This window comes from Pleurodeles waltl, chromosome 4_2 (assembly GCF_031143425.1).
Source record: "Pleurodeles waltl isolate 20211129_DDA chromosome 4_2, aPleWal1.hap1.20221129, whole genome shotgun sequence".
In the NCBI taxonomy this organism is placed as follows: Eukaryota; Metazoa; Chordata; class Amphibia; order Caudata; family Salamandridae; genus Pleurodeles; species Pleurodeles waltl.
In genome coordinates this window covers 4,639,340-4,711,428 of record NC_090443.1, presented here as the reverse complement: position 1 = coordinate 4,711,428, position 72,089 = coordinate 4,639,340, and positions in this window count along the sequence as shown.

Below are 72,089 nucleotides of genomic sequence, written 5' to 3'. Positions count from 1 at the left end.
AGGGAAAAACTTAGAATACCCTCCGCGGTCTTTCGACCGCGGAGCGGTATTTCGGAGGGAGGAACTCTGGCGGGCGGCCTCCGCCGCCCGTCAGGGTCAGAATGACCCCCTTTGTGTGTCTGTGACAAGATGTGGTAGTAGTCTTGTGGGTTTCTGAGTGGGCGTGTGAGTGTGTGAATAGGTATGTTGGAGGGTCTGTGTATTTTTTTTTTATTGGGGCCTGGATCCACAGATCTGTTGCTCATTGACACTGGGGACGTGATTTGTGCAGCAGAGGATCCTTAGATCCTCGTACACGCAAACAAAATGTTTCCGGGTAATTTCTTGCCCATGAGGGGTCCCTCAGAGAGCCCTCTATCACTCCCAGGGGGTCAAGGTACCTCTACTCTGATCCCTTCTATAAATTGTAACTTTTATTTTTAGCCCCACAGGGACTAAGGGCCAGATGTAGCAAAGCGTTTGCGACTCGCAAACGGCGAAAAACCCGAGTCGCAAAAGCCTCACCGGAATGCAGAAATGCATTTTGCGAGTCGGATCCGACTCGCAAAATGCATTTCCGACCCGCAAATAGGAAGGGGTGTTCCCTTCCTATTTGCGACTCGCAATGCTATGCAATTCCATTTGCGACTGCGAAAGCGGACGCAAATGGAATCGCAGTTACCAGAAAACAAAAGGTTTCGGTTTTTTTTTCTAAGTGCAGCTCGTTTTCCTTTAAGGAAAACGGGCTACACTTTGATAAAAAAAAACTGCTTTATTTAAAAGCAGTCACGGACATGGTGATCTGCTGTCTCCAGCAGGCCACCATCCCCACGAGTGCCCAGACTCGCTATGGGGTCGCAAATTGCGACCCACCTCATTAATATTAATGAAGTGGGTCTTTGCGACCCCATAGCGAGTCGCAGAAGGTGTCTGAGACACCTTTCTGCATTTGGTTTTGCGAGTTGCAATTTGCGAGTCGCTTTGACTCGCAAATTGCAAGTCGTAAAACTATACTTACCTACATCTGGCCCTAAGTCCCTATTTATAAAGTGGTGGCATAAACTTTTCTTAAGGCATTGCTGGTGGAGCGGGGACCCACCGTTATCTTATGAAATACAGAAATAGTTTTTCTTTGTTAACTCCAAAACTACTGAATGGATTTACAACAAATTACAAAAATCACTCACTCTGGACCAAGATCTAGCTTTCTGCTGTGTTTGGTGTAATTCCGTGCCCCGATTTGGACTGTAGTCCTGTTTAAAATCCCTATGGGAAATGTCACGGGGAAAACGTGTTTTGGGACTCCCCTTTTTCTCAGCCTCTACTTGACGAATCACCCCACAACTTTCCAGACAGAAGCTAAACTGACTGGCACACTAGTTTTGAAAATTTTGGACGATTCGTCAAACGGTGTCAAAGTTATTAGCAAAATAAAAAACATTTTTCCTATGGAAACTAGATCCTAACTATAACTATCTACTGGTGACCGCCAGTATGTAATATATAATAGATAGATAGATAGATAGATAGATAGATAGATAGATAGATAGATAGATAGATAGATAGATAGAAATGGGATAGTAATTGCCTTCTTGCGCTTAAGAAAATCAGGGTTCTCCGCTAGGAGAATCTGCAATGTTACTACACAACTGAGGCTTATGTTATGCATGTTCAAAGCCTATTTACTGCATAGTTGCTGCATTTGTACTAGTTTGCAATAGAAAGTTTTACATTTTGAAATTCTACACCAGTCTGCTGTCCTGAGGAGTTCCTCCAGAAAGGCACCTGCCCAAGATGTTTCTGAATCCATTGCTCTGCTAGCTGAATGTACACCAAACTGATCTGTATTTACCACCAATGACATATTATATTTAACTCACCTAGTTAGGGTGGATGAGGGTACCGGAGTGACAGGCTTAGGCACATCTATTAATAATTGATGGTTTTATGTCCATAGGCCCTTAGTTACCTCTATGTACCTACTAAGTCATCTTACAATGCGCAGATTTGGATATGAAGGGAAACTTGAAAAATGTATATAGGTAGAATAGCAGTTCGTCAGCCTTACTATATTAAAATGGACACCATCTGGGAAAAAAACAATTTTTAAAATGTCTAAAGTCCTGATGTCCGATACTCTCCTAAGAGACAGCAAGTATAGCAATAACTCCAGTTTAGTGGACAAGAGCTTGAAGGATAAACCATCATTGTCTATCCATGACTTAAGCAGATTCAATACTTCATTAACAATATGATACATGTGAATGCCAGTGATCGTGTTAGAATGGTTTTCTTTTAATAGACATCTAGTTCCAGGATTGCCATCCATGGGTGCATCAGTGCAAAACCAGTAGCTTGATCTTTTACAATCGAGATCCCCTAGCTTTGTCAATACTTGTTGTTTTAATGTACTTATTTTAAATTGTGATTCTACACAGTAAACTAGACTCAGAAAGACAGACAGGCACTTTAACAAGGGCACTGTGGTCATATGGGAAAATGTAGTCAAGACCAGGTGTACAGAAGTAAAAACTTTCAAGTCTAGCAATTATAGCACACCAGAATTTGTGGAATGGGGTAACCCTATACCTTAAATCATGGGTACTCACAAACAGTTTCCCAGAGGGCACAAAATATGATCTTTGGTGTGCCCGAGGGCTGCACAGATGTCAGCAGGTTGGGAGTGGGGCTTTGCGGGCTGGGGTTAAGGTGGACATTGGGAAAGCGAATCATGTACATAGTGTGGTCAGTGAGTCATGGAGGTACTTTGAGGATTTCAGCCCATATAGCCCTCTAAATGAATCCCCTACTCTCTAGACCTGTCATAGATTTGACAATATTGTGTTATGCAGTATCTGAATTGATATCCCTTTACCAGTCTTCTCTATTTGCTATCACTGCCTTGACAGAGTCAAGGGTAAAAGAAAGAGGTCACTTCATTAATGAATTGGAATGAAACAGAATTTCACAATGTAAAACCAAAAAACTCATGATCAATCCTAGCTTCCTCACTTGAGCAAACTATGTGATCCTAGGCAATTGTTTTATTTCATTTTGCCTCCCTTATCTTAGTTTCAGATGTAAGAGCATATTGAAATATCTGTGCTCGGGATATGCACTGTACAAAACCTTCTGTTGTGTTTGATCCATGTATAATAAGAACCCAAGCCACCCAGAGGGTCAGACGGGACAACTGACTTGCCTCTTACTTCACTACTGGGATTGTTGTGAGAGTGGGAGGAGGCACTGAAGTTTCTATGTTCATTTTTAAAAACTAGCACTTTTAAAAAATACTATGTTATGTACTAAGGTGATACACCTCTGCGTATTAATGAATAAACTTCTTGAATTGTAAAAATAATTTGTCATTTTTATACATATTTGTTGTAAAATGTCTTCAAAATGAATGTGTTCCGAAAGTTAAGTGGTGCAGGATACCTTTTCTTTGCTTCTTTTGTTTTTCTTCAGTTATCTTGTAAATAAACACTTGCATATGTATTTACACCTTTCTGAAGGTTAGTACTCTCTTACGTAAATAGCAGCACACTGCTGCTGCTCACCAGAGGGCAGCATGTGGAGGTCAATAGGGCCACAAGTGGCCTGCAGGCCGTACTTTGAGCATCACTGCCTTAATGGATCTGCCAGAAACTCTTGTGGCCACTTCAAAGGTGCAAAAGATATATACAAAGATCACTTTGGATGTAATGGCTCTTCCTCAGAGATACTTTTTGTGTAGTACCCCTAGGAGCTGTTGGTGGTCTAAGAGTTCCACAGTGAGTGCATGTAAGTGCGCACTTCTCCCCTAGACACTGGTGGGGACAGATTTATGAGGAAGTCACGCAGCTCAGTGTACCAAGTCACCTTGCTGTGCTGTGTGACATTGAAAGGACAGGAATGCACTGTATTTAAAAGTATATAGCAAATTCCTGCCTTTTCCCGGTGCTGGTGCCATTTTAGCTGCCTTTCGCTAATGCAGGCACCCTTGCGACATAGTGCAAGGGCGCCTGCATTGTAAGGAGAACTGTCTTTACGGAGGAAGGGGCACCTTCTTGCACAAAAACATTTCCGTGAGGCATTTCCCTCTTTCTATGTGTGGTACAGAATGAATGAAACAATGAGGAGAAATAAAGATATTTCTCCTCATTACGCCTCACCTGGGGAGTGGTAGTATTTTGGCACATTACAATGTCTTCCACTTTTGGTATATCTGGATGTTTCAAAATCGATTGGATTTGCATGAGGACACCCATGCAACACCCATGGAATGCCTCGTTGGGCAGAGTAACGCAACGAGGGGGAGAATGAGTTGCATGTCATTGACGTAGGAGAGGACATTGATGTAAGGGCGAATGATGTTGGCAAGAGGGATCATGTGTGCGATGAAGAGGGTCAGGCTCAATGAGAATCCTTGCTGAACCCTGTAGTTGAGGTCACAGGCATCCTAGGTGTACAGTGCCAGGCTGACTAGGTCCATCCAGTCAGGAATAGGAGTTCCATCAGAGTGCATGTCCTTGTATTCCAATGTCATGTAAGGTAATCATAACTTGCGCCCTCGCCATGCACTGCTAATTACCCTACATATTAGATCATATGCTTTTTAAAAAAATGTTTACTTGATCCATGGATCCACCACGTCTCATGGTGAATTTGTTTTTAAAAGTGCTTTTTACTTTGGGGGGGTCCATCTGGGACCCCAGCACCAGAGCTAAGAGATCAGGGTGTCCCTACCCTGGCCCCTTTTCTTATGTTTTATATTTTTTTCTTGGACTTGACAGAAGCCAAGTCCCAAGATTGTTGCCAAAACTTCCTAGTTTGAAGTCTTGGCAGCCAATCAGAGCTCTGCACAAGCTTGTTATTATTCCTCAATCTTTTGCGCCTCTGGATATCTATATTTCTTTTTCTTTCAATATCTCAAAAACTACTGCACAGATTTACACTAAACACAAAAAGGCTTCTTTATGGACCGAAAGCTACCTTTCTGCCAAATTTGGTGTAATTCAGTCCAGCAGTTTGGGTCGTGTTAGAAACACTGTGGGAATTATAATGGGAAACACATTCCCCCCCCCTTTTTCTTGACCCCTGCATGACGGAACAACCCGAAACTTCCCTTGCACAACAAGATTCTTGTGAACACTTTTTTTTGGAAACTCTTGTGAAGAGTCGTCAAACAAAGCCAAAGACATGGGCAAATGAAAAAATGCTTTTTCTATGGAAATATGGTCCTACATATGGCGATCTCCTGTAGGTTATTTATATATATACATATAGATACATAGAGGCTCTATGCAGCCCTGACAAGCACCACGCATTGGAGGTTATGAAAATGCTTTTTAGTGCGTGCCCACACATTGCTGCATTAAAGTGCAGTGCATTTTTAGCTCCTGTGAGCGTTCCTCAAGGCACTTTAACTTCAGCCTCGCTAATTTTTTTATGCACCATATAATTCCTATATAGTGTATTCTACAAACAGAGGTGCCTCTAGATTTCTGGTTTCGTTCAGGTTATAGGTGGGTGTGCATAGCGGGGCACGATTGAGAGCTCTAGAGTTGAGGCTGAAGTCAGTGAAAGTTTCTCACAGCGCCTGTCAGCCAAAATTGTTTGTACTACAAGCTAGTCCAATATGGACATAGCCTCTCTATAGAGCGCGCAGTCATACCAATGAGCCAATTGCAAGTATCATTTTATCTGAAGGAGCATGTGGCCACCCCACTGCATGAGGCCAACCCCAGCATGAGGCCAACCCCACACTGCGCACTGCTTTTGGTGGTTGTGAGTGGATGTGGTACTGGCTGTGTGAGTTGGTTTATGGGTGTGTGCTTGGGTATTTGAGTGGTTGTGTAGGTGTGTAACTGGGTGTGTGAGTGGGTGTATGAGTGTTTGTGTGTGTCTGTGAGTGGATGTGCAAGCGGTTTTGTGGGTCTGTGAGTGGGTGTATGAGTCACTGAATGGGTGTGTGTGAGTGATTGTGTGGGTGTGTGAGAGACTGTGTGTCTGTGACAAGATGTGGTAGTAGTCTTTTGGGTTTCTGAGTGGGCGTGTGAGTGTGTGAATAGGTATGTTGGAGGGTCTGTGTATTTTTTTTTTATTGGGGCCTGGATCCACAGATCTGTTGCTCATTGACACTGGGGACGTGATTTGTGCAGCAGAGGATCCTTAGATCCTCGCACACGCAAACAAAATGTTTCCGGGTAATTTCGTGCCCATGAGGGGTCCCTCAGAGAGCCCTCTATCACTCCCAGGGGGTCAAGGTACCTCTACTCTGATCCCTTCTATAAATTGTAACTTTTATTTTTAGCCCCACAGGGACTAAGGGCCAGATGTAGCAAAGCGTTTGCGACTCGCAAACGGCGAAAAACGCGAGTCGCAAAAGCCTCACCGGAATGCAGAAATGCATTTTGCGAGTCGGATCCGACTCGCAAAATGCATTTCCGACTCGCAAATAGGAAGGGGTGTTCCCTTCCTATTTGCGACTCGCAATGCTATGCAATTCCATTTGCGACCGCGAAAGCGGACGCAAATGGAATCGCAGTTACCATCCACTTGAAGTAACCCAGCCGCAAACGGGAAGGGGTCCCCATGGGACCCCTTCCCCTTTATGACTGGACATAAAAATATTTTTTCAGAGCAGGCAGTGGTCCAAGGGACCACTACCTGCCCTGAAAAAATCCAAAACAAAAGGTTTCGTTTTTTTTTTCTAAGTGCAGCTCGTTTTCCTTTAAGGAAAACGGGCTACACTTTGAAAAAAAAAAACTGCTTTATTTAAAAGCAGTCACGGACATGGTGATCTGCTGTCTCCAGCAGGCCACCATCCCCACGAGTGCCCAGACTTGCTATGGGGTCTCAAATTGCGACCTACCTCATTAATAATAATGAAGTGGGTCTTTGCGAGCCCATAGCGAGTCGCAGAAGGTGTCTGAGACACCTTTCTGCATTTGGTTTTGCGAGTTGCAATTTGCGAGTCGCTTTGACTCGCAAATTGCAAGTCGCAAAACTATACTTACCTACATCTGGCCCTAAGTCCCTATTTACAAAGTGATGGCTTAAACTTTTCCTTAAGGCATTGCTGGTGGAGCGGGGACCCACCGTTATCTTATGAAATACAGAAATAGTTTTTCTTTGTTAACTCCAAAACTACTGAATGGATTTACAACAAATTACAAAAATCACTCACTCTGGACCAAGATCTAGCTTTCTGCTGTGTTTGGTGTAATTCCGTTCCCCCGATTTGGACTGTAGTCCTGTTTAAAATCCCTATGGGAAATGTCACGGGGAAAACGTGTTTTGGGACTTCCCTTTTTCTCAGCCTCTACTTGACGAATCACCCCACAACTTTCCAGACAGAAGCTAAACTGACTGGCACACTAGTTTTGAAAATTTTGGACGATTTGTCAAACAGTGCCAAAGTTATTAGCAAAATAAAAAACACTTTTCCTATGGAAACTAGATCCTAACTATAACTATCTACTGGTGACTGCCAGTATGTAATATATAAAGATAGATAGATAGATAGATAGATAGATAGATAGATAGATAGATAGATAGATAGATAGATAGATAGATAGATAGATAGATAGAAGTGGGATAGTAATTGCCTTCTTGCGCTTAAGAAAATCAGGGTTCTCCGCTAGGAGAATCTGCAATGTTACTACACAACTGAGGCTTATGTTATGCATGTTCAAAGCCTATTTACTGCAGTAGTTGCTGCATTTGTACTAGTTTGCAATAGAAAGTTTTAAATTTTGAAATTCTACACCAGTCTTCTGTCCTGAGGAGTTCCTCCAGAAAGGCACCTGCCCAAGATGTTTCTGAATCCATTGCTCTGCTAGCTGAATGTACACCAAACTGATCTGTATTTACCACCAATGACATATTATATTTAACTCACCTAGTTAGGGTGGATGAGGGCATCGGAGTGACAGGCTTAGGCACATCTATTAATAATTGATGGTTTTATGTCCATAGGCCCTTAGTTACCTCTGTGTACCTACTAAGTCATCTTACCATGCGCAGATTTGGATATGAAGGGAAACTTGGAAAATGGATAGGTAGAATAGCAGTTCGTCAGCCTTACTATATTAAAATGGACACCATCTGGGAAAAAAACAATTTTTAAAATGTCTAAAGTCCTGATGTCCGATACTCTCCTAAGAGACAGCAAGTATAGCAATAACTCCAGTTTAGTGGACAAGAGCTTGAAGGATAAACCATCATTGTCTATCCATGACTTAAGCAGATTCAATACTTTATTAACATTATGATACATGTGAATGCCAGTGATCGTTTTAGAATGTTTTTCTTTTATTAGACATCTAGTTCCAGGATTGCCATCCATGGGTGCATCAGTGCAAAACCAGTAGCTTGATCTTTTACAATCGAGATCCCCTAGCTTTGTCAATACTTGTTGTTTTAATGTACTTATTTTTAATTGTGATACTACACAGTACACTAGACTCAGAAAGACAGACAGGCACTTTAACAAGGGCACTGTGGTCATATGGGAAAATGTAGTCAAGACCAGGTGTACAGAAGTAAAAACTTTCAAGTCTAGCAATTATAGCACACCAGAATTTGTGGAATGGGGTAACCCTATACCTTAAATCATGGGTACTCACAAACAGTTTCCCAGAGGGCACAAAATATGATCTTTGGTGTGCCCGAGGGCTGCACAGATGTCAGCAGTTGGGAGTGGGGCTTTGCGGGCTTGGGTTAAGGTGGACATTGGGAAAGCGAATCATGTACATAGTGTGGTCAGTGAGTCATGGAGGTACTTTGAGGATTTCAGCCCATATAGCCCTCTAAATGAATCCCCTACTCTCTAGACCTGTCATAGATTAGACAATATTGTGTTATGCAGTATCTGAATTGATATCCCTTTACCTTTGAATGTGTTCCGAAAGTTAAGTGGTGCAGGATACCTTTTCTTTGCTTCTTTTGTTTTTCTTCAGTTATCTTGTAAATAAACACTTGCATATGTATTTACCACCTTTCTGAAGGTTAGTACTCTCTTACGTAAATAGCAGCACACTGCTGCTGCTCACCATAGGGCAGCATGTGGAGGTCAATAGGGCCACAAGTGGCCTGCAGGCCGTACTTTGAGCATCACTGCCTTAATGGATCTGCCAGAAACTCTTGTGGCCACTTCAAAGGTGCAAAAGATATATACAAAGATCACTTTGGATGTAATGGTTCTTCCTCAGAGATACTTTTTGTGTAGTACCCCTAGAAGCTGTTGGTGGTCTAAGAGTTCCACAGTGAGTGCATGTAAGTGCGCACTTCTCCCCTAGACACTGGTGGGGACAGATTTATGAGGAAGTCACGCAGCTCAGTGTACCAAGTCACCTTGCTGTGCTGTGTGACATTGAAAGGACAGGAATGCACTGTATTTAAAAGTATATAGCAAATTCCTGCCTTTTCCCGGTGCTGGTGCCATTTTAGCTGCCTTTCGCTAATGCAGGCGCCCTTGCGACATAGTGCATGGGTGCCTGCATTGTAAGGAGAACTGTCTTTACGGAGGAAGGGGCACCTTCTTGCACAAAAACATTTCCGTGAGGCATTTCCCTCTTCCTATGTGTGGTGCAGAATGAAACAATGAGGAGAAATAAAGATATTTCTCCTCATTACGCCTCACCTGGGGAGTGGTAGTATTTTGGCACATTCCAAAGTCTTCCACTTTTGGTATATCTGGATGTGTCAAAATCGATTGGATTTGCATGAGGACACCCATGCAACACCCATGGAATGCCTCGTTGGGCAGAGTAACGCAACGAGGGGGAGATTGAGTTGCATGTCATTGACGTAGGAGAGGACATTGATGTAAGGGCGAATGATGTTGGCAAGAGGGATCATGTGTGCGATGAAGAGGGTCAGGCTCAATGAGAATCCTTGCTGAACCCTGTAGTTGAGGTCACAGGCATCCTAGGTGTACAGTGCCAGGCTGACTGGCTCCCTCCAGTCAGGAAGAGGAGTTCCATTAGAGTGCATGTCCTTGTATTCCAATGTCATGTAAGGTAATCATAACTTGCGCCCTCGCCATGCACTGCTAATTACCCTACATATTAGATCATATGCTTTTAAAAAAAATGTTTACTTGATCCATGGATCCACCACGTCTCATGGTGAATTTTTTTTAAAAGTGCTTTTTACTTTGGGGGGTCCATCTGGGACCCCAGCACCAGAGCTAAGAGATCAGGGTGTCCCTACCCTGGCCCCTTTTCTTATTTTTTATATTTTTTTCTTGGACTTGACAGAAGGCAAGTCCCAAGATGGCTGCCAAAACTTCCTAGTTTGAAGTCTTGGCAGCCAATCAGAGCTCTGCACAAGCTTGTTATTATTCCTCAATCTTTTGCGCCTCTGGATATCTATATTTCTTTTTCTTTTAATATCTCAAAAACTACTGCACAGATTTACACTAAACACAAAAAGGCTTCTTTATGGACCGAAAGCTACCTTTCTGCCAAATTTGGTGTAATTCAGTCCAGCAGTTTGGGTCGTGTTAGAAACACTGTGGGAATTATAATGGGAAACACATCCCCCCCCCCTTCCCTTTTTCTTGACCCCTGCATGACGGAACAACCCGAAACTTCCCTTGCACAACAAGATTCTTGTGAACACTTTTTTTTTTAAACTCTTGTGAAGAGTCGTCAAACAAAGCCAAAGACATGGGCAAATGAAAAAATGCTTTTTCTATGGAAATATGGTCCTACATATGGCGATCTCCTGTAGGTTATTTATATATATACATATAGATACATAGAGGCTCTATGCAGCCCTGACAAGCATCACGCATTGGAGGTTATGAAAATGCTTTTTAGTGCGTGCCCACACATTGCTGCATTAAAGTGCAGTGCATTTTTAGCTCCTGTGAGCGTTCCTCAAGGCACTTTAACTTCAGCCTCGCTAATTTTTTTATGCACCATATAATTCCTATATAGTGTATTCTACAAACAGAGGTGCCTCTAGATTTCTGGTTTAGTTCAGGTTATAGGTGGGTGTGCATAGCGGGGCACGATTGAGAGCTCTAAAGTTGAGGCTGAAGTCAGTGAAAGTTTCTCACAGTGCCTGTCAGCCAAAATTGTTTGTACTACAAGCTAGTCCAATATGGACATAGCCTCTCTATAGAGTGCGCAGTCACACCAATGAGCCAATTGCAAGTATCATTTTATCTGAAGGAGTGTGAAGGTGGTACACAGTTGTTGAAACACTGACAGCACCAAACTAAGGAAAAGAAAATACTGTTGTTTACAGATAAAGGCAGAGAAAGTGTGTTTGTGTGTGTGTGTGTGTGTGTGTGAGCATGGCGAAAAGGGCGACACAAGTACATGCAGAAAGGCAGAGTGAAAAGAAAGTGGAAGGTGATTACGTGGGACATATGCAGATGGAGCATATCAGACAGATGCAGCCCTGCAAAGTGTCATACATCTCACAAGAGAATAATGCATTTCCAGTCATTTCCCCGCATTACTGTAATGCCTGAGGTTGTCATCACAAGTCCTGAAGTACAGGAAAACCTTCTTGTTCCATTATCACTTTCCTAGGTAAGCTCCTAGTAGTGTTTATCTAAGCCTACAAGGTGGCGCTGGTGTACAACGGGAGGTATAGGATTTGCGGTATATTACAATACTTATATGGTTCCTTCGTCTTTATCACTTGATTTTGCTTGCAAGAGAGTGTCACTCATTGTTGTTGAAATGTCACTCAGAATTACACTGAAATTATGAAAATATCACACATAGCAATTTGAAACCTTGGCAGCTATGAAGATGTGAGGTGCCTGATGCCATAAGTGGTTCACAGAGGGAGATACTAGAGAGGATGATGATGTGAAGAGGACAACTTGTCATGGGCTACTCGTCGTTTATGTCTTTGACCCACTGGAACTGCAGAGAGGCCTTGATTTTTGTAGGTTCTGCCTTGACCCAGTTAGGAGGAGTGGCCCTTTCTGGTAGCCTTGGTGCTGCCGATGGAGGAATGCCAAAAGCAGTCCGTGCCCTCCAGAATGAGTCCCGGGGGAAAAATCCCAAAAGGGAAAAAAACTCTAAGCAGGAACTCCCTGGAACAAAAAAGAAGTAAAAAGGGAAGTCTTCCAGCAGGCAAAACAATACTGAAAGAAGCTGGAACAGGTGAGGGAAAATATAACTGGCGAAAAAAAGTAGCAGGAGCGAAGATCACCACCAAAGGAAGTGTTGCAGAGCAAGGAGAACAATAATCACCCACCTTATATACCTAAGAACAGGAAATGGCCAACAGGAAGTAGAAAGTCACCATACTGGATTGGGAAAGAAACATAGAAATATATAGATAAAAGACACCATGTTGAAAAAGGTTCCTGAAACATGCAGGGAAAAAGAAGGCATGCTGGGAAGAAGAAAAAAGAACATGGCAACTGAAGAAGCACATAAATACAGGAGGAAAGGAAGAAAAAGAAAAGAAGGAAAAGAAAAAAGGATAGGCTCACCAAGTAAATGAGGGGTGTGCGGGAAGGTGCCCAAGGAAATATTGAGGGCGTGCCGCGTCCAAATCTCACCGAGGCCTCATGCCCAATTTGGGGCCTCCAACGAGAAAATAGAGTACAGCAGGGACGCGGCACGCCCGGCTGCCATGGATTACGGCTGCACGCAGAGCCGAATTCTCGGCTCGCGCCGCGGTCCTCCGCCGCGCAACACAACTAGATTGTTTGTTGGACTCTTAGGACCGCTACTCTTTCTGCAGGCCTAGTAATGTTCAATTCACAGTGTAATTTCTCAGAATTTAAACATTGTCATTTCTAAATATTTACAACATAATTATTACTCATTGACCTAATACTGCTATCAAGCACTTGCAAAGCCAAGTGGTCTAGCTGGTGTTAAGTATGTGTTCGTTGTGTGGTAGGTCTGAATGTGGTGATAAAATTCACAGGCAGGAACTCCAGTAATGGCCATTGGTTTGGTTTACTCGTGAGAACATACCTTGAAGTGTCAGTTGTTTGATAGTAGAATGTCACTCATACACCTACTGGAACCGTAGGAATGTCACACATAAGCAGTCTAAAAATTTGGCAGCTATGCCTTGTGCAAATAGTCTGACTGTCATTTACACTCTGCTTCCTTCCATGACAGCATACTGCAAGGGGTGACGGTTCAATCTACACTAATCATTTTTTCTCCTGCCCTGTGAATAATGGCTTTTTATGATCACATGTGCGCATCCATCTGAATGAAAGTAATTTGTTGCAAAGTTGTTAAATAAATTCCCTGATTCGGCATGCCATAAAGGACAACAGCAAACCCAAGGAATCAAAAAAGACCAACAAGGAAAAGTCCTTTCCAACTTGTTGAAAAGTTGAGACAAATCAGACAAGGGCATAAAAAACTAATATGGTTGGGGAAAAGGGAACACGATCATATCTGGGCAAAATTCCTTTATGACGGTAAGAATAAAAATTCAAGAGAATTTTAGAGAAGTGTAAACAACCTGGAAAGAGGCTCTCATTCTTCCAACAACGCAATCATCAGTGAGCCAGTCTGGATATAGTAATGTAATGTAATTCGAGATTTATAAAGCGCGTTCCTACTCAGAGAGCATCGAAGCGCTGGGAAGAAAGCACATAGTAAAAAATGGACAGAGGATAAGAAAAATAACAGAAATAATGAAGATAGAAAAACATCCAATAGAAGAAACTGAAACAAACTAAATCAAAGACCCTGATCTTGATGTACCAAAAAATTAACGAGGAAAGAGCCAAGTTTTCACCATTTTCCTAAATTTCATATAACCTGATTCTTGCCTAATATTCTGTGGGAGAGAGTTCCATCCTCTGGCTGCAGCTACTGTAAAAGCTTTGTCTCCCCATTTGGCTTTATGTGTGTGAGGGACCTGAATCAAGTGAGCTTGGGAAGACCTCAAGCTTCTTTTAGGTACATGCAGGAGGAGTCTGGAAGTCAGGTACTGTGGTCCTATTCCATGAACTGCCTTAAAAGTAAGACAGAGCGACTTAAACTGGATACGCTGCGCCACTGGTAACCAATGTAATTTCCTAAGACTAACTGATATACGTCGTGGGAGATTAAGAACCGCTCTGACCCACCACTACCGCACTACTCATTACACCTTTACACCGGAAGAAGTTTTAAAACTCGATGAAGACAACCTAACCCTTTTGGACCAGTCCGAGCAGGAAACTGTAAATCTGGACATAAAAAATCTTTCAGCCCAGGCAATTAGAGAAGTCGATCTCAAGTAGCAAATCTGAGGGCACCCGGGGCAAAAGGGAGTGCTGCATGCCCTATTGAAACTGCATCGAGTAAATTGGGTGGTGCAACTAATCCCACTGTTTAAATACAGCCTGGCAGGCGGTATGATACCTGATTCAAGGCGAGGTGCGATTATCTACCCAATATCTACCCAAAATTCAAAGGTGGGAGTAAACGTGATCCTGCTAATTATCGTGTCGTCGCTCTATTAGATAATGAGACAAAGTAAGATGTAGGGCTCTTACTGCAAGATCTGAATGAGTGGCCGGAGGCGCGACAGAGAGTACCATGCAACTGACAGGTTTTCGCACTGGCTGGGAGCACTGTTCAACCTGAGAGCGCTAAGTATGACGATAAACTGAGTATTAAAAAGCAAAACCACCCTGCATGTCTGATTTGTGGACTTGGAGGCTGCTTTTGATCGAGTCGACAGGTCAAGACTCTGACTTAAGCTAGTAGGCTGGGGAATTACTTGAAATCTATTGAAGGCAATCTAATTGCTATTTACCAAAATAAGGATATGGATAAAATTAGGGGGCGGACAAAGGTCTTGGGTAATGTTCACACGACTGAAGGCCTTAAACAGGGTTGTGTGCTTGCAATTGCCTTATTCAATATTTTCGAGGCATAGCTTGCAGACTTGGACATGATCAGCGCTCTCGCTCCTAAATAAGGGGGACAAATATAACCAGCATGCTTTATGCTGATGACGTAGTCCTATTGAGTAGAACTAAAGTTGGCATGCAAAGACCTCTACAGAAATTAATAATCTGATTACCCAGCCTCAAACAAGCTTGAAATTAACTTTAATAATATAAAAGTGCTTACGTTCAGTAAAAGGCCGATCACAACAGGACCATGGTAATAAATACATACTAAGGGCTGATGTAGAGTTCGGCAGATGGGGTTACTGTCCTGTCCGCCGTGTTATGATCCCATGATATCCTATGGGAATTGTAATACGCCCGACGGGATATCCGTCACGTTTTGTGACGGAGTAACCCATCCATCCGCCAAACTCTAAACCATGCCCTAAGTCAGGAGCAAGAGTATAAATACTTGGGGGTTGTTAGTGACACCAAAGGTTCCTACCATGGTCATAAGGCCCAAATGAAAACTAAAGCTGAGGCCTTCCAACCAGCATTTGTTTCACTTTACAAGAGATGGTAGGGGGGCAATCCTGCAGCCAATATTGAAAGTCATCAGTGTAAAGCTTCTCCCTACAATCTCATGTGGTTGGAAAGCTCTTTGTGGTTGTGAATCAGTTGCTAGAAGTCCTCAATTTAAACAACTAGGCAGCTCTTTGGTAGATGACGTAACGCATCTCCAGCACTAATTAGACTGGAATGCGGCCTAGTGAAGGAAACGTTTGCAAGACACTGTGCATTTGCCAAACTCTTGCAACTTAAGAGCTGCCAGGGAGCGCTAGGTTGACTAACTGTTCTGGTTAGAGTTGTCCACTGGCACAAGAAAGTACACTTTCAGAGATTATCTACAGAGTTGTACAAGGAATCTACAAGTTAACGATCCATGGGTGCAGCCAATTTAATTTCAAGTCTTCCGAGAAATTCACTAATAAGAAGCAGTGATTAGTTGAAGATAAGATTGCCTCTGCAAAGCGCTCTCACGCATGGTTCATTATAGATTCATAATAAGTTTCAATGCATAGACATATCTGGGTACTAGTCATTTCACTTACATGAAAATGAGATTTCTGTTTCAACGTTTTGGAGGCCTTCTGACCCTGGACATTTGTCCAAAATGGCTAGTTAAGGGAAATAATAACGTCTGCAGATGGTGCCATCAAGCCCAAGAAACCATTGAGCACATCATCTGCAGATCCCAGCACTTCTTTACGGTCGAGGACATCTACTATGTCAACCCTTCAATAGCCTGAGAGAGCGAGTTTGTCGGCAAGTGGTCATTGCATGCTACAACTGGGAAAACATAAGAATTAATGCATACATTTAAAAAAATATATATTTTAGCTGAGAAACACTATACCAAAAATGCTGACTATGGACACTGCCTCTTAATGCTATTTTTGTTCTTATCAATTTTGTATATTTTAAGATCGATTTTATAATGATATTTATGCAGTGGTTTCTATTATCTGCGCATCAATAAATCTGATTATTTGATTTGTATGACAACCAATTTAGGCAGCACTAGAAGTCAGGAGTGATATGATCTTTGTCCCATTAGTGGTATACAAGTTGCAATGCAACAGGGAAAGTCGTAGTACTCCATGTCAGTATTAAAAAACAAGTTACCTACTTTTGCTAACTCTTGTCTGGTAGAGACTCTACCTAGGGACAGATTCCTTACCTTAGAATATTTCCCAGGCATCAGACTTGATGTAGAAACTTTTGGTGAGCAGTACCCCTGTGCAAATGGCAGGTAGGGTTGTTTAGCTTCACGTGGTGTCGTCGGCGTTGCTTGTGCCAGAAGTGATCTGCGCGGTGCCTAAATAGGAGCCACCCTAGCACGCTGACAACTTTTTCTTCCACAACATTTCACATCAGAAGCCTGGAGCTGGGAGGAATCTATGGGGGTCATTCTGACCCTGGCGGCCGGTGACCGCCATGGTCACCGACCACGGGAGCACCGCCAACAGGCTGGCGGTGCTCCCGAGGGCATTCTGACCGCGGCGGTTCAGCCGCGGCCAGAAAGGGTAAACCGGCGGTCTCCCGCCGGTTTACCACTGCCCTTGTGAATCCTCCATGGCTGCGGAGCGCGCTCCGCAGCCATGGGGATTCTGACACCCCCTACCGCCATCCTGTTCCTGGCGGGTCTCCCGCCAGGAACAGGATGGCGGTAGGGGGTGCCGCGGGGCTCCTGGGGGCCCCTGCAGTGCCCATGCCCATGGCATGGGCACTGCAGGGGCCCCCGTAAGAGGGCCCCGCAAAGTATTTCAGTGTCTGCAAAGCAGACACTGAAATACGCGACGGGTGCAACTGCACCCGTCGCACCCCTGCAACTACGCCGGCTCAATTCTGAGCCGGCGTCCTCGTTGCAGGGGCATTTCCTCTGGGCCGGCGGGCGCTCTTTTGGAGAGCGCCCGCCGGCCCAGAGGAAATGTCTGAATGGCCGCCGCGGTCTTTTGACCGCGGTGTGGTCATTCAGCGGCGGTACCTTGGCGGACGGCCTCCGCCGTACGCCAAGGTCAAAATGACCCCCTATGGCTCTAATAGGGATAATCCTTAATTCTATAATCCAGACGTGAAGGGGGAGAGTAGGGTGGTGGTAGATCGGTTTGTAAGGAATCTGCAGCTAGATAGAATCTCTACAAGGTAAGGCATTACCAAAGATAAGTAACCAGTTCATCAGATAGGGATTTCTAGCTGCAGATTCTTTACCGTAGAATAGATACCAAGCAATACCTCCCTGGAGGCAGGGATGCAATACGGATTACACTAGGATGTCCTGTAGGACTGAATGGGTAAAATGACTGTCTCACCAGACCTAACTGTGTAGGCAGCAGTGTTTCGTAAATGTGGGTAAAAAAGCTCATGTTGCTGCCTTACAAAGATCGGGGACAGGAACTCTGTGAACGAACGCAATGGTTGCAACTTTGGCTCTGGTAGAATTAGCGTGCAAACCCCCAGGGGTTGCTTCTTGCACAGTGAGTAGCAGATAATGATGCACAGCACTATCCATTGCAAGATGGTCTGCTTATGCATTGCATTTCCGTTCTTGGCTCCGACATACCCAAAGAAGAATTGGTCATCCACCGCAAACTCACGTGTGATCAAGGTAGAACAACAGCATTCTTTTTTAATCCAGTCGCTGGTGTCTCTCCTCTTCTTTAGAGGGGTGAGGTGGAGCATAAAAGGAAGGCAGAGTGATGGATTGGTCGACATGGATGGGTAGACACTTTCAGTAAGAAAGATGCCCTAGTTTGAATAACCAGTTTGTCAGGGTAAAACATAAGGTATAGAGGATGAGCCTCTGGGCAGATGTTATCACCACTAGGAATGCCATTTTGATGGTAAGAAGTCTGAGCGGACCGTTGTGGAGCGCGCATCAGAAATATATAGAACCAGATTTAGGTCTCAATGACACTTAATAAGAGGAGCTGAAGGGAATATGTGTTGAAGACTCTTTAGGAACCTATGAACAATAATGGCTTTGAAAAGGAATGGCTGAGCTGGCAACTGCAGAAATGGCAATAAGATAACCCCTTTCCATGCCCAGAGCAGAGCCCTGGAGGCCAAGGAAAGGTCAAGGATGTGGATAGAGAGTCAACATGCTTGCCTGCACACCGTGTCGCAAGTTTACTCCAACGGCAAGCGTATACCGTCTTGATGGAGGGACGTCTGGCTGCCAGGATAAAATTGTAGACTTCGGGCAGAAGGTCAAAAGCTGTGAATAGTCATCGCTCAAGCTCCACACATGAAGGTGAAGCATTTGCAGGTTTGACTGCAGGACTCTGCACTGTCACTGAGATAGAAGATCCTCCAGAAGAGGCAGACAGACCAACCAATGCTCACGATCAACAGGTCTGGATATCAGACTCTTCGTGCCCAATCCGGAGCCACAAGAATGGACTTTGGCCCAGTCTTCTTGATTTTCTTGAGATCTCTGGTCAGGATTGGTATGGGTGGAAAGCCATAGAAGGAGGCCAGAGTTTCACTTGAGATACAAAGAGGGTCATTCTGACCCTGGCGGTCATCGACCACCAGGGCCAACGACCACGGAAGCACCGCCAACAGGCTGGCGGTGCTTCCTGGCCAATTCTGACCGCGGCGGTAAAGCCGCGGTCAGAAAAGGGAAACCGGCGGTTTCCCGCCGGTTTTCCCCTGGCCAAAGGAATCCTCCATGGCGGCGCTGCAAGCAGCGCCGCCATGGGGATTCCGACCCCCTTTCTGCCAGCCTGTTCCTGGCGGTTTACACCGCCAGGAAGAGGCTTGCGGGAACGGGTGTCGTGGGGCCCCTGTGGGCCCCTGCACTGCCCATGCCACTGGCATGGGCAGTGCAGGGGCCCCCTAACAGGGTCCCATAAAGATTTTCAGTGTCTGCTTGGCAGACACTGAAAATCGCGACGGGTGCCACTGCACCCGTCGCACTGCAGCAAATCCGCCGGCTCCATTCGGAGCCGGCTTCATCTTTGCTGGGGCTTTCCCGCTGGGCCGGCGGGAAAGTCGGAATGCCCCCGCGGTCATCTGACCGCAGGGCGGTGTTTGGGCGGTTTCCGCCCGGCGGGCGGCGCCTGCCGCCCGCTGGGGTCGGAATGACCCCCAAAGTGTCTCTGAGGAAGAGCAGCCTTTGAAACTCCAGGGTCCAAAACCACTGACATTGTGCATTCCTATTCATGATCCTCTATAAACTAACAGCTGACTTTGTTTGCTCTGGCATTAGAGAACCCACCCATGTTAAACTGCCCAGGTGTTCCAGCCATGTTCCGAGGTGCAGTTCCTCTTGCAATTAGGGTTCACAACCCCACTCCGCCTTGTTTGTTGCAGTACCACATGGGGATGATGGTGTCTGTGAACACCTCTACTAGCCTTCCTCTGTTTGAAGGAAGAAAGGCTTTTAGTGCTAATTGGATCACCCAAAGATCCAGTAGATTGACGTGGAGTCTGGATTCTGCCCCTGATTTCCACCTATACCCAATGGCCTCCGCAGCCCAGAGTGATGTATTTGTCACTATGGTCAGCTCTGGTTGGGGAAGGGAGAGGGGTCAGCCACTGACCCAATCGCGGTTTGTTAGCCACCACTACAGATCCTTTGTAGTTTCCTCAGAGATCTGGACCATGTCGGAGAGATTCCCCTTATGCTGTACCCACTGGGCCTTGAGATCCCACTGTGAGAAAAGGCCTCTTTTGTCATGGTTAGCCCCCACTTTTTGCCTGGTATTTGATGTAGTCTCAAAGTTGTTAGTGCCCAGGGCCTCTGTTAGCCAGGTTCCCTGGGCCAGATTTCTTTCCCTAAAACTGTTGTGATGCATTGGCACCATTGGCAACACCTTTAGCTGCCACTGTAAGTCCCTAGTAAATGGTACCTAGGTAACCAGGGCATTTGGTACTAAGGGTAGGCCCCTGAGGGCAGCAGCACAGATTGTGCAACCCTGTAGGGCCATGCATTCAGAAGCACCCAGCACTGTCATTGCAAGCTGAGTGTTCTGATGCAATCCTAAAAGACAAACATGACATGGCACACATCCTGTGTGCCCTGTCCACTATACACTGAATGCACTATATTTAAGCCACTCTTCTAGCAGGCCTTCCAGTCCTAATGCAGGGTGCACTATATTGTATGTGTGGGCATAGACGCATAAGCAATATGCCCCGACTGTGTCCTTGAAAAACCTGGGACATAGTAAGTGAACAGGGCAGCCCTTTTAATACATGTGCTGGACACTGGTCAGTACAAGTTTCATAGATACATGATGGCTACTTTGAACCCTGGGTTGTTTGGTATCAAACAACCCAGTATGATAAATCCAAACTGGTACGATTATTAGATTTATTACAAAATGTACCCAGTGGTCACCTTAGAGGTGCATCCTGTTAAAGCTAACTACCCTGGCATGGTTGCTTGCCAGTCATAACCAGCCCACCACCACCAGAGAAGATTCTGGAACCCTGGGGTGAGAAATCCTGCTCTCTCGGTCCCAGAACAAAGCCCCCTCACTCAGGGATGTGCACTGTCCTGCTAGCAAGCTTCAAAGGGCTTACTGTCCTTGAAACTCAACCCCCAAGCCTGTTGCTAGAGCAGATGGCCACCCCTATTGCAAACCCCCACTTTTGGCAGGAGCAGCGGCAAGAAACCACAAAGGATAAGATGAGTGGTCATATTCAGCTTGCACCACACCTAAGGTGTTGCATGCAAAACGACCCCTACATTTAATTTTCCTCCATTTTGCACAGAAGGAAACTAGTCAATCAGGTGTAGGGAAATGACCTCTGCCCACAGGAAGTGGTCACTTAGTGGGTGACCCTAAGGTAGATGACGCATTGATCACTACCAGGTACACCCCTACACGCCCATTAAATACAGTATTTAGTGGGCATCCCTAGACCAAGAAATCAGATTCCAAGGACAAAAGAAGATCAACAAAAAAGATTAATCAAGGCTCAAGAACTGAGGTCCTGCTGCACCAAAAAAAGGTGCCAAACCCTGCCTGCTGCACCTATGACTTGACAGTCACCACTGCGGGGTTGATTGGATGTTGGACAGACTCTACAAACCCCCAGAGAATCTCCACTCTTCGAAAATATCCAAAGAGCCCCCTCCAGAGTGAAGGCATCCCTCTCCTGCAATCCAAGATGAAAGACCCAGTGAGGGTCACTTCACTGACCGACTGCTGACAAAGGAACCGGACGCCACATCCAGACCAAACTCAACCTGATGGACCATGGGGAAATCCCTGTAAGTGAACCAAGTTTGCACCCTCCAGTGGCCAAAGCGTGCAATAGCCCTAGGTACTGGTCACCTAAGGTCGGACACCCAGGAGGACAGTCCATTTCAGACTGTAAAAAGGACCAGGAGGAAACTCCAGTTGAGGGACTTCAGAAACCACCAGGAAACCACCAGGACCTCCTGCCAGAGTGACCCTGCTGACCTACAAGTGCCCCTCAATGCGACCTACCTCCTGCTTCCAAGGGCAACTTTGCACACAGCTTCTGGCTCCCTGATTCACTCTGCACACAGCTGGCCTGTGCCCTGTACCAAATGACCAGCTGTGCCCTAAGGGTCCCCCTCCCCTTGCAACCTCGATTCTGAGGTAAGGAATCTGTGGCTAGAAGTTTCTGTCAGATATTTTGTATATACTGCATGTCAGGGTTGAGGCGCTGTGCCCGGCTGCTGACACTGGTATTATTAGGGAGTGCTTTTGTGCAGGACAGAGAGCCACCTGATACAGCTACTGGAATATTTGGGGTGCAGAAAAACTGAGGATTAGTGGTCTGGTCAAAGCAGTAGTAGGCCATCCTTAAAGGTCGAGGGTCCCACTCCCCACCATTTTGCAAACATGGAGAGTGTTTGACAGACTTAGCAAATGTCAGCCTGGCACTCTTTATGTTCAGGTCAGGCAGCCAGGTTCTGTACAAGTGCTATATGTGGAAGTGTCTGAGCTGAACTTTGCTGGGCTGAAAATTTCACATCCCTACGGGTGTGTCCTCTTCAGCCCAGCAAAGTGCTGGCGATCCTCTCCCTCATAACAAGGGGGCTCGCCACAGACACATAGACAGACTTGTACCTGGGTGCTTCAGTTTTAAGCCCTGAAGTTCCCAGGGCCAGCTGCCCACAAGTGAAGCTTCGTCACATAGTGGGGTAAGGACACTCTGATCTTGTCCTTCTGAAAGAAAAAGTTCAGAGGGCAAAAATCTAGATGAGGCAAAAGCCTGTATCCCTTCTTTGCACCAGGAAATAATGGAAATACAAACCAGTCCAAATCTCTGTTGCTGGCAACCTTTCTATGGCTCCAATGGCCAAGGCAGCCTGAGCTTCCCCTTGAAGTACGGATAAGTGGTTTTCTGCGAGGTGTTGTGGTGTAATTGGCTTATTCAGAGGATGTGAAAGGAAGGGTACAGAGTACCCGCATTCCACAATTTGGATTACTCATTGGTTGGATGTGATGCTCCTCCACCCGTGGAGGTGAAAGGTAATGGGACTTCTCATGGGTGATTGTGCACTACTGACTTAGAGTGTTTTTGCATCAGCCTTCTGGAGGGGGAGCTGGAGTTTGGGCGGATTGTTGCCCATGAGGGCCTGGATGCTGGCAGCCTGGTCCTGCAGCTGCATCAAAAAGACTGAGAGGCGTGTTGTTGCTGCGGCACATTCTAGCATTACCTCTATTGATAGCCCATCCTGGAGCCTCCAAAGGGGCAAAATTGTTGGAGGAACTAACTGACATACTAACAGAGCAAGCCCAAGAGAGCATGCCATTGCTTTATTGCCTTTGAAATGCTGTAGGGCCGAATCCACCTTGTCTCCAAAGTGACAGGACTGCTGGACGTCACTGGAGAATCTGGTGGAGCAAATCCAAGCGTGGCACCTAAGCACCACACTGGAGCCTACTGCTCTATCCAGACAGTCAGTGTGTCCAGGCCCTATTGAATGGATATTTACTGTGTCTTGTCCATCTGGAATAAAACATTATAGGTTATATCGTTTTGGAAAATGGCCAAGATATCTGCCACCATGTCCCTCAATATGTGTGTGTATCTCCCCAAGAGGCAACTGGTACTGACTGATCTGAGGGCAAGACTGACAGAGGAGAACATCTTTTTGGCGAATGCATCCATGCATTTTGACTCTCTGGAGGAATGGACAGAAATGCATAAGAGTTCAAACGGCTGGTGCAAGCCTGTACCACCAGACGTTCTGTTGGTGGATGTTGGAGGATGAAGGCTGCATCTTCTAGGGCAGGCTTTGGTCTACTTGCAATCTGTCTATTGAAAAGAGGGCAAGATCCTGGTTTTGCCTGTGCACCCAAAAGTGTGTCTATGAGGGCCTCAGTGCAGGGCAAGCGAGGCATCTGGTTAGTTTGTCTATTGTGAGGTACTTCTATCAGCTTGTTGGTTTTCACCTCCATGATAGGTAGTGTGAGGTCCAACACTTTAGCTCCACTCCCAATTACTGTGGTAAAAGAGGGAGACTCTCCTGCGCCTACATTTGGAAGAGGAGGAAGGAAGCTAGTGTTAGAGAAGGTATCTAGGCCACCAGCATCCTGCAAGTTGATAAATAAGTTCACTTCATAATCGTGAATTCAAATTCAAGTAGGCATTGCAGGAACGATTCAGGGTCAGAATGGGTATAGAGATGAGGTTGGTGTGATGCTGTTAAAGGTCAGTCGGTGCGCCTTTGAGTCCAAAATGACATTTGGATCATCTTCCAGTGTCAGCTGCATTGGTGTTGGAACTCAGGGGCCCTGCGCTGTAAAAGGCATTGGTGCCGAGCTGGAGGTGGGCATTGGGGCAAGTGGCACAATTGGGGTCGGGGGCCAAACACACCTGCAGAAGACCAACTGGAGACCACATTGGATCCTTGGACCTCTTTAAATAACCAGAGCTCTGGTGGTGGGTCTGTGGGGTCCGTAATGAGGGTCGCAAAGGCATCAGGGTCAGAATTAGGAACTGAGTTTGCAATCTTGTGGTACCTGGGGTGCTGCACGAATGAGTGGTGGGAATGGTTGGACGTGGGAGAGCCTTGTTAATACTTGTGGTTTTTATTTTTCTTAGACTTGCCTGATGACCTTGAATTTTGAGGATGAACAGTCACAAGAACAGCTCTGAGAGCGCACTTGCGCACTTGGCCTCGACCTCTGTCGATGTTCTGTTACATACAACTCAGCTTTGCACTTGTAGATGGCTTTGGGGTTCATCTTGGTGCATTTCTAATATGGCACAAAGCCATACTTGGAGCCCAGACATCAGAGATAGACCTTATGTGGGTATGTCACTGATATCTGCTTGAGGCAGTCTTTACAAAATTAAAACCTCTAGTTTTAGGAGGGGCATGGGCCTTGCACATTGAAAATTTGACATGTCTGGTCAACTCAAGGGAACTCCAGAACCACATTGGAAGGTGTGGAAAGAAAGGAACTGATGTCAGCATGCAGAGGTGATGCAGATATAGTGGGCTGATGTCACATCCAGGACCAGCCAACCTGACGCTGAGCCGCATGACACCTACTGACACATAAGGGAGTTGCTATGAAAATCTTCCGGATTCAGTCTGGCACCTAGGAAATGTCACTAGGTGAGGATTCTGCATTAGAAGTCTCTATCATAAATCTTAATATAAGTGTGTGCAATTACTGTATCAAATAGGCCTCAACAGAATATTGATTATGTCACAGGAATTAGAGTAATTTCAGTAATTCCCCATTACTTTTTGATGTGGAATTACCGATCATTACGTGATTACTCCTCCTTGTGTAATTAAGAGTCATTTGGGGGAAAATCGTAAAGTAAGGCACATTTAGCGAACACTCACTTGTTATTTGTGTTTTGCTGCATTTAGCTCTGTTTCTTAGTGCAAAATGCATCCTCGTGTCCACTTTGGATACAAGGGGGCAATTTCTGCTCTGAGAAATAGCGTTAAATGCAGAATAACTCTTCTTGCATAGTTGAAGTATAATCTTGCAGAATTTTAAGTTAGTTCTGTGTGATTATGCTACATTAAATTACACAAGCTATGCCCACCGCTAATATCAAACTGTTCTTACATTTAAATTGAAAAAGTGATTTATATTTGATAATTTGGTAATATTCTATCTGTTAAATATTGTAGCTACCTGCAGATTCCTCACTGTTTAATATCCTCGGCATCAGACTGAATCCTGAATCTTTTCAATAGCTCTCCACCTCAGAAGATGGTCCTGGCTCCACTTTGGCGGGAAAAACAACACCATTCTGATGTCACTGAAACCACAGACTGTCCCTACTGGCTCCCTGATGTCAGTTTCTCATCTATTTTTTATGTGCCTTCAAGGTAAATGGGATGAGAATGACATAATATGTACAAGGTGCAAAACAATGTCTAATGAAGAAGCTTAATAATTGCTTCTTGGAGAAAAAAACAAAACATGTCTCCAATTCAAACCACAAGTAATGCAGTAGCAAAACCCCTATGAAAACCCCATAGCAGCCCTACTATAGTTAGAGTACAAGTAAAGATTCTAAAACAAATGGAGAACAGATAGTAGGGAAGCATTAAATCAGATTATACAGTTGATGCCAACCTACTACCACATTTATATTACCTTGAACCCATAGGAAAACTACTGTAACAACCCTGTACCGGGAACTTAAAAAGACAATAAAATGTTTGAAAAATGTAATGCGTGTAGGGTATACTAGATAAATTAAACACTTGATACTCCATTAGACCGTTTTCTTTATAAAATAGACACACACAATTAACATTTTCCCTGGCAGGCACAAACTCGTAATAGTTGAAAAATGAAGGCAGATTTAGATCTCCGTGGATGGAATACTCCTGTCCGCTGTATTACAATCTCCAAAGGATTTAATGGGATCTTAATACAGAGGATGGGATATCTGTCACGTTTGAGACAGAGTATTCCCCCCACCAAGATCTTTATCAGGCCCTAGGTTTCTTCCCTCCACTGAGCGACAGGAACCCTGTGTCCCTGACCACAATACACCACCAATTGAAGGAACAGACACAATCAGAGAAACTATTGTAACAGTCAGGAGACACAAAGGGCAGCAATGTGCTGGCTTACAGAAGCTGCAAACAAGGCAAGTGAGAACCGAATAAAGGTCCCACTATGGCATCACAAAAACCTTGGATAGAAACATGTGAACTACACTTTTAAGAAAATCCATCACAAAAGGTCAGTGTTTTCCAAATTTTTCCAACCTATGGCCCCCTTGACCTATTGCACATTGGCTGAGGCTCCCCATTGAATATGTGACAAAACAACTAGGTCCTAAACAACTATAGCCTGAACCACTACTGCTAAACAACTAAAAAGTCTCTACAACTAAGTACTGAACAACTACTGTCTAAACAACAATTGTGCCTGAATAACAATTGCCTGAACAACTATATATATATATATATATATATATATATATATTCTAAACAACTAATAAACCATAAAAACCAAAAGGAAAACCTTACCTTAAAATTCGTTGTTCAGGCAACTTAGCTCAGTGCTGCAGCCCACTAGTAGCATTTAATCTACAGGCCCTGGGCACCTATAGTGCACTTTACCAGGGACTTATAAGTAAATTAAATAGTCCAATTGGGTATGATCCCATGTTACCATGTTTAAAGGGAGAGAGCATATGCACTTGAGCGCTGGTTAGCAGTGGTAAAGTGTGCGGAGTCTAAAAACCAGCAAAAACAGTGTCTAAAAATGGAGGGAGGCAGGCAAAAAGTTTAGGGGTGACCACCCTAAGGCTGTCAGGTCCAACAAATGGGATTTATATTTCGGTGGACGGCATATCTGTCACTGTTGTGACAGAATAATATATCTGCCAAGATCTAAATCATGGCCCTATGTCATCCTTAGAGCTTACCCCACACCTGTTCAGCCCAACACATCAGGCAAGTCATGAGCTGGACCAAATCTTTTCCAACATCGGGCTGCACTTAGATGAGCCTATGCCACTAGTATGGGCGGATCATTATTTTATCAAGTTCGGCTGGTCGAAATTAGCAAAAGCAAAACCCAAGACAGGAAAAGTTTTATCTTTTTTAAGAGCATTTCATACAATCCAACCACTAGAATTCATTCATTCTTTGGAAGAGGACACCCTTCTCTTCCTGGGGTAGTTGAAGAAGATGCCAACTGGCTTGACTATTGGATTTGCAACACAACCAATGAGCTTGCACCAGTCTATTCACGCACACCCTGCAGAAACAAGTCATCTGATCCCTGGTTCAAGGATAACCTTAGGAAGGAGAAGAAACACTGCAAACATTTAGAGAGACAATGGTGAAACAATTATAATAAAATGACAAAGCCATTTATAAGGCAGCACTAAATAAATGCTATGCAGAAGGGAGGATAGCCAAGAAAGCATATTTTGAGGAAAGGACAAAAGAGGCTAGCAATAAGTCAAAGCAAAATCTCCAGAACTGTTAAAACCTTTACATCCCAGGACACTTGCATCGGAGTCCATCAACCTTCAGCGGATTGGTGTGACCAGCTGGTCTCATATTTTCAAAATAAAAAAATACCCATTCAAGCTGGTCTTTCATTGGATGCTCAGGTGGTTGAGTGTCTGACTGAGTCAGTAAGCGCCAGCACAAATACTACCACGCTGGCCACACTCTCAAACTTTCAGCCTATCCCCTTGGAGTGATCACTGGCTCCTTTATGAAACGTCAAATCAGGATCTCCATCAGATCCTTGTCCTCCGAACCTGCTGGCATTATGGTCACCGACCATTAACCTTATGGTAAACAAGGTGCTTAATGGCTCGTTGTCTGCAGGAATACTCCCTATGCAATGAAAGCAGGCACATATTTTACTTCTGCTAAAAAAAAAACCTTGGCGGACCTTAATGAGCAATCAAGCTATAGGCCAATCTCTTTATCTGCTGGCCCTGTCTAAGGTACAGGAGAAATTTGTAAATCAGAAGCTTTCTCAGTTTTGGAAAAACAATAATCCGCTCCACTGAAGCCAGTCCAGCTTAAGATCTAACTCAGTATGGAAGTCACAGAGCATATCAGAGGCATTTTAGACGATGGGGGGAAGGCTGTCCTGATTATGTTAGACCTGTCAGAGGCCTTTGATATGGTCTCACACTCAAGGCTTTTAGCCCACCTCCAATCAATCAATCGATAAGTGGAACTGCCCTGACGTGCCTGGCCTCCTTTTTGGAGGATAGAAGACAGGGGGTATGGGTCCCTCCTTTCTCCTCAAGAGCATCTCAGCTCACAGTGGAGATGCTATAGGGCTCCACCCTAAACCCAACATTTCAACATTATTCAATGTGTAACTCACTCCCTTAGCCCAGCTAGCAGAGGCCTTAAGGCCTAAGGTGATTTCATACGCCGATGACACTCAGCTGCTGTTCACTTGTGGAAGGGGAGAGGAGATTGCTGGAGAGTCCATTAAAACATTCTTTTCATTAGTTTTTTACTGGATGAGCACTCACCAACTCCAATGTAACGCAGACAAGACCGAAATACTATTCTTCAGTTCTAACGCCCCAGATAGATGGCAGATTCCACGGTAGAATGACGTTTGTTCTGGTGCATAAAGCAATACACTTTACTGGTGCAGGCTATCTTAGAGATACAATTAAATACTATGCCCTCTCCAGAGAAGTGCGGTCTGCTAACAGCCCGCTGGCGAGGATTCTTAAGATTCGCTGCATGAGAACTGGAGGATGGACATTTTTCTGTCTTGGACCAGTCACTTTGAACAAACTCTCTCTTGAGCTACGCTCAGTGGCTGATAGCTCATTGTTCAAGAAAAAGCTGAAGACCTGTTTTTTGCAACAAGAGTAACTGAACTGTCTGCTTTCTGCAAGTAACCAAGTGACATAGCGCCAGGACACTTCATGGAGTAGCTGTGCGCTCTACAAGTCATATGCATATCATATTTCATAAATGGGCATGTGAAAGGATGGGAGAGTGGATGCATGGATGGTCGGACGTATAGATAGGCGGATGGGTGGACGAACAGGTGAAAGGATAGCAGAATAGAATGATGAATTAATAGATGGATGAGTAGGTAAAAGAATGAGTGAATGGATAGTGGATGGATGGGTGGATGGCAGTCTGGGTGTGTGTATAATAAATGAATGGCAAGATGGATGAATAGAAGTCCGAGGGATAAATGGATGGCAGAGTGGATGGATGGATGGGTAGGTGGATGGATGGGTGGATACCAGAGCGGATGGATGAGTGGTAGATAAGTGGATGGATGGATGTCAGAGTGTATGGATGGATAGATGGAATTGGGAAAGACAATGTTGGCTGAAAGAAAGCATGGCAGAATGTGAAGGTGAAATAGTGGATGGAAGGGTGAACTCATACAGAGGAAGTAAAAGTGTTATCGCCCTAAAAACATAAGCACAGAGAGAGGGCACCTATTAATAAGTGTGCAGACGAGGAGGCCATATTAGAAAATAAAACAAACCTAATTTCTCTTAGTTTTGCAAGCGGCAACAGTTATCATTCTATTGTTGTATGCCCACAGTTCCCAAAGGGTGTGCCTGGTGCTCGGTGCACCTGGATAGTTCTGACAGCGCAACAAGGTGCCGGGGTGCACAGATTAGGAACCACTGCTACAGGTGAGTTAAACAAGAATGGTTAGTCCAGTAAATGAAAACAAGAAGAAAGGGCTGATAAATCTTTCTTAGGAGTGCCAAAGGCAAGCCCCTGCCCAACTAAAGACAGCACAAAATGAAAACCATCCAATAATCTTTTTACATCAGGCTACAAACTTCTCCAAGTGTCCTGCTTTAAAAGATTTTGTAGGTAGGAGTCTGGCTGTTAAAATGGTATCTATGACTTTTGGATCGAGGTCAAAAGCCGTTAACTGTCAGTGTTCAAGCTCCACAAATGGAGGTGCAAATTTTGCAGACCTAAGTGCAGAACCCTGCCCTGTTGGTGTGACAGACGTTCTGCCCAAAGCGGCAGTCTGATCGGAGGACAGATGTTCATGAGGAGCTTGGGGCACCACATTCTCCTGGCCCGTTCTGGAGCCACTTGCATAACTGGAGCCTGGTTGTTCTTGATCTACTTCAGAACTGCAGACAGGAAAGGTAGAGATGGAACACATACTGGAGTCCTGAGTTCCACTCTAGGCAGAATGGGTTTTCCAAGAGAGAGCCTTTTTGGGAACTCCAGTGTGCAAAAGTGTTGACATTGTGCTCAGTGGTGGTGAAGTGATCGAGCCGCAGTTCTCCCCATTGATGGTAGTTGCCCTCTGCCACCTCAGGGTGCAATTGCCTTTCGGGATCCGCTGGGCATCAGTGACTATGTTTGTCACTTTACATTTAATGACCCCGCCAGGTGGGGTCACGACCACAGAAATGCCCTGAAAGTTCAGCCAGTTGCAGACGCACAGAGCCTCCTGGACCCTAAACTCCACCTGATGTTCACAGTCTCATCTGAAATCTGAATGAAATTGTTAAGATTCCCTTAGTGTTGATCCCACTGAGACTTCAGGTCCCACGGTAGAGCACACATGTGCCATCTGCCGTAGTTCACAGGCAGGATGCAGGAGGCCAAGAGGCTAAGAAGTAGAGATGGGCATAATCTCTGTAATTTACTGCAGCGTTTTTACGTGAAATTAAAGCACAATGATGCAAGGTTACGCAGCATGCAACAATTATAATCCAGCATCTAGTGCCATTTTCTTAGCGCAAAACCGCCCCTCACATCCAAAATGGCACTAACTACAGAAGAATACGAACAGGAGCAGCCAGCAGCTGCTTGCACTCACATTGTTCCTGTGCTCCTGTGGTAGGACTTTGATGCCAAATTATTCATAATTACGAGAATGGGTAATATTGCATCATTTTCTGTAATTTCCCTTCAAAAAGGAACACAAATTTACTTATATCACTGATTACTCTGACATAATTACATTTTCACCCACAACTTTTGAGAAACATCAGAGCCATGCTCACTGAGACCCAGAACCAAGGCTGAAACATTGGGATCATAGCCCATATGTCCCATACTCGTTGATCTGGAGAAAAGGCTTAAAACTGCACCAGATCCAGAAAAGCTTAAAAAAACAGAAGCCACTGAAAAGGAGTTAGGTGTGACATCGGTACAGGGATCAAAAACCCCAAAGATGTCAAGACGTCTGCTGTCGTCTGGACGTGGGTTCATGATTGACTTTGGGGAGTACTTCATCAACAGCCAATCATTAAGGTAGGGTAAGACTGCTATATACAACCACCTATGGTGTGCTGCAGCCACTGTATCACTTTTGAGAACGCAAAAAGGCACTGGTGAGGCTAAAATGGAGCACAGAAAATCGAAAATGCTCTTGATCCAACAGCAGGTAATGCATATGGGCCTCATGATAGCAATAAGAAAATAGGCATCCAGCAGGTCCAGCTCTACCATTCAGTCTCCTGAATATACGGCAGATAGAACCTGGACCAACATGACCATTTTGAATGTGCCCTTTTTCAGAAAGAAATTGAGAGGGTGAAGATCCAAAATAGGATGAAGTTGCCACCATTCTTTGGCACCAGGAAATAATGAGAATAAGACCCAGTCCCTATCTGCAGTGTTGGCACTCGTTCCATGTCTCAGTTATTCAAAAGAGCCCGGACATCCTGCAGCAGAATGGATAAATGGTCTTCCGAAAGCCACTCTGATATGAATAGGTCAGAAATAGCAAGGTGTAGCTGTGTTGAATGATTTGCAGTATCCATTTGTCAGATGTGATGCTTCGCCCCCCTTGGAGAAAATAACGTATCCTGTCTCCTAATGGGTAGCCATCTGCAGCCAGTGTCAAAAGAAAGCAGCTTGAGATCAAGAGACCCCTTGAAGTCATGCAACTTCTTGGGTCGATAGTACCAGGGCAGGGAGGAATACTGCTTCGATTTCTTGTTTTTGTTTTTCTTTAACTTAATGGAGGACTTCAAAAGGGAAGAAAACATGTCACAAGAGTGGCCTTGAGTGCAGATGCGAGTACCTGTCCGAAAGTTTGACAGGGACTGGGACTTGTTCTCATTTTGTCCGTGTTCGGCTATGCAGAATTTGGCTTTTCAGCCCTTTGGGAATGCCTTGGGTTCATTCAGGTGCAGCCCTCGCTTGAAATCATGCAACAACCCTAGACACAAGCGGCAGACCTTGTCGGGAATTGTCATAAATATCTATTTGTGACAGTCCGTACAAGACTTAAACTCTGTTGTTTTAGGTGGGTATATCTCCTGGTGCACACCAAAGGTGAATCTGGTTCGCAAAAGATCTTATCAAAAAAGTTGAAAAGGTTTGGGGGAAAGATCTGTATTTGCATTTAAATGCACAGAAAGAAAGGAACTGACATCAGCGAGCGAGCATCAGTGGTGCTTATACTCAGCTCGATTGTCACTTCCTGGGGCATGGTGAAGTCAACGTGGAGCCACATAACGCCACCTGCTGACGAGCGGAGCAATGCTGAGAAAAATCTCCCGATCAGTGCCTGGGGTTAGTCACAAGATGAGGAGTCTACTGTTAGAAGTATCCATAAGAACCCTGCATTACTAACACAGCTACTGCAGTACACTTTAAAGTGCTGAACATGTGAAAGATCCACACGCTCAGCCTATTAAATGCAGGGAAAATTGGTATTTAGTATGCTTGACTAACTTAGGCCCTCATTACAACTTTGGAGGTCTTTGTCAAAGACCGCTGAAGCTGCAGGCGCCAGAATACCGCCAGTGCTGGCGGTATATCTGCTCCCTATTTCGACTTTTCTGCTGGGCCAGTGGATGGTAACAGTGTTACCATCTGCTGGCCCAGCGGAAAAATCACATCAACATTGCAGCCAGCTCGTAATAGAGCCAACAGCAATGCTGATGTGCAGTGGGTGCTACGCGGATGGGGCTGTGCTTGGGGACCCCTGCACTGCCCATGCCAAGTGCATGGGCTGTGCAGGGGCCCCCAGGGGCACCCTGAGTCCACCTTACCGCCAGCCTTTCCATGGCGGTGTTTACCGCCGTGGCCAGGCTGGCGGTAGGGAACTCATAACAAGCACCGCTGCCCTGTGGATTATGACCGCCAGGCAGAAGCCTGGCGGTATATCGGAGGGGCCAGCGGTATGACTGGGGCTATTGCGCCACGGTCATAATAGCTGGCGGAACAACGCCAGCCTGTTGGCGGTGTTACCGCCAGCTTACCGCCGGCCTCTAGGTTCGTAATGAGGCCCTTAGTGTCCATTAAGGAATATTGGCACCTCAGCATATTTCCCTCAGGTCAGCAAGCTCAGTCAGGAAAATGGCATTAAACTAGGGGTGCTTGTCGCTTGAGTAATTCAGTGTAGTGTAGTCATGCAGAATTACCTGCGCGATTATGTAGAATTACTAGAGAGGAGTAATTCTGCCTATAGTGCTATTTTTTAATGCAAAAATGCCCCCCTTGCAACCACTAAACGTGGTTTTGGGTAGAATTTTCACATAACTTGCCTCTGGTGGTTACCTCTATCTTCTTATCACAAAATAGCCCCTTGACATCTGAAATGGGTGCGAGAAGGCATTTTGTGCTAAGAAATAGTGCTAAATGTGCTGTTGGGGTAGAAATTTCCCCCAACTTACTCCTGGCATCTAGCGCTATTTTCTTAGCACAAAGTGCACCCTCGCATCGAAAATGGATATGAGGGGTCAGTTTTCGGCATGAAATAGCACTAAATGCAGCAGAAAACAAATAGCGACGGCAAACGGCTGTTCGCAGTCGCTAGATCTGCTCTTGCAGTACAATTGTTTTACCCGTTACTTTCTATTACACATGCAGGCCTAATCACTTTATTATTGCTAGTTCTGCATCAAAGAGTAATGCAGAATTACTAAATTTACTCCAATTACACTACACTACAAACTAACACTTGCACTCAAATTTGTAAAAGGCCAGTCCTCCCACAATCTGTCTGAGATCCATTGCCTTAGTCACACTGTGCTGCCTTCACATTCCAGGGCTTCTACCTGTTAGGCTCCCATTCATAGGAACTACTACCCAATATTCTGGCCTACCACTCTCTTCAAGAGTTTGAAATTGCACTGAAAACACATATGTGGCAAGATGAAAAGGTAAAGGAGAACTACCCAGTTTACTATTAATAGGAACCTTAATGCCTTTTTATTCCTTTAGCTAGTGATAAAAATGTGTCCTAGACTTATGTTGTCTCCACTAGCCAGGTCACTACAATGGCTCAGTTATTCCAGCCCTAAAGAACAAGTTACCTACCTTTGGTAATGCCTTATCTGATAAAGACAATGTCTAGCCGCAGATTCTTTACCTTTGAATTTCCCCCGGCGTCAGACTGGATACAGAAGATTTTTCGTGAGCAGTACATCTGACCGCCGGTAGGTGGCATTGGTTTGCTTTCTGTGGTGTCGTCCGCTCCGGAAGTGACATCTGCATATATAGACACCACCTCAGCGTGCTGAAGTCCGCTACTTTTCAGGACTTTCCACGGCAGGAGTGCAGAGTCATGAAGTGCACTAAAACTGGTGTGTCCAAACTCGGGACCTCAAAGGGATCATCCCTAACCCTAGAAATCTGTCTGTAGAGCATGGAGGATAGGTGGGTCAATAAGGAATTTGCAGCTAGTTATTGTCTCTACCAGATAAGGCATTACCAAAGGTAAGTAACTTGTTTATCTGATAGAGACTTCTAGCCTCAGATTTCTTACCTTTGAATAGATACACCTGTGATGAGACTGTGGACACATTTAAATTAGGAAGTCCTGCAGGACAAAATGGGAAAAATGCACATCCCTGTAGACCTGACTGTCCAGGCAGCAGTGTTTGGTAAACATGTGGAGGGCAGCCCACGTTGCTGCCTGGCAGGTGTCCAGGGCTGGGACTCTACATGCTAACGCAGTGGTCACAGCTTTTCCTCTAGTGGAATAGGCCCACAAGCCCTCAGGAGGCTGCTTCTTAGGGTGAAATGGTCCGCTTCTGTACTGTCCAACTTTTCTTTTCTCCAACATACCCGACAAAGAGCTGGTCATCCACCCACTACTCTCTTGTGCTGTCAAAGTAGAATGACAACTCTCTTTTTGGGGCCAGACGGTGGAGTTGCTCCTCTTCTTTAGAGTGATGTGGAGGACCGTAAAAAGAGGGAAGGGTGACTGACCGGCTCCTTTCGGGAGGAAAGCAGCCCTAGTGTGAAGCACCAGTTTGTTTGGGAATAGAGATAGGAATAGAGGCTTGGATGACAAAGCCTGCAGCTTACTTAACCTCCGGGCAGATGTTATTGCCACTAAAAAGGCTATCTTATTATGCAATCAGGTAATTTTCAATCAATCAATCAGGTAATTTATAAAGCGCGCTACTCGCCATTCAGAATCTCAAGGTGCTGGAGGGGTGGGGGGGGGCTACTGTTCGAATAGCCATGTCTTGAGGCATTTCCTGAATGTTGGGAGATCCTGCGTCTGGCGTAGGTGGAGTGGTAGGGAGTTCCAGGTCTTGGCGGCGAGGTGAGAGAAGGATCTTCCTCTGGCGGTGGTGCGGCGAATGAGGGGGACAGAGGCGAGGCCCAAAGAGAGCACACATTAGGTAGGTGAGAACCAAATTGAGGTTCCACTGGGGCATAATGAACTGTGAAGGGGGAAACATGTACACATCGTTTAAGAAATCTATTTACAATAGGGGGCTTAAAGAGAGAGGATTGGTCAGAGCTCTTCTGGGCAAGGGAAAGAATGAAAAGAAGAATATCAGAAAGAGGCAGAAGGCGGGTCGACAATAATAATTTACAATTGCTTGCCATTGGCAGGCATACACTGTCTTGGTGGAGGGACGCCTTGCTGCAAGAATAATATTACAGATTTCAGGAGGAAGGTTGAGGGCCGTCAAGTTTTGCCGCTCAATCTCCACACAAAAAGGCAGAGAGTTGACAGTTTCGGGTGGAGGACCCTCCCCTGCTGATGTGACAGACGATCCTCCCAAAGGGGCAGTCTTATCAGAGGGTCAGTACTCTTGCTATAAGCTCCAGATACCAGACTCTCTGAGCCCAACTGTTACTGCTCTTCTTGAGAACTCTGGGCATGAGTGGTATGGACGGAAAGGCATACAGTAGGCCTGAGCGTGACTCAAGACAAAAAGAGTCCCTGAGCTAGAGCCTCTTGAAAACTCCAGCGTGCAAAACTGCAGACTTTGAGCGTTCTCTGCAGAGGTGAACAGATCTAACCAAGACTCTCTCCACTGCTGAAAGAGACCTTGCACCACCCCCGGATGGAGACGCCATCCGTGATCCTCTAGGCTTCAATGGCTGAATTCATCTGCTCTGGGTTCAGGGAACCTGCCAGATGTTGATCCACCAGGGCTATACCCTGCTGTTCCAGCCATGTCCAGAGACTCAAAGCCTCTTGACCAAGGGTGCAGGACTCCACCCTGCCCCGTTTGTTGCAGTATGATATGGTGGTGGTGTTGTCTGTGAACACCTGCACCAGCCTTCCCTTGGATAGCCTAGAGCTCCAATAGGTTGATGTGGAGTTCAGAATCAGTGGGAAACCAGAGGCCTCTGATCTCCACCTCTCCCAGATGGCTACCCAAATCCAGAAGCGGTGCATCTGTCACCACTGTCAGATCTGATTGGAGAAGGGAGAGGGGTCTGCCACTAACCCAAATGCGCTTTGTTAACCACCACTGCATATACTTTGTAGTTCTCTCTGAGACCTGGACCATGTTGGAGAGGTTCCCCTGATGCTGCACCCACTGAAACTTCAGGTCCCCCTGTAGAGCCCACATATGCCAGCGGAAATGTGTCACAAGCAGGAGGCAGTAGGCCATGAGGCCCAGAAGCCTCAGAATGAATCGCACTAAACCCAGGATAGAGGCTGAAACATTGGTATTATTGCCCGAATATCCTGGACTCGCCATTCTGGAGTGATAAGCCAGAAACTGCACTGTGTCCAGAACAGCTCAGATGAAAGGGAGCACTTGTTCAGGAATCAGGTGTGACTTAAGCACATTGATAGTGAATCCTAGCGAGTGTAGGAGGTCCACCATAATCTGGAGGTGGGAGATGACTGCCTGGGATGGACCCACCTTCAGCAGCCAGTCATCTAAATAGTGAAAGACTGGTACCCCTCATTTCCCTAGTTGAGCTCATTCACCACCATCACCTTGTTGAACACCTGGGGTGCTATAAGGCTAAAGGAGAGCACGGCGAGCTGAAAGTGCTTGTGGCCCACCATGAATGGCAGGTAACGTCTGTGGGCAGGAATGTGAAAATACGCATCCTGCAAGTCCATTGCTGCCATCCAGTCTCCAGGGTCTTGGGTGGACAAGACTTGAGCAAGAGTGATGTTATAGCCCTCCAGTGGTGCAGGTGATTGGGCATCATGACTCCCACTGGTTGCCCATTATGGTTGGAGGGCGAACTAAAGAGGTTTGGAGGCTGCGACTGCTGGGGGGTGGTGGACTGGCCTGACTTTTGGCTTCCCATCCCAAGGTGTCTGGGGGTACCATGTCTTCGGCATTACAGAGGCTGGGGAGCTTGCGTGCTGTGGTGGCTGGGGGGATAAGGACGTGGCTGGAATCTCATTCCGTGGCCATGAAAGGAGTGAAAGGCAGCCTGGGGTAGCTGAGAGCCATAGGAAGGCCATAGCTCTGCTATTCTTGAAGTGCTCCAACGCTGAGTCTGCCTTGCCCCGAAGAGACGGGAGCCATCATTGTGCATGTCCATAAGACGGCTTGGACATCCTCCAAAAGCCAGTCATTCTCAGGAAGGCGTGATGCCGTAAGGCCACTGTTAGACTTTTCATCCTTGGTGTGGTCTCCCTTAACTTTTTGCCTCTGTTCCCCAGGTTGTTGATGTGTGCTGGACTCTGAATTTACTATTTTTGTTACTCTGGGCACTTTACCACTGCTAACCAGCGCTAAAGTGCAAGTGCTCCTTTACAAAATGTGTATGTAATTGGCTTATCCATGATTGGCATATTTGATTTACTAGTAAGTCCCTAGTAAAGTGCACAGGAGGTGCCAGGGCCTGTAAATCAAATGCTACTAGTGGGCCTGCAGCACTGGTTGTGCCACCCACATAAGTAGTTCTGTAATCATGTCTCAGACCTGCCACTGCAGTGTCTGTGTGCAGTTTTAACTGTAAATTCGACTTGGCAAGTGTACCCACTTGCCAGGCCTATACCTTCCCTTTTCTTACATGTCAGACACCCCTAAGGTAGGACCTAAGTAGCCCCCAGGGCAGGGCGCAGTGTATGGTTAAGGTAGGACATATAGTAATGTGTTTTATATGTCCTGACAGTGAAATATTGCTAAATTCGTATTTCACTGTTGCAAGGCCTGCCCGTCTTATAGGTTGACATGGGGGCTACCTTTAAATCTGATTAAAGCGCAGATTCCCTTTGGGAGCGGATGGACATGTGGAGTTTGAGGTCTCTGAGCTCAAAATTAAAAAAAAAATCTTTTAGTAAAGTTGATTTTAAGATTGTGTGTTTGAAAATGCCATTTTGAGAAAGTGAGCATTTTCTTGCTTATAACATTTCTGTGACTCTGCCTGTTTGTGGATTCCCTGTCTGGGTCAGTTTGATAGTTGGGCTGGTTGCACCTCACACTAGACAGTAACACAAAGGGAGCTGGGGTGTAGTCTGCATTTCCTGATGGGCCATCTGTGCTAGGAGGGTGTGGAGGAGTGGTTACTCACACCTGAAAAGGCTGTGTCTGCCCTCACACAATGCAGTCTCCAACCCTCTGGTGAGTGTCTGGGGCCTGGCCTGGGCAAGGCAGGACTTCACATTCAATAGAGACTTTACTTTGAAGTAGGCCTCCTTCAAAGGAGAACTTGGGTATAAGAAGGGCACCCAAACCCACATATTGGAGAAACACTTCTGGAAACAAGAGGAACCTCTGCCTGGAGAAGAGCTGAAGATCTGAGGAAGAAGAGCTGCCCTGTCTGTGACTGTGCTTTGTGGAGCTATCCTACAGTTGCTGCTTCTCCCAGAGTAAGAGGGCAAAGACTGGACTTTGTGTGCCTTCCATCTTGAGAAGAACCCTCCAAGGGCTTGATTTAGAGCTTGCCTCCTGTTGTTTGAAGTCTCAGGGACAGCAAAGACTTCTCTCTGTCAGCACCTGGCGTCTCTGGAGAGACTCCTACTCTGCCCTATGGTGCCCATCCAGTTCCATGGACCCTGAAAGGAGAAGCTGGCAGCCTAAAGAAAAGGAAATCCACGCACAGAGCTCCGTGCTGGGAAAAGATCAACGCGACTCCGATCTGCAGCTGAAGAAACGACGCACCGGCTGAAAATTGACGCTCGCCAGAAACCCGACCAAAGAATCGATGCACGGAGCAGGAGAAACGATGCGCAGCTTAGCTGACGAAGGCTGGGAGATCACAACCCGCGCTGCGTGGTTTTCGGATCATCGGGCAGCTGGATTTCCGACACAGGTACCACTGGGCGTGTAAAAACAATGCAAGGCCTTTCCGGACATGAGAGTGCTGAATGAATTGACGCATTGCTCTCCTGCAGAGAGAAGGAACGAAGCGCCCCAACCCGACGAAAGGAGAAACAACGCAAGGTCCTACTCGTGAGTGGAATCGACGCATCGCAAGCCCTTTTTTCCACACACTCGCCTGAGCGGGGTTATTTTTGACGCACCGAGGTACTTTTTCATGCTAACAGTTTTAGTGTGTGTTTGAAACTACTCAAAGACTCTTTTTGCATTTTTATTGATAACCTGACTTGTGTATTGTCGATTTTTGTAATTTTGGTCTTGTTTTGTTTAGATAAATATTTCCTATTTTTCTAAACCTGTGTTGTGTCATTTTGTAGTGTTTTCATTAAGTTACTGTGTGTGTTGGTACAAATACTTTACACCTAGCACTCTGAAGTTAAGCCTACTGCTCTGCCAAGCTACCAAGGGGGTAAGCAGGGGTTAGCTGAGGGTGCTTCTCTTTTACCCTGACTAGAGTGAGGGTCCTTACTTGAACAGGGGGTAACCTGACTGTCAACCAAGACCCCATTTCTAACAGCCACCAACAAAGAAACCACTCTGCCTAAGAAGTCCCTTATATACAGCCCACATTTGATTGTGAACTTGGCTGCATCCCTCCCGTCTACCAAAGCTTAGGAGAGTATGTTTTCATTAAAAGGGAGAAGCAGTTCTGAGGTAGTCACTCCTGGCTGAAGCACCTCTGTCAAGACTAGGCCTGGGCAGAGTTTGCGGACTTCTGCCATGCGGAACTTCGTAAAGTGGACGAAAAACTCCACCGTGCTATGCGGAGTACTGCGAGAGGCGGACTTTTGGTAAGTCGTACTGTTCGCACTGATTTTCAGTGTGGGAGTATCTCCAGCTTTGTAAAGTTAGCACAAACTGCTTCATGCAGAATGCCAGAGGGCACTAACTTCTTTCTGCCACTCAAGTAGATTTTCTACCTGAACGGCAGCTTCCTCAACGCGAGCAGCAGCTCTCTCAACCTAGCGGTTGTGGGCTCATGCGACTGTTTGCGTTCAGAAATTTCACTTGTGCTCGCCAACTTACCGCATCACATTGCAGAGTTTTTTGGAACTCCGCACTTTAAGGAGCGGAATTCTTCGACCATCCCTAGTCAAGACATTAGTCTTGACTGTCATGAGGGAGGGCTAGGGTCCAGGACCTCTCACCACCATAGCAAATGGAGCTCCCTCCTCCGTTGCCATGGTAGGAGTAGAGACCTTGCCAGTATTTGGAGAGGTGGCTAGTTCTCTAGTGTCTCCCAGTTCATCACACCAGTCCATGCTGGGGTCTAAGGGATGGTATACCTCAGGGTCCAGTGGCCCCTCACATTCCTCCCTAACTCCAGCCTGTAGGAATAAGGCTTAGGCTCCGGTCTGGAGGGCAAGGCTCCAAACGGCGGTGGAGTCGGCATCATGCAGCACCCCTCCAGTTCTGTGTCACAGTCGGGGGTGAGAAGGGGGTAGTGCCAGGAGTGTCCACATCAGTGTCAGGGAAGGTCGAGGTGGTACAACTGGTGCCAGTCCAGATACATCCCTGGATCCAAGGGGCCTGACTGGCACTGGAGGTGGACCTGCCAGCAGGAAATCAGAAGTGGCCCTTCCTCAACCTGTGGGGCCCAAAGTCATGCTAGGAGGGATGGGACTTGCAAATATGAGGTGCAATACCTCATAACATTTTTGTTATTGGGCGGGGGTTGCTCTGACTCCCGGAAACTCAGGAAGGTGCAGAGCCAGCCCAGGCGCATGCTCAGCTGTGGAGCCAGGCCTTGAATGACGACACTCTCTTGTCTTGTCGCAATACTTCGACAGACGGGGTGAAGTCGAAGACCTCTTCGACTTCTTACTCTTCTTCATTTTGTGAGACTTACCTGATCACCTGGACAACTTTGACGAAGATCGATGTCACGTGCTAAGCAGCATGGAGTTTGAGGGACCGCTTCCTCATGGCCATGGGGTGCATGGCACGGCAGTCGATGCAGGTCTTCACGTTGTGGTCCCTCTCCAAGCACCAGAGGCAAACATGATGAACATCCATCACAGAAATCTGTCGGTAAAAGGCACGTTAGAGCTTGAAGCCAGGTTTGCTAGTGGACATACCTGACACACCAGGAAAAAGAGCTGAAAAACTTTGACAGAAAGTCCAAAAACAGTCAGTGAAAAAATGACTTGAGAGAGCTCACTTCAGATCTGTGCTGAATGGTGTGGGAAGATAAAAAGTGACGTCACATCACTTCCAGTGTCGACAATGCTGCTGATGCCACACTGACTCAAACAACACCACCTACTGGCATGCAGGTGTACTAATGAAAGATTTCCAGATCCAGTCTGACTCCTAAGAGTAATTCTAAGGTAAGGAATCTGCAGCTTGTAGTCTCTATCAGATTGGAAACACATATATAGAGGTATACTGAGATGATTGTCCTTACCTCTGGAGATTCACAAAGGCCATCACAGACCAATCTGAATGCCCCACACTTTACAACTGGTCACAGGCTTCTTGAAAGTATCATGTATATCTAGTGTCCATACTGCAAGTGAGAAGTTTTGTTGCAAGTGTTTTGGTAATTTACCTGATCTACATTGTCCTGTTTGTCGCTTTTATGCCACATTCCAATTTATTTTGCATTACGTTACATTTTTTAAGACTGTGACCCATTAGTCATGTCATCTTTGCCTACAATGTGTGAGCTAGACTTCAAATAAACACCACTTTAAACATAGTCTTGACAATAACAATAATTATCACGTCAACCTGCATTAAAAATATTTTAAAATAAATAAATTAAAACATTATTTAACATTATCAAATTGTTCTCTCTACAGCTTCTTCTGAATCAAGACTTACCGCCACCAGCGCCGCCTTCTTCTTGTGGCAAGATCCTCACTTCTGCAGTGAGAAATAAGCGGGGTAAAGTCAGATTTTGAAATCTGTGATTATGTCCCTCCCATCCTAACACCACAAGAACAGTAAGAACACTGAAAAGAGTTGGGTACTGCGAAAAGTACTTGAAATGCAAATATGGTATTTCCAAGAAACAAATTGCAATTATACAGTACTAGAACTGAAATCTACTGTGTCAGCAATCCAGTGTTATGTCCTCCATGAGTTGCCTAAACATTTCCTTACTGTTACCGTCTTGAATTTTCACAAAACAGTGATCACTTAAGGTGCCAGCATGAAATAAGAAATGATGAAGAAACAGCTCTTGAGGAAAACCTACAGATGGGACCCACTGGAGGGTTATAATGGTTATAATGGCATTTTATGTCAGGCAATACGCTAGTACAGGCCTTAACTTTGAATGTGGGCTAACTGCCGTGGGGAAAGTAAATCAACAATAAAGCAACTGTACTGAAGTTATAAGGGTGGCTGGCACAGAATTGGCATAGTCCAACAAACATTTGAACCTGCAAATGATAAGTACAGTGTGTCTCAAAATCGAATGTTTTCATATAGGCCAAACCCTGTACATGAAGACTGGCTGGTACAACAGCATAGCGGCCAAGGGACGGGCTTGGGAAATTAGATGTGTGTGTGGCTGTGAGTCCATGTGTTAAAGCACTGAAATCTGCCATTTATGGTAATGACCACACAACCTACGCCATGCCTCATGCTGCTCTCCATACTCACCAGCCCAATTTGCCAATGACACAGAAGCAAACAAAACAACTATGAAGACAACAGCATGACAGACGGCATTAGCTATGATGTGTGTTGGGTACGTCCATGGACATCACTAGTAAATTTCAGTGATTTTACACGTTTGACAAGAAACATAGCTTAGTATTAACTAAGTTTTTTCGGGCAATAACGAATCATATTGAATCAAAAGATATTTCTAAATGTAAGCATTCATCCCTGACAATAAAAATAAATTTCTATCTAATACTTACAGTTGAAGGATTTTACATTTTCTTTCAGGTAACTAGTTACACCTTGTTTTTGGTTGCATGAAGTTTTGATGCTGCAAGATAACCAGTGATCTGAGAGTTTAGCACTGTGTGAGACCGGTCAGCCCTAATAACATTGAAACTAGTGTTGGATTGTTTGTGTTCCACTTCAGAGATGACCCAGCCTGGCAGTTTGGGCTGGAGCATTCCTATTGAATCAAGGTCATGACTGACTTTCATTTGGCAGGTTCAAACTAAGGTGGCATAGTGTGCAAAATAACAGTGGCCTGCGAAGTGGCCATGAGTAATTACCATTGGTTGAGAGTAGTTCGAGAATTCCATCAATCACTTTTTTGTATACATCAGTATGATGTCCCTGTCCATTCAGTCCTTTCCTCTGTAGTCAGCTTGCTGTCCGAGTCCTTTTTGCCCTCTGCTGTCCGAGTACATGCCCCTGCCCCCTTCCTCCTGCCTAACATGGTGCATTGTGCTGCCAGTGCCCCTTACTTTGCCCTACATGGTTAGCTTGCTATGCATGATCTGCTCCCCTATGTTGTCCATAGCTGTGCCCTTTCCTCCTGCCCTTCATGGTCCATTGAGCTGCCAATTCTCTCCTGCCTACCCTGATACTGCCAATGTCTTTCCTGCATGGTCTGATTGATGCCCCTATCCTGGACCCCCACCCCATCCCTTCTGTCATCCAAATTCATGCTCCTATACCCTCTCTCCTGCCCTCCATGATCCATTGTGCTAACCCTTCCTTCTGCCCTTTATGATCTTTTGTGCTGCCATTGCCCCTCCTGCCTGACCTGGGTAGTCTTTTGTGCTGCCACTGCCTCTCCTACCCACCCTGCATGGTTAGCTTGCTGTCCCTGCACCTGTTCCTTTCCCCCGCCCGCTGTTCTATGTCCAAACGCTGCCCCCTTATGTCCTACAAGGTTCTTTGTGCTTGCCCCTGCTCCCTCCTCCTTGCCCACTGTGGTCAGTTGTGTTGCCATTAAACCTTCTGCTTACCATGCATGGTTTGTTGTGCTGAGACCACCCCTCCCACATACCCTGCATGGTCAACATGCTTCCCTTGACCCCCTCCGACCTTTCCTCCATCGTCTGTGTGTGTACCCCTATCCTGTCCCTACTGTTATGGTTCTTCTGTTAATCCAGCCTGATTAGCTTGCTGCTCCCCTCCCCTGCCCTCTGTTGTCCTTATGCAAGCCCCTGCCTCTCCACCTTGCCCTGCATGGTCTGTTGTGCCGGCACTGCCTCTCCCGCCTACTCTGAGCTGTCAGCTTGCTGCTCTTGCCTCACCCTCTGCCCCTCCATTGTCCATGTGCAAGTCTCTGCCACGTCCCTCATGGATTTCATGGTCCATTGTTCTGCTTCTTATCAGCCTGCATGCCCTGCACGGTCCATTGTGCTTCCACTGCCCCTCCAGCCTACCCTATGTGGTAAACCTTTTGTCCCTGCCACTGCCCCACCCTCCATTGTCCATGCCCATGGCCCTATCCCTTCTCTTCTACCCTCCATGGTCAGTTGGCATGCCCCTGCCCTCACCCTTCTGCCCTCCATGATCTATGCTGCTACCGCCTCTCCTGCCTGCCCTGCGTGGTCAGCTTGCTGACCATGCCTCCCTCCCCACTGCTCACTATTGTCCATGTGTTTGTACTTGCCCCACCCCTTGCCCACTGTGGTCTGTTGTGCTACCAATGCTGTCCTCTCTGAATTGTGCAGTCTATTGTGCTGGCAATAACCCTAGTCTGTGTGCTCAGCTTGCTATCCCTGCAACCTACCTCCTGCCTTCCACAGTCCGATGTACTGCCATTGCACCTCCTTCCTGCTCTCTATGGTGCATTGGCTGCCACAACCCCTTTCGTCTGTTCTGCATAGTTGATTTACTGGCCATCTCCTCTCCCCCTTGTCCTACGTGGTCTGTTGTTCTGCCATTGCCCCTCCCGCTGTCTTGTGTGGTCCTTTGTGCTGCCACTGACCCTCTCACCGGCCCGGCATAGTTAGCTTACTGCTTCTGCTCTCTCCCGCTTGTCCTTCGCTATGTAAGTCCGTGCTCCTGCCCTCGCCCTCCCAACAGAATGCTAATGAAGAACTAAAGTGCTACCAGTCTGTATTCATTATTAAAGTGTGGAACACCTGAAGTCATTTTGATGGATTTATAGCTGTAAAACCTAAAGCATTTCCTTTAGAAATGATCAAAATGAAAGGGTTCTTTTTCTCATAAAACATATGGTTACACACACATGCCAATAAAGCGATTCAGAAGGGAGAAACATGATTTTGAAGCAATACATGGTTTGATTTCAGTTGTCTTCTACCTGAAATTGCCTTTCCTTCTATACAAGTCAATGGAGAAAATACATTAACCTGATTTTTTAAACCTCCCATGTCTTCTAAAATGTTGGCATTTTCTGAGTTCTCAAACAGCGACAAAGAGCTTTTAAACTAATTGCCATATTTATGTTTTCTATCCAATTGATCACTTATCACAATATTTGCTGCAAGAATCACTTAAGTGTTTTGCACACTCCTCTTATTGGGTTGTTTTTTGGGCAACACTGGAGTGGCGTCACGATTGGGGCTCTTTTTTCTGGGTGGCCATCTTGGAGGACTTTTTTGTTTCTAAGCTCCCTTATTTCTTCATTTACTGCAGCATTCTCTGTATGAAATGCTTTCAGTTTTACAGCTGTAATTCCATCAAGATGGTGTTCAGGTGTGCCACACTTTTGTCATAAATATAAAATGTTAGCACTCCAGTTGCTCATTAGAACAATGTGGTAAAACTGCAGTTGATTACCAGGGAGTTAACTGGCTGGCTGTTGCTGGTGTTGATAGTCATGGCTGCCAACTTTCCCAGCTCCGTGCTTGACTAGGTATGCTAGTCATTGGTTTTGTTCTTAGAATTCTTGCAGTTCTAGTTTTATGCTTGGTTAAATAAGACTACAATTCCCATAATTCTAAAAAAAAAGGACTGTCTTAACTAGTTATGAACCGAATTGTGAAATTTGGCAGCCATGGAAAGTACATTTTCAGTCTGCATGTCATACTGTTTTGCTGAAATAGATGAGGAACATATTAAAAACCCATTGAAAATGTGTCCTAGTTTTGCTTTCCACACCCCTAAACATAATTTCTATCACAAAACGAACCCCTTTCTTTTTTTAATTTCTAAAGGAAATGTTTTCAGTTTAACAGTTTTGATTCAACAAGGTTGGTTTCACGTTTGCCACACTTTTGTCATAAGTAAGAATGCCACCACACTATTTGTGCATTGGAATACTATGGGAGGCTGAAGAAGAACACTGGGGAATCGACTGACAGGCTCCAACTTGTATTGGAAGTATGTTTTATTTAGTATGTCCCACTTTAACTTGGCTGACGATGAATTTCAAGAAAATATGCTTTTATTTTAGCTTCTGAAATACCTTTAATAACCTCTATTACACATCTTGAGAGGAAAGCATTTTTTCTCAAGCGTGGTTCATCAAATGCTAGCAGATCAGCATTTTACAGATGGTGAAATAATCTTTGAATGCACCCCATTTCCATTCCTAAACTTAGTACAGTACCTCCTGCAAATTATTTATTTTGTGACTAAAATGTGATACCACCCTTTGTATGTGCTCCTTTTTGTGACTTTCAAATACAGTTTTTTTCTACTGCTTTTCCATGGGAACCAAGTCTCAGAGTCCTGTAATGGCTGCATGTTCTCCATGTTGGGCTGGTCAGTCAAGGTGAGGAGTCCTTTTGGACTCCACCACATGCCCTTTTGAGTCAGGGTGCCTGCACCCTTGATGTTTTTTACCATTGTTCTGTCAACTTAAAGCACTTCAGATGGACAAGGAGCAGTGTTAATCCCCTAAAGAGTTGGTTGCTCCTCAACTGGGTCTGGTCAACAAATTATAATGCCTCATTAGGCTTTACAATGAAAGCAATACAAATATTAATATGAAACCATGAATGTTTATTAAAGGTTTAAATCATTACATAAGATTAAAATCAGTCAATTACACACTTAAATCAAGAAATAGCATTAAGCTCAGAATAAAAAATCAAAAAATGAATAAGCAGAACCAAATATACGGGCTTATTTACAAGCCCTTTGCAACGCTGTAGCGTCATCTTATTTTTTACGCTCTGGCAGTGCAAGCAGTCCCCTACACTGTGCCACATTTTCAAACTGTTGTAATGGGACCATTGCACCAGTTTGTAAATCCCTGCACCACGTTATACTTGCGTAGGTTTAATGTATGCAGGCTGAGCGCACCCATGATAAAAGCCACGCAGAACTGGCGGAGTGAAGATTGCTACATTTCACAGCTTTGTCCTGCGACTTCACTACATCAAAAATGTAATGCCTTCTCAGCGCAGGCATTAAACTCACACAGGGCTTTTTAACATGGGAGCCTTGCATGCATTGCTGGCGTAGTGTCATTTGTTTTACGCTAGTCCTGCAATGCATCAGTTTAGCTCCACAGATGTGTCAGAATTTCTGACGCATCTGTGGAAACATGCGCCGTGGAGTGCTGTATCATAAATACAGTGCTACCATGGCGTCGTTATGGACTCCAGGGCTGGCGCAAAAGAACTGGTGCATCGATTCCAATGCGCTAATTTCTTGCAAACGAGGCCTATAGTTCAGTTGTAAGACCGACGTGGTGCTGTCTCCTAAGATACAAGGGAGAAACAGCTCAATCCCACCAAGAAGGCGGCTTTATGTATAATGCATTTTTAAAAGGTCATAAATCAATTCAATTGTGGAAGCATCACACAGTGTGAACCAATCAAGTTAAGCAGAAAATCTAGTTTCTGATATCACTTTTTGCATTATGTGCAGATTCATAGAATGCAATTCCCATCCCTGGTGCCCTTGAGATGCTAAAAGTATTAACACAAATGTGGTACAAACACCTAACATACAATGATTAGTTCTCATAAACAATCTCCTTGGTCCCAATAAATAAGTCTCTGGGAAAATTCACTCTCAGTGGAACATTGTGCTTAAAGAAAAGAAGCATAATTTTTGCAAGGAAATGCCACTTTTTGTATGGGCACCCCCAGGTTTTTCGACTGATGCTGCTGGTTCTTTAACTCTGAGAATGCACTGAGGCCTGCTAACCAGACCTCAGTGTCAATGCTCTGATCCTAAAAGTGTATTTCAAATTGGCCAGTTAGAATTCGAAATGGCTAACTTACCTGTAAGTCCCTAGTAAATGGTACCTTGGTACCCAGGGCATGTACGTTAGAGAGATACACCAGAGCTCGCAGCACTGATTGTGCCACTCTAGAGTTCCCTCAAGTGAATCAAGTCTCCCAGTCTACCATAGCAGATTGGTAGAGCAGCTGTGCACTGCTATCCCTACTTTGCCATTGCAAGCATGTGTGTAAGTCACCCCTTTGGCAGGCATACCGAGCACTATAGACAAGGTACAACCTATGATACAGGCAGGACATGTACTCTTTATATCCTGGTAGTTAAACACACAAAACTACCAATTAACTGTGGAAAGCCTTAGGGCCTGACTTAGATCTTGGTGACAGCTGTCCCTTCTTTGACTTTTCAACTGAAAACCTGACCACCACCGTGACTGTCCGTCTGCTGTATTTAGATGTTGACGGTCCCATAGACGAACGCAAGCATTCGAACTGCTGTCTCAGCCAAGAAACACTGCCTGTACCGATGGAGGGAGAGGAAAAAAGGGATGCTGGTGGGACCCCAGCCAGCCTTCTTGCAGTGCAGATTTGTATGTGTAAGAAAAAAGTGGAGGTCCGACCTCCACTTCTGAGTTGACGGATTTCATCTCTGTCTTCAACTGGACAACACCTGCCGTCACTGCTGCCACTGACCCATGGAGAAAACATGACCCCCACCATAGCTGTACTCAAAGGTAGGGAACCCACATTGCTAGTGTATGTTGGGTGGGCACTGCACAGAGGTTGGGACCACTGAAGGAATATTCATGTCACTGTAATTGTTGAAGATCACTGTGACATGCATAGGTCAGGCAGACAATTGTGTCACACATGGCTGGGGACACACTGGTATAGCGTGCATATCGCACACACAAACTGTCATTGTGGTGTCATAATTCATTGCCAAACGAATGCGTGCACCACAATGACAGTACACTCACACTGGACAATCGTGTCCATGTGTGCGAATTGCAATGGGACCTGTACAGGTAGGTTTGTGCTATCTGTTGTGTATGTGAATCAGTACGTGTGGGTGTGTGGATTAGCTGGTCAATGTGGAGGATGCTGGAGCGGGTGACATAGTTGTGTCTGTATGTGTGTCAATTGCATGTGAGACTAATGTTGCTGTGTGACACATTCAAATGAGTGTTATTGTTGTGTGGCGGACATTGCTGTGATGTGTGTAGTTGTGCTTGTGTGTGTGTTGTGTCATGGATATATGTCAATGTATGTTTTCAGCATGCAAGGGTTGTGTTGTATTGTACTTGTAATGGATGATGGAGTGTATGTAGTGTGTTGCGTAGGGGGCAGTGCAGGGGACACATGTGGCTAAGGTACAATGTGTGTGTGTGTTGGAGGCTGGCCTGGATTGTAGTGGGTACCAAAGGTACTTAACCTTATACCAGGTCCAATTATCCCTTATTAGTAAAATGAAGTCGGTATCTAGAAGCCAGGCTGTCTAGGGGTAGCTGTAGCTGAGCAGCCAAGGTTTATCTAGGAGACATGCAAAGCTCTTGCAATACCACTGTAGTCACACAGTACTCACACACATGAAAGAAAATACTCAGTGTTACAAAAAAAGGTACTTTTTTTAGTGACACAATGCCAAAAATACATTACAGACTATACTCCCTTAGGAGGTAAGTAATATACAAAGTATATACACTAGAATGCAGAAATAGCTGTAAAACAGTTAGAAAACAGTGCATATAGTGAAAATCACAATAGGTTGCAGTGGGCCTAAGGAGAACACAAACCAAATACTAAAATAGTGGAATGTGAAAGTCGATTTCGCATCTAGGCAAGTGTAGTGTGTAGAGGGGTGCTGAAAGTGTAAGGAAACATCAAAGGTAAGTAATAGAACCCACCCAGAGCCCAGGAAAACATGAGTAAATCACAGTAAGTTTTCTGGAAGACACAAGTAGTCATGATAGAAGATAATGGAAGAACCAGAAGAGAATACAAGAAACCAACAATGGATTCCTGGACCTGAAGACCTGTGGAAGAAGGGGACCAAGTCCAAGAAGCACTGAAGAGTCCAGGGAGAACAGGAGCCCCTGATAACCCGGATGAAGGTGCAAAAGTGAGACCACCAGTGAGAAGACAAAGTCAGTTATGCACCCAAGAAGACAGATGCGGGTTCCTGGTTGGTGCAGAAGATGTCCCACACTGGATGAATCATTGCATTCTGGTTTGCGTCGCTGGATTCCGTGAACAAGCCTTGGCACAGGCAAAGCACGTAGTTACTGGAAAATGGCGCAGCACAGGACCGAGAGGAACCTGGTAGACTCTACCCAGGAGGAGGAGACAGAGGGGGCTCTCAGCAACAACTCAGAGAGCCCTCAGAAGACCTGGCAGCTTGCACAGGAGTCCCACAGCACAGGGGCAAAGAAGGTTCAAATGGATGCCCACACAGCACGACACAAAGGGATCCCACGCCACCGGAGGACCACTGAGGAAGACGTGCATCAAAGGATGGAGTGCTGTGGGCCTAAGCTGTTCTGTGCACAAAGAACTTCTTGGAAGGTAGCACACAAGCCTTGGCAACTGCAAGTCACCCGGTGCATGGGGGTACCGTCTTGCGTGGAGAGGCAAGTTCTTACCACCACCAAAGTTGGACAGCTGGACCTTGGGACTGTCGGGGTAACTTTAGTCTACCACCTGTATTGCTGGATCCACGCTCGTTGTCAGGAGGGGGGTGTACGCCATTGGTCCTGAAGCAGGGAAGTGACTCCCAGGGTGCCCCACCATCTGTGCCCTTCAAAGCATTTCCAGAGGCTCTGGGAAGCTATCCCTCCCGTGCCTGTAACACCTATTTCCAAAGGGAGAGGGTGTAACACCCCTCTCCCACAGAAAATGCTTTGTTCTGCCTTCCTGGGCTCGAGCTGCTTGAGCAACAGAAAGGCAGAAACTGTCTGAGAGGTGGCAGCAGCTGGGGCTGCCTGAAAAACCTCTGAAGGCTGGTATGGCAGTACTGGGGGTCCACTGTGGAGCCCCCAGAGTGCATGTAATTGTGAAACCAATACTAGATTCAGTATTGGGGTACAATTCCCAGATGTTAGACACCTTACATGGCCATATTCGGAGTTACCATTATGAAGCTGGACATAGGTATTGACCTATGTCCAGTGCACATGTTCAATGGCATCCCCTCACTCACGAAGTCCGGGAAAATGGTCCTGGATGATGTAGGGGCACCTCTACTAGTGCAGGGGTGCCCTCACACACAGGTACTTAGCATCCAGCCTTCAACATTGGAAGGCCTGACATATAGGTGACTTATAAGTGGCCTGGTGCAGTGAAAAAGGGTGCATGCTCCATTTCACGCAGGCTGCAATGGCAGTCCCGCAGAAGCCTTTACATGTGTTCCATATGTGTGACAAAAGTAATGCTGCAGACCATAGGGATCCCCTGGAACCCCAATGCCCTGGGTATCTAAGTACCATGTACTAGGGATTTATAATTGGGCCGAGTATGCAAATTTGGGATGAAATACTGGGTTACCAGTATGTAGTGACAGATTTGAGAGGAGAGAGAGCATAAGTACTGGGGTCCTGGTTAGCAGGACTCCAGTGGCACAGTCAAACACACTGACATCAGGCAGAACTTGGGGGTAACAAGACAAAAAATAGGGTACTTTCCTACACAACCCTCCCGCCCCCATACGAAGGACAATAAGGCTAACCTTGCCCAGATGAGTCTTCATTGTCTAAGTGGAAATATCTGGAGAGTCCATCTGCATTGGAGTGGTTACTCCCAGGTCTATTTTCCACTGTAAAGTCTATCCCCTGTAGGGGACTGGACAACCTCAACAATAAAGGGCTTTCACCTTTCATTTGTTTTAACCATAAGAGAGGTTTGTGGTCTATCTGAACTATGAAGTGATTCTCAAATAAGTAGGGTCTTAGCTTCTTCAGGGCCCAGACCAAAGCAAAGGCCTCCCTCTCTATGGCTGACCAACGCTTTCCTCTAGGGGGTCATCCTTCTACTAATAGAAGCAACAGTTTGAGCCTGGCCCTCTGAATTCAGTTGAGGTAGCACTGCCCTAACCCTTACCTCTGAAGCATCTGTCTGGACAATAAACCTCTTTGAATAGTTTGGACTTTTCAGGACAGGTGCAGTACATATAGCCTGCTTAAGCTCCTCAAAAGCTTTCTGACAGCTGGCTGTCCATAATACCTTCTTAGGCATTTTCTTGGAAGTGAGGTCACTAAGAGGGGCAACAATGGAGTCACAATTCTTAATGAACCTCCTGTAGTACCCAGTGGGACCAAGAAAGGCTCTGACCTAGGTCTGTGTAGTAGGGTGAGACTAGTCTAAAATAGTCTGGATCTTCCCCTGTAATGGTTTATTCTGTTCCCCACCAACTAGGTGTCCTAGATAAACCACCTTCCCCTGCCCTATCTGGCACTTTGAAACCTTGATAGCGAGGCCTGCCTTTTTCAGGGCCTCCAAAACCTTCCATAGGTGGACCAGGTGGTCATCCCATGTGGAGCTGAATATAGCAATATAATCTAGATATGATGCACTAAAAGCTTCCAGACCTTGGAGGACTGTATTCAACAGCCTAAGCACTTATCAGGGGAGGGCTATGACGTCACCTGCTGACACTGGCCACTCAGATCCTCCCAGAGTGCCCCATCACCCTGGAATCCAAAATGGAAAATCCCAGGGACACTCTGGAGGAGCTCTGGGCACCACCCCTGGGGTGGTGATGGACAGGGGAGTGGTCACTCCCTTTTCCTTTGTCCAGTTTTGCACCAGAGCAGGGACTTGGGGGTCCCTAAATTAGTGTAGACTGGATTATGCAAGGAGGGCACCATCTGTGCCCTTCAAAGCATTTCCAAAGGCTCTGGGAGGCTACCCCTCCCATGACTGTTACACCTATTTCCAAATTGAGAGGGTGTAACACCCCTCTCCCAAAGGAAATGCTTTGTTCTGCCTTCTTGGCTCAAGCTGCTTGATCAACCGGAGGACAGAAACCTGTCTGTGAAGTGGCATCATCTGGGGCTGCCTGGAAAACCTCAGAAGGCTTGTATGGCAGTACTGGGGGTCCACTGTGGAGCCCCCAGACTGCATGGAATTGTAAAACCAATACTAGAATCAGTATTGGGGTACAATTCCCAGATGTTAGACACCTTACATGGGCATATTCGGAGTTACCATTGTGATGCTGGACATAGATATTGACCTATGTCCAATGCATGCGTGAAATGGTGTCCCTGCACTCACGAAGTCTGGGAAAATGGTCCTGGACAACGTGTGGGCACCTCTACTAGTGCAGGGGTGCCCTCACACACAGGTACTTTGCACCCAGCCTTCAGGGTTGGAAGGCCTGACATATAGGTGACTTATAAGTGACCTGGTACAGTGAAAATGGCTGTGAAAGAGTGCACACACCATGTGTTGCAGGCTGCAATGGCAGTCCTGCAGAAGCCTTTGCATGGGCTCCCTATGGGTGGCAAAAGTAATGCTGCAGCCCATAGGGATCCTCTGGAACCCCAATGCCCTGCGTACCTGAGTACCATATACTAGGGACTTATAAGGGGGCACCAGAATGCCAATTTGGGATGAAATACTGGGTTACCAGTATGTACTGACAAATTTGAGGGAGAGAGAGAGCATAAGCACTAGGGTCCTGGTTAGCCGGACTCCAGTGACACAGTCAAACACACTGACATGAGGCAGAAATTGGGGGTAACATTCCGAAAAGAGGGTACTTTTCTACAGTTTGTCACTTACCATAGCCACTGCCATTGTACAGAGTCCATTGGGTCCCCCTGCTATCTCTGTTCCATCAGCAAACAGCCGCCAGTAGACCGCGTATAGGACTGTAACATCTAAATACGTCTGGCGGAACACCGTCGACTTGACAGTGTTCTTGGGTCAGCCACCAACGTGGCTTGATGGTAATACTGTCAAGATCTAAATGAGGCCCTTAGTTGCCCAACTGGAGAGTGCTAACTCTGGAATGGTGCAAACAAATTGGTATTGAATAACTTGTTACATTGATTCTAACTTGTATCTCAAGTCGAAATTAATGTAAGTTGTTGCAGTATGCCTCTTTAGCAAAGCCTCTACCTTGTTGCCTTTAAAACTCCTGTCCCTTTCTGGGCACACAAGGTGCCAACTCCAAGAGAAAGGTTTCGGACCTCCTGGAGAGATGTGCTAACGACTCCCAGGAAGGAGAACTATCAGGGATTGCAGGTCAGGGAGGTGTTTCTCCCCTGTCCTCCAGCAGGAAGCCACTTGGGTGTTAGCCCCAAAAGGAAGGCTTAGGCAGGCTGACACAGGTGGCAGAGAGGGGAAACGAGTTGCCAAACTGGGTTCCTCAGTGGGCGTGTAGACCTGAGGTAGCCACACGCTGGGTGTGGGCTAGAGAGGTCCATACACCAGGAGGGGTCTCACCATCTTGGGAGTGGGCAGGATGGTGCATCCTGGGATAGCTAGATGCCACACCCCAGAAGAAGTGATCACTAGGTGGGAGGAAACATAGTAGCCCATTGGCTACCAACTGCAGCGTACCCTAAGGGCATTTTCCGAGCATAAAAAGGGCTCCACTGGCACCCAGACTCCAGATCTCAACCAACTCGGAAGAAGGACCAAACAAAGGCTGGCCTGCTGCACTGAGGGACCAGCAAAAAGAGGCTGCACTGCCGAGGACTGCACCTGGTGGCTAGCGAAGAGAGAGACTGTGCCAGTCATATCCGGCTCAAGGAGAAGCTGTCTCCAAAGCCCAGTCAAGTCAAACGAACTCAAAGGACCAGCTGACTGGCCTATTCTTCACAGGACAGGGACACAACAGCTGAAGAAGCTTCCTGGGGCAAGTTGGTAGACCAAAGTCCTGAAGCCGCTACCACCACAGTCGTGTATCACCGAGGTCCAAGACCCAATGCATAGAGTTGCACCCAAGTTCGCAGAGTTGGGGAGTGTTGTTGAATAGTTGCTAAGACCCTCAGAAGAAAATGTATATCCCCAGGATGGCTAGACCTATAACCGTGACAATGGGCGACTGATAGCCACTGTCGACTGAACTTCAGCTATACCAGGGAGGGCTTTGTAGGACCTCAAACCTGCAACTAGGACCAACCTGACCATCTTCATGGCCCGATGAGGCCCTGCAGGAAGACCCCTATTGACCGCGTTGCATCCACAGCATCCTTAGAGCATCTTCAGTGTCCTTCATCCCTTGCATCAAGACCACTTCATAGGAATCCATTGCAACACAGATAAGGTTACTGGAACTGTAGAAGGACTGCTTTTCCCTGTGAAGGTAACTGGTCTTGAGGACCTTGCTTGTCCCACTGACAAGCTCTCTGCCGGAGTTGATTGCCTCAAGTACTTCTAACCGACTGCAGCAAAACTTACCTAAGTTTTCTTTGGAAAAGTTTCTAAGTGTCCGATTTATTAATTTTGACATGCCTTGTTCACAGTTGAGTGAAATTGAATTGATTTATTACTGCTTGTAAAATCTACATCTCCAGAACCTTCCAGTGGCTCTTTTTCATTCTAGTGTCTAAACTCCTCCAAAAATACAACCTGTTTTATAAATTGGTGTCAGATTTCATGAGTATTGTGTCAATTTCTTCTTTGTTTTGGTGCTGTTCAAATGCTTAACACTTGTTCCTCTGTGTAAGCCATGCTGTTCTGTGCCACAGCTACTCAGGTTTAATTAAGCTGAGTGTGTGATAGACAAACCCCAAGGGTTCTAAAGGGGTTTGCTAGGTGTATTACACTGTGAGTCTGCATTACCACACCACATAATACACCCCACTTCCTCACATTGATGACTAGTAGTGGGATCCATAACGTGTTTAGCAGTACCATACAGTTGTTGAAGTTAAGACCTTTGAGAATCCATTTAGGTAGACACTTAAAAAAAAGATTCCTACTCCCATAAAGTAGCTTTTGTGGACATTGTTTAACTCCAGATTACTGTACCCAAAGAGTGCAAAACCTCACCCAAGGAGTAGAGGGGGGTTCAAAATGTTTGACAAAGTTTCGTACAAGTGCAAATAAAGGAAGAAAAAGTTAGTTTTCCAAAAGTTTTTGAACCAGCTCAAGAGGCGTTTTTTGCCACAGGGGACATGGAGTTTATTGGAAATCGCCCTCTTTGCAGGGTTCTCCCCACACTTGTTGCCTTTTTCATCCTATTTGTTCTGACCTGCTTTTGTTGGCTTTATGACTCTGGGTAGTTCACTACTGCTGACCAGTGCTAAAGTGTAAGTGCTCTCTGTATACATTGTACTGGTTATTGGTTTATCCATGATTGGCATATTTGATTTGCTAGTAAGTTCCTAGTATATTGCACCCGTGTGCCCTGGGCCTGTAAATCCAATGCTACTAGTGGGCCTGCAGCACTGATTGTGCCACCCACAGAAGAAGCCCTGGAAACAGGTCTCAGACCTGCCACTGCAGTATCTGTATGTGCAGTTTTAAAATGCCATTTCAACCTGGGTCGACTTGGCAAGTGCACCCACTTGCCAGGCCCAAACCTTCCCTTTTACTACATGTACGTCACTCCTGAGGTAGGCCCAAGGGAGCCCCAAGGGCATGGTGCAGTGTATTTAAAAGGTAGGACATGTACGGGTGTGTTCTGCATGCCTTGATAGTGAGATACTAATAAATTCGGTGTTCACTATCGCAAGGCCTATCTCTTCCATTGGTTAACATGGGGATTGTCTTGAAATATCTTTGAAGTGTAATTTCCTATTGGGAGCAGATAGGGATGTGGAGTTTGGGGTCTCTGAACTTTTGGTGAAGTTGTTTTTTAGATTGCAAGTTTGAAAATGCCACTTTTAGCAAGTGGGCATTTTCTTGCTTAACTATTTTGTGCCTCTGCCTGTCTGCTGGAATACACTTCTGGGTGAGAATAACAGTTGGGCTGTTTGTGAATTCACTCTAGACAGTCACACAAAGGGAGCTGAGGTGTGCCCTGGACATCCTGATAGGTCTTGCTTGCCTAGAGTGGTGGGAGGAGCTGGCACACCTGAATAGGGCTGTGCCTGTCCTCACACAAAGCATGCTCCAGCCCTCTGGAGTGTAACTGGAGCCAGGGAAAGGAAAGGCAGGGTCTTGTGCATTCCAAAGGCTTTTCTTTGAAATTTGCCTACTTCAAAGGCAAAAATGAGTTTAAGTATTGGACCTCTGAGACCACAACTTCAGAACACTTCTGGACTTAGGACATTCTGCCAGGAAGAAGAGTTGGATGCTGTAGGTGGAACTGACACTAACCGCGTGTTCCACTGCGGCTCTATCACTGTGCTTCTGGGTTTTCCCAGGCATCATCCATGGGCATCATTTTCGCATCAACCCCGTCCTGCAGTAAGGAACCGAGGCAGCGTGACCAGAAACCAATTCATCATCTCTCCTGCCGGGAGAAAACCGATGCATCACCTCCCCGGCCAGTAAGTAACTGACGCATCACCTCTCCTGCGAGGAGAGAATCAACGCATCACCTCCCCTGGCAGTAAGGAACCGATACATCAACTCCCCAACGTAGTAAGGAACCAATACATTGCTTTGTTTTCCAGTGCCTCACCTCCAATGCGCCCGCATCATCTTCGTTTTTGACGCATCCCAGGGACTGTGCATTCAAAAGAGACCACTATTGATTCCTCTGGATTAAGACTCTTTGCAACTTTTTAAAAGTGATATCTTTGCTTGTCTATGTTGGATTTGTGTTGATTTGGTCTTGTTTTATTCAGATAAATATTGGCTAATTTTCTAAACTGGTATGGAGTACATTTGTGGTGTTTTCACTGTGTTACTGTGTGGGTCTTTACAAATACTTTACACATTGCCTCTGAGATAAGTCTGACTGCTTGAACCAAGTTACAAAGGTGGTGAACAGGGGTTATCTTAGGTGTGTGACTCCCTTACCCTGACTAGAGTGAGGGACTCTACCTAGGCAGGGTACAAACCACTGCCAACTATAGACCCCATTTCTAACACTGGTGATCAGCGATGAGGATAGGACTTGTATTTGTACTTGACATACAGTGATTGATGAACCCTACTTCCATATCACAGACCAGTACACAACCACATACTGTTTTTTCCTTTTTGTTGGCCTTCTCTTCTTTTGCCTTCTTAAAACTTTGCAATTTTTAGATTATCCACAATCATGTCTCAGTCTGGAGAGCCATCAGCAGCTGGCGGGGATTTGGTATTTGAGCAGGAGAAGTTTGAAACCTATTCGGTGCCTCAGCTCAAAAAGTTCTGTAAGGAATTCAAGTGTCCTATTAAAGGCTTCACTTGAAAGGAGGAGCTGAAAATGGCACTGAGGGCCTGGTTGGCAGCAAAGGAGGCTGGTAAACCCACAGAGGAGGAGAATGTTGTTGTGGAGGGAGAGGATCTGCCTGGGAGGAAGATATCTTCCAGGGCAAGCAGCAGTGTTTCCTCAAGAGGTCTGACCCCAGAGGAGCTGGAGGACAGGTAGGAGGAAAGGCGGCTCTGGATGGAGATGGAGAAGCTGAAGCATAAGGGGGAGCTTCAGTTGTAACCAGCCAGGTTCAAAAGGGAGGCAGAGAAGGAGAAACATGGTCTAGAGAAAGAGAAAATTGCCATAGAGGAGAAGAAATTGCTTTTAGGTCAAGAGCTGAGCTTCAAGGAGCTGGATCTAAGGAGCAGGTCGAGCACAGATGGTGGCAGCAGTACTACAATGCAGTCTGAGGGAAAGGTGCATATACCCAAGGATGTGGTAAATGATCTTGTTATGGGGGATGACATAGAGCAGTGGTTCAGGGGTTATGAGGTGGTGCTGACTTTGCACAGGGTCATTGAGAGAGATTGGGGGGCAGGCAGGTGAAAGTATTTCCTAGTGGAGGGAAGAGCCATCTTGTTGGCCTGAGAAGTAGAGGATTAGATGAGGTACCCTGCCATGAAGGATGCCCTGGCCAGGAGGTATGGTCTCACTCCAGAGAGTTACCTTGTAAAGTTTAGGGAGAGTGCTAAACTTGGTTCTCAAACTTGGGTGAGGTATATTGATTCTTTCTGCAGAGCACTGGATGGTTGGCTGATGGGCAGTGAGGTAACTGACTATGAGGGGCAGTACAATTTAATTGCATGGGAGCACTTGTCTAGCCGTTGTTTTCCAGAGCTGCACCAACCCTTGATTGACAGCAAGCTTACTGACCCGAGGAAGCTTGCCAAGGAGGCAGGCCACTGGCTCAGCACCAGGGTCCAAAAGAAGTTATATGTGGGAGACTCAGCCAAGGATGGGCAGGGTCCTCAACAGAAGGAGGGGGAGGTCAAGGTCAGACACAGACAGGCCCCAGGCTAAGGGGGAGAAAAAGGGTCCTATGTCCCTTCTGACCGGAAGGAGGGAAGTTCTGGGGGGTGGGAACCCAGGGTGCCCTATTTTCAACCCCCTTGCTTTGAGTGTTCTCAGCTAGGACACAAGAAAAGGGAATCTGTCTGTCCTGATAACATCCCCACTGGTGGCCCCTGTACAGGGGAGGCCAATGTGGTCTTAGGGGGAGGTAGTCCCCAGGGGCAGGTCATAGCCCAGGCCATGATATCCTTCAATTGGGAGATAGACTCAGAGGGTAAGTTGGTGATCCCTGTTGTTGGGAACTTTCACATCCACCAGGTAACAGTGAATGGGTTCCCAATCACTACTCTGAGGGACAGTGGGGCTAGCCATATCATGAGGGAGGAAAGGCCTGTCTCCCCAGATCAGTATACTGGTCAGGTGTGTACGGTGACAACAGCCCATAGTCAAGACTTCTTCCTCCCTATGGCCAGGGTATCCCTAGAGTGGGTGGGGAGGTGACCCAGAGGAGGGTAATAGCTGGTCCCCAGGTGCCCATAGACTGCCTTCTGGGGAATGAGTTGCCCCAGGAAACTGGAAGGGGTGGTTGCCAAAGGCCATCTCACAGTTCAGTTTTCTGAGGCTACCCCTCTCAAGCAGAATGTACAGTACCCCATCAAGAAGAACAGGAGGAGGGAGAGCCCACCCCTGTCCTCTTCTCTGCCTAGAGCCTAATTTGAGTGACCAGTCTCAGGACAATATCTCTGAATTAGGGGTAGGTGAAGTGGAAAAGGGTTGCAAGGCACCTGGGGCTACTGCCGCCACACTTTTCCAAAAACAGAGAGGTTCGAGTGTGGCTAGCTGACAGTAGCCTCTGTTGGTTGTTGTCCTTGTGGTCAGAGCTTTCCCTGGGTGGGGAACCGAAGTCAGACCCATGGGGTGGAATGGGCCATACCACACTGCTGGCCATGGTGGTACTGTCTGCCTAGTGCGATGCATCTGTGAGCAAGGTAAGATTAGGTGCTTCACAGATAGAGTCCTCAGGTGAGGAGAAGGGTTCCCCCTAGTTTAGGTCAGTGAGCCCTGAGAGTGTAAATAGAGGGATCTACCTGAGTTCAGAGAGGCGTGGAACTGGCAAGAGCCCCTGCAGTAGTGGTCCATTGTCTAGGTTCTATCGCCCTCAGCTGGGAAGGCCAGCAAGGTATTGATTGGCCTCCCCTGGCTTTAGGCTGGGAAAGGGTTGTGTTGGAAGTGGCCCTTTTTACAGGGTTATCCCCAAATGTTTTGCCTTCTTTCTCCTATTTTTTCTGACCTGTTTTTGTTGACTTTAGGACTTTGGGTACCTTACTGCTCTTGACCAGTACTAAAGTGCAAGTGCTCTCTGTCTAAATTGTATTGGGGATTGGTTAATCCATGACTGGCATATTTGATTTGCTAGTAAGCCCCTAGTATAGTGCACATCGTGTGCCCAGGGCCTGTGAATCAAATGCTACTGGTGGGCCTGCAGCACTGATTGTGCAACCCACAGGAGTAGCCCTGAAAACATGTCTAAGACCTGCTGCTACAGTGTGTGTGTGTGCAGTTTTAAACTGCCATTTCGACCTGGTAAGTGCACTCACTTGCCAGGCCCAAACCTTCCTTTTTACTATATGTAAGTCACCCCTGAAGTAGGCCCAACGCACCTCCATGGGCAGGATGCAATATTGGCTATTTTTCTAAACCCATGTGGAGTACTTTTCCGGCTTTTTCACTGTGTTAACACTGTGTGTGTGTGTGTGGCTGTAAAAATACTTTACACATTACTGCTGAGATAAACTTGACTGGTTGAGCCAAGCTACCAAGGGGGTGAGCAAGGCAGGGGTTATCTTAGGAGTGTGACTTCCTTTTTTTTTGTCCTCATAAAATGTCACCAATGAACTCTATTTAGGTGCCACCAACCTTGTGAGTCCAGGGAGACACTACCCTCTGGGTCATAGGATGAGACCAACTCTCAACCTAGCCAAGTCAGGGGGTACATAATCATTGGACAATACATACATACATATAAACACCTCAAATCTTTAATGATTCCCTAGTCCAATTCCCCAACCTGTTTACTTCTCTTCTATCTACTTCCTCAAAACAAAGAACAGATCTCCTCCATTCCCTCCAATTAGGGGGGGATGGTTGGACCCAACTTTTGCAGACTCCCCTTCTTGCAAGTAATATCAAATAAAACACCAACTTTCTTTGATGTAACTTAGGAAAAGGAGAAGAAAGGGATAAGGAGGAAGGCATATCAGACTCTGAGGTCAAAATCCCAAACATAATTAGGGGGGAGTCATTTCAACTGAGTAACCCAAGGAGTTAGAAATTGTCTTACCAACCCCGACCAAAATTCCTTTAATTTAGGACATGCAGCAAACATATGAAGGTTATCTGCCTCTAAACTACCACAGCGTTTACACTCTGGTACCGAGACACCTCTCTTTATCTTTGCAAACCTCCAGGGAGTCCAGAACACTCTGTGAAGGGTAAAAAGGTAGTTCCCTCTTAATGCTGCAGGTTTGACCACTGAATATAAAGTAACCAACAATTCTTGCCACAGCTGTTCCAATTCCTCCCCTGGCACAAGTCCACTCCATTTCTTCTATGAAGGTTGCGACACACTCTCTACTCTTGAGAAATGTTGGTACCATCGAGAGACTTGCTTCCTCTTGCCATCAACTATCTGTAACTCCTGTTCCATTTGGGTGCGGTCTGGACTGAGACCCCCCCTGACTTTTTAGCCACCCTTCAATTGAAAAATCTTAAATCTAGATATAGGCCCTCATTACGACCTTGGCGGGCGGCTGAAGCCGCCCGCCAAGATCAGACCGCCGGGAGGCCGCCAATGCGGCCGCACCCCCGCCGTGGCCATTTGGAGATCCCCGCTGGGCCGGAGTGCGGAAACCTAGTTTCCGCCCGCCGGCCCAGCAGGGATCTCGGCCGCAACACAGTAGCTGGCTCCAAATGCATAGCAGACAGTGAAAAGCTGCACGGGGCCCTGTCAGGGGCCCGCGACTCTCCGTACCGCCAGCCTTTTCCTGGCGGTTCAAACCGCAAGGAAAAGGCTGGCGGTAGGGGGACTCGTAATCCCCTGGCCAGCGCTGCCCTGGCGGATTACTACCGCCGGGGCCATTGTGGCGGGAAACCGCCGGCCCTGGCGGTGCAACCGCAGCGCTTCCACCGCGGTCATAATGACCTGCGAAGCACCGACAGCCTGTTGGCGGTGCTTCCGTCATAACAGCCCTGGCGGTCTTGTATCACCAGGGTTGTAATGACCCCCATAGTCCTTTCAGTTTTATTATTCCAGTACTCCCAACTCAAAGTTGGCCCATTTTCAATTAACTGTCCCCCTCTCATTACTCCACTAAGTTTCAAGGGCTCAACCAAGCTATCCAGGAAGCACTCCAGGGTCCCCGGTGAATCCCAAATAGGAGCTAAATTACTATAATAACCAATACCAAAAAAGATCTGATTTCATACCAACTAACAGCCGCTGCTCGCAAACATTTCAATCTAACTTTTTAGAAAACATTTGGGGCCCCATACTTTGAAGAAAAACCACTTACAGGATAGCCTTTCAACATAGCCCTATACATAGATCCAATTATGTAACCACATGAAGTCAACAACAACATCCTATTATTCTTTAGTTGATAAGCCCAAACAATACAACTGCAAATCCGGAAGTGCCAAAACCCCCAACCCCTACCTTCCTCCTCAATGTTTTCCAAGAAAGGCGAATACCTTTACCGGCCGAGGTGTGTGACTTTCTCACCTTTACTAGCGTGGGGTCCCTACTTGGACAGGGTGCAAACCACTGCGAACTTGAGACCCCATTTCTAACAGAGCTCGACTTGGCAAATCTGTCAGCATACAAAAGGGATGATCCTAGGGCATTTTGTGCAGAAAGGAAAAGCATCATGGAAGCTAAACCCAAGAAACCTTCTTTGATTAAGGCTGTGAGAACCTGGGAGGGAGCTCACAGGGTACCTCCATGCCTAAGGAAGGAATTGTCCCAAACAGTTGGGAATGAAGAGGACGTGAAGGGCAATCATAGCCTGTTGAGTGGAGCCAGTGGGGCAGGTAGCAACCTACCCCCCATTGGGGTTGGGTGGGGGCAAAAGGGTCCCCAGGGCTCAAAGCCTGCTGGCTCTGAACACAGCCAGAGGTCCATCCAGGAGAGCCTGGCAGCCCTGGACTTGGAGGAGGGACCTCAGCTCTGGCTCAGAGAAGTTTGGCCCTAGAGGAAAGGAGGGCCAAGCTGGGTTTAGAGCTCAGAGAAGATGGTGGGAGCAGATCTGGAGGTGCTGACAGGGTTGCCTCTGGTGTACATTGTCCAAAGGGGCTGCTCCTAGTTCTGTTCAGGGGGACGACATTGGCAAGTAGCTGGCCTCATATGTTAGAACTCTCAAGATGAGGAAGGTGGGCACACAGCACTGAGGAACACTTCTGTGGGAGTTAATACAAGGGGTTGGTAGAGATAGGTTACTCACACTAGAGCAGGAGGTAGCTGAGTCTTACACTCATATGAAGGCAGCCCTTGTGAAACTCTTTGGATTGACTCCTGAAGAGTATCAGCTGAAGCTTAGATACACTCAGAAAGGTAGCACACAAAGATGGGTAGACTTCTTTGACACCTCAGTTAATGGATGGATGGATTAAAGGCAACAAAATGGATACATCCGAGGGGCTCTACAATCTATTGTTTAATGAGCACATTTTGACAAGGCGTCATTCAAAGAAGTTGCACCGGCATCTGGTGGACTCTAAGCTGTCTAGCCCTTGGGAACTGGGCAAGATAGTCAGTGAGTAAGAACCCTGGTACTGATAAAGACTGTGGGTGGTGACCAGAAGACAAATGGTCAGGACCCTTCTCAGGGAAAGAGGGTGGAAGGATAAAAAGAAAGATAGTTCCAAAGAGTCACCAAAAAAGCATAAGGTTGAGGAGTCCTGAGCCACATCCCAGTCAAAGGGGAAGAGTGTATCTGGGAAAGAGGTTTGACCCCTTAAAGGCAGGGGTGTGCTTTGAATGTAACCAGCCAGGGCAAAGAGAGGGGAGGCAATGTGCATCAAAACGGTACCCTCTGGTGACCAGTTCACACGGTTGGCTAATGTAGGGAGTGGATGGGAAGTTGCCCCTAGAGATCCCAAAGGATACATAGCGGCCATCTTAGTGTCTCTGGGTGGGGAGAGCATGGAGCCTTTGGGCCATTGGCCTCTTAGCTTGGAGAAGTATAAGCAGTGGCCAAAAATCAACGAGATGGAGGGGAAGGATCTGAGGGATACAGATGGCAGTATAACCATGGTCATAGCTAAACTGTTTTCCCCAAGCCAGATCCTACCTGAGGAGATACATAAGATTGTCAATGTTGACAATGTAACAATGTCACACCATGTGGCTGTGGTTGACTTTGAGTGGGCAGGAGTTACTGGTTGAAAGGAAGTAACTGTGTCCCTTGCTATCCAAGTGGAGTGATTGATAGGCAATGACTTAGAAACTTCTTCTTAGGCAGAAATAGAGAGGATGGCCCATGCAGCAATGCAGAGTTGACCTAAATGTGTGTGTCACACCCAGATCACAGAAGGCCCTGAAGGAGAGTCAAGGGATCCTGGAGCCTGAAACTATGGACCAGATCTGGCCAAGAAGAGGGGCCGGATGGCTAGTAACCCAGAACTTAAAGGTCCAGAGACTCAGAAGGAGCCCAACCCTCAGGGGAAAGGCCAGGTGCCTAAAGAAGAACTGACTCCTGGAAACCTGTCAGATCTGACAGAACTCCAAGAAGCAGGGTGTCCCTCTAGGGAGGACCTGAGCAATGGACAGAGGACCTATCCCACTTCAGAAGACCTGTAACAGTTAGCTGTTAAACAGGCACATGGGGATTCCAGTACTACTCATTGGGGATATCTGAAGGAGGGGCTCCTGTACAGTGAGCCAAGGAACCCCAAACCAGGGGCATCCAGGACACTGTTGGTCCCTCTACAGTACATAGAGTTTCTCCTTACCCTGGCCCAAGATATCTCCTTGGCTGGGCACCCAGGCAGACCAAGACCTGGTTAGTCAGCCAGCCACTTCTACAGGCTCTAGATGTCTGAAAAGGTCAATGAGTTCTGTCTCTCCTTTATGAACTGTCAAGTCAGCGGCAAGGCAGGAGGCAAGCCGAAGGCTCCTCTTATACCACCACCAGTGATGGGGACGCCCTTTGAAAGGGTGGGGATAGACATTGTTGGCTCTCCGAGACCCACTCACAGCTTCGAATAACAGGTTAATCTTAGTGGTAGTGTGCCATGCCACTAGATATCCTGAGGCTATTTCATTTAGAACAGTCACTGCCCCTTCAGTGGCTAGAGCCCTTCTTGGAATTTTCACAAGGTTATTTCAGATAGAGACACACATTTCATTTCCACTTATCTGAAGGCAATGTGGGAAGAATGTGAGGTGAGTTACATGTTCACCACCCCATATCATCTGCAAGGCAATGGTTTAGTTGAGAGATTCAACAAACTATACAAGTCATGTTTGCCTGAGAAACTCAGGAGGAGATGGTATATTCTCCTCCCATGCCTGTTATTTGCATACAGTGAGGTCCCCAAAAAGGAGTTGCCTTCAGTCCCTTTGAGCTACTCTTCTGACACCCTGTGAGAGGTCCACTTAACTTGGTTAAGGAAGAGTGAGAGAGACCCCTCAAAAAATCTAAGCAGGACATAGTGGACTCTGTTCTGGGCCTCTCTTCAAAGGTGGGTGAGTACATGAAAAAGGCAAATAAGAGTTGTGTTGCCAGCCAGGAGCTTGTCAAGCACTGGTATGACCAAAAGTCCCTTATGGTAGAATGCTCACAAGGACATTTGGTGTAGGTATTCAAACCTGTAACACTCAGGGCCTTACAATATAAGCAGACTGGGCCCTACACCATTTTTTAGAAGAAGGGGGAAGTCACCTACTTGATGGAATTGGGTACTCCCAATAACCCTCATAGGGTGATCCATGTGAACAGGTTCAAGCTAAGCCATGAAAAGTCAGATCACTATGTTGATAGTGACAAATGGGCCAAGGAAGAAGAGAGTGACCCTCTCCCAGACCTCCTGTCTACTAACACCCAAAATAGAACTGTGGAGGGAGTAGTTCTTTCCCCCACACTGACAGACCCGTAACTAAAGCAGTTTGCTGGGTCGCTTTATCTGACCTCCAGGTCTGACAACATGGTGTACCCATGATGTGGACACCGATGACAGCTTGCCTGTCAAGAGTTGGATTTTCAGGTTGTCTGACCAGGTCAAGGCCAACATCAAGGCTGAGGTTGCCAAGATGTTGGAGCTGGGGTGATTTAGCCCTCCGGTAGTCTGTGGGCTAACCCACCTGTACTGGTGCCCGACCACAACCCCAAGGGGGGTAAACCTGAGATGAGGTTCTGAGTAGACTACAGGAGCCTCAGTACAGTCACTGAGACTGATGCCTACCCCATTCCTAGAGCTGATGAGCTCATTGATAAGTTGGGGGCACCTTAGTATCTGAGCACCTTTGACCCAACATCAGGTTATTGGCAGATTGCCCTTACTCCAGGAGCTAAGGAGAGTCCTGCTTTCTCCACACCAGAAAGCAACTTTCAATTTAAAGTGATGCCCTGTGGATTGAAAAATGCCCCATCACTTTCCAGAGGTTGATGAATTGAGTACTGTCAAGATTGGAGAGCTTCGCTGCAGTGTATCTTGAAATAGATGTATTTAGCTCCACCTGGGGGGATCACCTTGTACACCTCAAGGAAGTGCTTCAGGCCTTGCAACAGGCAGGCCTGAATATCAAGGACAGTAAGTGCCAGATAGGGCAAGGCTCTGTTGTGTACCGGGGCCACCAAGTTGGTGGAGGCCATGTGCAACCTAGCCAGCTCAAGATCCAGACCATCCTGTCTTGGGAGTCTCCTAAAACCTAGACCCAGGAAACAGACTTCCTAGGCTGACTTGATACTATAAGAGATTTGTGAAGGGCTATGGTACCAAAGCGGACCCATTAAATGACATGACCTCTGAAAAGCAGCCCAGAAACGTTATCAGGACTGTGTATTGTCTCAAGCCTTTTGACACTCTCAAGGAAGCACTTTGCTTAGCACCTGTCTTGAAGGTCCCTGACTTCAGTAATAGGTTTATTGTCCAGACAAACACCTCTGAACATGGGATAAGTGCAGTGTTGTTCCAAGTGAATGATGTAGGCCAATCAGCAGGTGATTTCTAGGAAGCAGCATTGGTGTGCCATCGAGGGAAGCCTTTGCCGTGGTGTGGTCCTTGCAGAAGCTAAGACCCTACTTGTTTGGGACTCACTTCACAGTTCAAACTGACCAGACCCTTCAAATGGCTAATGTAGATGAGAGGAGAGAACCCCAAGTTGCTAAGGTGGATCTATGACCCTACAGGGGATGCAGATAGTTTTTCCAGGTTCTTCAACTTAGATGATGAAAATCACCAGAAAAAAAGATTAGTTTCTAATGACCTTTCATCTGGGAACACCTAAAGGCCTGTGGGCCATGTAAGAAAATGTCTCTTTTTGTATTGTCACCCCAAGTTTTTCAACTAATGCTGCTGGTTTTTCGACTCTGAGAGTGCACTGAAGCCTGCTAACCAGACCACAGTGCCAGTGCCCTGACCCTAAAAGTGTATTGGATTGGCTATACCCTATTGGAAATGGATAAATTAGCTGTAAGCCCCTAGTAAATGGTACTGGTGCCCGGAGTATATAGGTTAAAGGGAGTACCACAGGGTTTGCATCACTGATTGTGCTACCCTGGAGGTCCCCCAAGTAAAACAAGTCCCCAAGTCTGTCACTGCAGATTGTTAGATCAGTTGTGCACTTCTAGCACTACTCTGCCATTGCAAGCAATGGCAAAACACTACTTTCCCTGGACATGTAGGTAAGCCACCCCCCTGGCAGGCCGACTGAGCTCTAAATGCAAGTTGCAACATGTGACACAAACAGGACATATACTTTACATGTCCTGACAGTAAAACATGCAGAATTAGTTTCATTGTGGAAAAACTTGGTCGCTTAATTGGCAAGTACAGGGTTACGCACTGATCCCTCAGGTGTGCTAACTCCGTAATGATGCGACCAAGGTGGGCCCTCTAAAGCATTAAAGAATTCGTTACATTGAGCCCAACTTGTAACTCAAGTCAAAATTAATGTAACTTGTTGCAGTGTGCAGCTTTAGCAAAGCTGCCACTGTATTGCCTTCAAAATTCCTGTGCCTCTCTGGGCACACATGGAGCCTGCCCCACAAGACAGCTTTCTGCCCTCCTGGAGAGATATGCTAGCGACTCTCAGATAGACTGCCCCATTGTTGAGGTAGACAGCCTGGCACCGGAGGCACAGAGGGGAAACCAGTTGCCAAACTGGTTTCCCAGGGGCCTGTAGCCGTGAGGTTGCCACACTCTGGGGATGGATTAGGTTGGTCTGTATTCCAGGAGAGGGACCTCGCCATCTTGGCAGTGGCAGAATGGTGCTTCCTGGGATAGCCAGATGCCACACCCCAAAGGTAGTGATCACTAGGTGGGACAGAACCTGGTAGCCCATTGGCTAACAACCACATCCTGCCCTGAGGGCATTTATTTAAGTATAAGAGTGGGAGCCCTATCACCCAGACCTCAGGCCTCAACCGTCTAAAATGAGGGACCGAAGGACTGCTCTGCTGCACCAAGGGACCACCAAAAAGAGGCTGCATTCACAAGGACGGCACCTGCTGAACCTTGTGACTAGTGAAGAGAGCTGCTGTGCCAGTCATGTCCTGCTCAAGTAGAAGCTGTCCCCAGCACCCGGCGTAGCCAAGAAAACTCCAAGAGCCAGCTGACTGGCCTCCTTTTTGTGGCACAGGGACACCACAGCTGAATAACCTACTGGGGCAAATTGGTAGCTCAAAGGCTTCAAGCTGCTACCACCACTGCAGTGCAGCACCGAGGACCAAGACCTAATGCATAGAGTTGCACTTCAGTTCGCTGAGCCAGGGAATGCTGTTGGAGATTTGCTGGGACTCTCAGAAGGAAAGTTGCCAACCCAGGAATGATTGACCTTTGACTGTGACAACGTCTGATTAATAGTCCAGTGGTGACTGGACTTTGTCCAGACTGGAGAGGACTTTGTGGGACGTCGACCCTGCAACCAGGACCCCTTACCATCTTTGTGGGCTGAGGAATCCCTGTAGGAAGACCCCCATTGACCACATCTGGACCACTCTATTGGAATCACTTGAAATGCAGATATAGGGGGTTATTCCAACTTTGGAGGAGGTGTTAATCCGTCCCAAAAGTGACGCAAAAGTGACGGATTTACCACCAGCCGTATTACGAGTTCCATAGGATATAATGGACTCGTAATACGGCTGGTGGTAAATCCGTCACTTTTCCGTCACTTTTGGGACGGATTAACACCTCCTCCAAAGTTGGAATAACCCCCATAGTGCCTGGAACTGCTGAAGGACTGTTTTTCTTGTGAAGGTAACTGTTCTTGAGCACTTTGCTGGTTCTTCTGACTATCTCCATGCCTGAGGTGGTTGCCCCATGTACTTCTACCCAACTGCATCACCACTTACCTATGTTTTCTTTGGAAACGTTTTAAGTGACCAATTTGTTGATTTTTCTAAAGCGTGTTTGCAGTTGAGTGAAAATGCTCAGATTTATTATTGCTTGTATAAGCTATATCTTTGGAACCCTCCAGTGGATATTTTTTGGTCTAGTGTCTAAATTCCTATATTAAATACAACCTATTTTCATAAATCTTTGTCGATTTCTTCTTCAGCTGTTTTGGTGTTGCTTATATGCTGAACACTTGTTCCTCTGTGTAAGCCTTGCTGCTCAGTTCCACAGCTACCCAAGTTTGAGCTGAGGGTTTGACAGACGACCCTCAAGTGTCCTAAGGGGTTTTGGTATGTGTATTACATGGTGAGGTTGCACTACCACACCATGTAATACACCCCATTTCCTCACAATTCTGTACATGGGAAAGTGACATTATATCTCAAAAGAACAAATTACTTTCCTTCAGAAACAATTTATCTGTGAAAGACTATATCTAGCTGCAGATTCCTTACCTTTGAATTTCCCAGGTGTCAGACTTGATCCAGAAACATTTGCGTGAGCAGTACCCCTGTGCACCATTGGGTGGTTTCATTCTTTTCCATGTGGCATAGTTGGAACCAGAAGTGACGTTGCGTTCACCTATATAGGGGCCACCCAGGTGTGCGGATGTCAGTTATTTACCACAACTTTCCACACCAGGAGCGCTAAGCCATGAAGTGAACTGACAAATATGTGCCAAAACCAGGGCCCTGAGAGGGATCAACCCTAATCCTATAAATCTGTCCGCAGAGCGGGGAGGCATGGGTGGGTGTAAGGAATCTGCAGCTAGCTATAGTCTCTACCAGATAATACATTATGAAGGTAAGTAAGTCGTTTATCTGATAGAGATTTCTAGCTGCAGTTCCTTAGCTTTGAATAGATGCCCAAGTCATGGGCTGCAGACACATTTTCTAAACTAGAAAGTCCTGCAGGACTGAACGAGCGAAATGGCTGTTCCTGCAGACCTGACTGTCCAGGCAGTAGTGTTTGGCAAACGTGTGCAGGGACACCCATGTTGCTACCTGGCAGATGTCCAGCACTGGGACTCCACAAGCTAATGCCACGGTCACAGTTTTTCCTCTAGTGGAATGGGACCTAGAGCCCTCAGGAGGCTGCTCTTTAGCCAGGGTATAGCAGATCTTGATACAGAGAACGACCCAGTGCTAAAGGGTTTGTTTCTGTCATGCCCAACCTTTTTGAGCTCCTTCATAGCCCACAAAGAATTTGTCGTCCACCCGGAACTCTTTTGTGTGGTCAAGGTAGAATGACAACGCTCTTTTTGGGCCCAGATGGTGGAGTAGCTCCTCTACTTTAGAGGGATGTGGAGGAGCATTAATAGTGGGCAGGGTGAGAGACT